Source organism: Dipodomys merriami, unplaced genomic scaffold (genome assembly GCF_024711535.1).
Source record: "Dipodomys merriami isolate MVZ:Mamm:240054 unplaced genomic scaffold, mDipMer1.0.p SCAF_314, whole genome shotgun sequence".
Classification (NCBI taxonomy): domain Eukaryota; kingdom Metazoa; phylum Chordata; class Mammalia; order Rodentia; family Heteromyidae; genus Dipodomys; species Dipodomys merriami.
Genome location: NW_027204649.1, coordinates 293,677 through 365,765, shown reverse-complemented (window position 1 = coordinate 365,765; position 72,089 = coordinate 293,677).

Genomic DNA, 72,089 nt, shown 5'->3' with positions numbered 1-72,089 from the left:
TCCCCAAGTCATTCCGGGGCCACCCTCGCAGGGCAGCTGAATCCGTCCTTCTCGAGTCATCCTGGCAGAATGGAGCTCCGTTTCCTTTGCCGCCATTGCTGTGGACTGGAAGCGAGGCGTGCCGCGTCGGGTAGTCCTGTGAGCGCCTTCACCCTGACCGAGGCTGGCAGTCATTTCTTTTCCTTTTTAATTTTTTTAAAGGAAGAATGGGGACTGGCAGAAAAACCAGAACTGAAATATCTACATCAAACAGCCACTAATTTGAGTAAAACCAACTGTATCATAGACACGTGACACGTAGGCAAGGGAATAAATTACCCGACATAATGAAGTCTAGCTCCATGGCCCTCTGCCCCTCTTTCCCTCTCCACTGGGCTGAGGAGGGTCCTGAGAAAGGGTGGACTGCCATGGGGGGCGTGATTCTAACCTCATCTCACACGTTGGGACCAGCGGTGTGATTGTGGTTTAAGTGGGCACGTTAGCTAACCGTTACTCACGGTGCACACTCGATTATCTCCATTTCCACAGTGCTCGTCCCGGGCAGACCTGCTGTGAGCGGCACTGGCTTTTCTCATTAGGTCTACTTCGGTTCAGCCCTCGCTGCCACTTAGCGGTTGACCTTGTGAAGTTGTGCACACAACAGTCTGAGTGTCACTGTGCCTAACTTCAGATTGGTGGCCACTTAGCACCAAAAAGAAATGCAAGCTTGCTTATAAAGGCCTGAGTTAAGCAGCTGATGCTCTTAGGCCTATCATTCATAGCTAATATCTACACACACACACACACACACACACACACACACACACACACACATATAGAAAAAAACACTTGAGCTGCCAATGCTACCAACAAGCTTTCTTCTGCCTGTTGAACATTTGTGTCATTTAGCCGACAATTTCTAAATTATGGGGCTTAGTTACTTAAATCATTGCAAAGGAAAGTATATGGCTAGGCAGGAATAGGTCACAGGGACACACACAAAGCCAGTAACCTACACTATCAACATCAATCACCACACACACACCCCTTTTTCCCTCCCCATGAAACGACGCACGTTTCTCTGCTGCTGCATTTGGACCAAGGCTGCTGGAAGTCTGTCTGCGATGCTTTGCCTGCCTGTGTCCAGGGTAGCGCACTGCCCGCTGTGGACACCTGGCCAGCGTCCGGCTCTGTGACTGCCCCACCCCAGATGCCCCGCGGTGGATTTTCTGTGGGAAGGAGCGGTCATCCCTGCACTGAGAATGCAGAATGCACGAAGCTCATTCTCTTTACGACACTTCCAAACAGGATGGGAAATCTCACTGCACACTCTCATGAAGGGCACGTGGCCTCCTCCTCCATTCGCGCTGATCATCCTCGGCTAGATTTCCATCGTAGTGAGATCTGTCCAGACTTTCACAATGAGTGTATCATAAAAACAAAAGTGAGTGAAAAGACTGCTCTTCAGTGCTGCCTCACGTTGACGTTAAAATTAAGCCAAGGAACTTTTTACTCTAGGGGTCAAGCAGAAGTCATCAGCAGGAAGCCAACCGCTGAACTAAAGAACACACAAAACGTTATCTGGTGCCGGGGGTGGAACCGGGGACGTGCTCGGGCCGGAGCCTGTCCGCCATGGCGCCGTCCCGCGCTGAGAAGCACCGAGTCAGGAAGAGCCTTCCAGCCCCAACTCCTTTGACCAGACCTCCGGTCACATGACTAAAGCCATCCTCAGTGCAGCGTTTCTCAGGCCCGCAGGGAGAGCTCGCTCCTTCCAGCTCAGCGCTTGCTCGGCCCGGTGCCCCGTGTGTCCAACGGCCAGGCTGCAGGGCCAGAGCTGCAGTAGAACTTACCATTGTGTGAAGCATTTATTCTTCTCTATCAAAATTAACGTTTTCATTATCGGAAAAAAAAACCTGTAACTTGTGTTATTTCCCCACTACTCCTCGTGCAGACGTCGGCCTTGTGTGATATTAATGTCTTTGCTTAAATTGTCTTGACAAGCATAGTCACTTCTCACGCAAGTAAAAGATCCAATAGAACGAAAGCATATAGTATTTTAGAATTTTAATCTGCTCCTCTCTGTGAAACTATCCACAGCTAAAATAAATAACTTCATTTGCATGTGTCATATCCAGTATACTCTTCTAACACAGTTATAATAACTGGGCCTGAAGTTTGAACATCTTATGATAACTGAGTGTGCTATTGATATAATTTCTAAATACACGTGTAATACAAGGACGGTTGAGAACACGGCTGAGTTGACTGGAGACAGCTCTTCGTGAATCTGCCTTCATATATTTTTAACCAGAGACTAATAACTCTCATAGAGTGACAGATTTGTCAGACACCCATGCAAGTATTTAACAGAAGGTGGCTACATTTTGCTGAGTGGAGTCAATAGACACTTCAGTCACTCTTCTAATGCATCTAAAAAAATCTTTGTCTTCCACGTGAAAGTGGATATAAGTCATATTTTGAAAATGTTGTTCTACCAGAAAAGCTTTTGCTTGTAAAACTGTGCCAAAATGCTAGCCAACTCATTGATGAAATAATGTAAGTGTATGGATTGCGTGAAAGACGTCATTCTACATAAAATTCACTCGTAGAGGCAGGCAAAGCGTCAGGATAAGTGCATTTCCTGTTATTTACAGACAGATTACAGGAATCACTACTTAAAATGATGAAGCTTATGGATGCATGGTTGGTAGATGCATTTATGCACATTTCTGATGATTGTGAATAATACAATGTTATTTCATTTGCCACTAATATGCCTGTGCTTCCTATTCAATGAACCATGCTCAGGTTTGAGCACCGTTGAGAAGATGTTAACAGTAGCCCCATGTTCAGAAGTTACCTCCTGGCATTTATTGAGACCCCACTGAAGTGAGAACTAATTTATGGTCCTGACATTTCCACTCCCCATTAAGTACCCTGTTACAAGTCACTTACGTGGTTCAAGCAGCACTTTTCTCCTGGTTTTTTGCAGCTTAGATGATTTTATAGTTCGACGCGTTTAAGTACATGGTAACATTACACCAGGAAGTTATAAATTACAGCGATCCATAAGCCTCATAAGGAAAGCATTTTCTACCATGCGAGCAAATCCATCTCACACAGGACGCCTTTCCCCTCTCCCCTCCTCCTCTCCCCTCCCTTCCCTTTCCTTCCCTTCTCTTTCCTCACACATTTCTGAGGTAAAGTATAAAATGCCACTACTTTCCTCATTAATGAAACTCAGTTGACATTATTTCAAGGTTAGTGAAAGGTACAAACTTGTAAGTCTAAAAAGCTCAACAAGTCACAACCAAAGAAATCTGAGGTTACACTGAGGTACCCCATAATTGAATTGCTCAAGACCAGTGATAAAGAAGAGATTATGAGCTACTAAGAGGAAAACACACCATCTTGCACAGACAGGGAAAGCAAGGCACAATAAAACAAGACTGGGCAGGTGACTTTTAGAACGGAAACAGGTCAGAAGACACCGAAACCGCACCTGAGGTGCTCCAAGAGGGAGACCAGCGGAATAAGACAGCTGTCAAGGAAAGCTTAGAAAATACGCCAATGGCGAATATCACTTCCACGGGGGGTGGAAAGCCGCAGCAGCCAGGCCCTTCTTCTTGAGACTCTGATGTGATGCTTAGCATTCAGTCTGAGCCATCAGACAGTCTAAGAAATGTGCTCAAAGTTCAAGTGAGAAAACAAAGTCTGATAATAATCTGAATAGGTGTGCCCCAAAATGATCATGAAGCTAGACTTCAGGAGAGCGCCAGGGTGGGTTTGTGAAAGGGCTTTAAAAATGCCAGTGGTGTGCCTCACGTCTCTACTCCCAGACCTTGGGAGGCTGAGGCAGGAGGACAGGGGCTGGAGGCCAGCTTGGGCTACAAAATGAGTCTCTGTCAATCTGTGTGTATCACACATATACACACAAACATATGTACATACATGTCATACATATAGGATGTATGGTAATTATATGACATCTATGTGTCCATACACACACACACACACACACACACACATATATATATATGACTTGAAAGTAAAGAAAGTCCATCTTACTGCTTTTTACAACCATGAAACATATAACCTAGAGAAATTTATTTAACCTTGCTGTTTCTTCGTTTCTTACCTGGAAAATAGATTGAAAGTGGAACCTATTTAACCCTGACGGGAGGCTTTGATGCATTACTCCGGGTAAAGTGCTCACAGGCCTGCTTGATGGGTAGATGCTAGTGGTGCGTGTGGACTTGGAGCGGATGCCCGGGCTGGAAGCGAGGCGGCTGGCGGTGAGTCATGACCCGTAGCAGCCATTTCCCAAGCGCCGTGTTGGGAGGATGTGGATTTGTCTTGGTCTGGGGAGGATTGATTACAAGGATGCATAGAATGTCCGGCTTGTGGGGAGGAGAGGATGTAAGGCCAGGCCAGGCCGACACATCAAACCCCACCAGTCTAGCTCAAGGCAATGCCGGCAATAGTCTAGAATAAGAACCAACAGCAGAGCGGGGGAAATGTACCGTGCATGACAGGAAGAGCTGGTCTGCGCAGGGCCACCGCAGGGGCGCGCTACGCGGCTGCTCATTTATCGCCTGCTGTAATAACGTATTGCTGAGATCTCACAGGTGAAGACACGCAGTGTTGTGTCGAGTCTATTTGTTCAAGAGATCTGCCCAGAACGACCCCCAAACCAACCATCCCATGAGAACGCGAGGAAAGCCTGAAGTTGTATACAACAGAAACTGTCAAGCACTATAAATCATGGCCCCCACTTTAGAAGGCTATTTGCTAGCATGCTGCAGCTTAGAGGGCTGCATCAACATCTGTAGCTTCATCCGGAGAAGGACCGAGGAACCAGTGCTTGCACTCCTTATATAACGCTGGACATTTATTTTAAAAACTTGCATTTCCACATGCCCTGCAATGATCTAAGAACCTTGCACACATTAGCTCACCACAGCCTATAAAAGAGGAGCTATAGATAGAAGTGCAAAGTACTAGCGATTGTGATTAAACAGTGTCCATTATGAAACTCAAAGTAATGTAGAGAAATGTTGTGAAAACACAGTGTAGTTCCTTTTCCTTCCTTCCACAAACCTGGAAAATCTCAGAATGAGTTGTCTGGGCTGAGGCTTGAATTCTCAGCCCGGAGAGAATCATGCTTGCTTTGCCATAACATTTCACCAATCATAGAAAATTGCTGCTGTTATTTATAATTTTCTATTCGTTCCCCCCCACACACGCCCGCAGGTAAGGTATTGATTTCGCTGACAGACTTTCCTTCCTTTCTCAATCAGAGGGGACAGGTGCCTCACGGGGACTGTACGGTTTGTAGGGAGAGACACACGGGCTGGGCAGCTGCCTTAGACCTAGAGCTAAGGCTGGGCACTGCAGATTGACCTGCCTACAGCTCAAAGCCCGCGTCTCCGCTGAGCCTCCCGGACTGCTGGCCTGCAGCGGTGCTCAGCGCTGGCTTTTGTGTTATAGCGGCCGCCATACTCTCACGGGGAGATCTCTCTCACAGGCTCACACTGCGTCTCCTCTCTGGCATTGATATGTATTTGCCCCTGTGTTTTGTCCTCACAATAATGTGCCAGGAAATTTTTGGAACATGAAAAGCTAAGTCTCCTGGCTTCACAGACAATTTTGAGGTTAGAAGAGAAACACTTCAGGCTTCAGTAAACAGCGAGGGATTGTTTAGAGAATAAGGGAACCCAATTAATACGGTTACGTACCCAGGAAAGATCCTGGGCGTTGAACTACAGGCTGTGAATCAGGACCCACGAGGACCGCCAGTGAAGGGTGCTCACACGCACACAGGAAGACGCGGTAAAGCAGGCCCTGGCGGTGTCGGCACACACACCAGCCCAGCCGCACTCGGAAGCTGAGCCTTCTAACACAACAAGGGTGCTGGACACTTCTTCTCCGTGGCCGTTTGTACATCGCCTGAGACCTTTCAACCCTCTGCCAGTGAACAAGTGAACTGTTTGGTCTCTGTCAGTGCTTAATCTTGAGTTCTTTATATACTCTGGGTGTGAATCCTTGCATGAGAAGCTTGCACGGGTTCTCTTCCATCAGCGCATGTCTCTTGATGGTAGATTTTCCTTTTCCTTTGATGTGCAGAAGCTTTCCAATTTGAGTCAATCCCATTTGTTGATTCTTGCACTTATGTTCTGAGCCGTAGGATTCTATTCGAAATTGCCTCTTTTAGAGTTATTGCCTGTGCTTATGTTGCAAAATATTTTCCTCTAGTTGTCCCAACTTTCCGGTCTTACCTGTGACTGTCTGACCCATTTCATATTAATATTTGTTCAGCCTGAGAATGGGGATCTGGCTGTAGGCCCCTCTCCCCAGCCCCCGGTGGTATCAGGGGACTTGGCACCTTGGCAGAAGAGGCTGCGTTCCCACCATCACCGAAAGTCAGATGGCAGAGGCTGGGTATGGCTCCGTCTGGAGCTTGGATTCTATGCCATTGGTATATGTCTGTTTGGTGCCAGTACCATGCTGTGGCTCTGTAGTATAATTCTGAGGTGAGGTATTGTGGTACGTCCAGCATTGCTCTAGTCTGTGCAGGATTGCTTTGGCCAGTTAGGCTTTATGCTTCCGTATGAATTTTTTTTAATTGTGAAAATGCCATACAGAGGAGTTACAATTACATGGGCAAGGTAACGAGTACATTTCTTATCAAGCATTGTAGCCTCCTCCTTTGTTTACCCTTCCATTCCATCCTCCCCCTGCCCCCCCAACCCTCCCCCCCCCCACCAAACCATATGAATTTTTGAGTGTTGTTGTTTTGGGTTTTTTTGGGAGAGTATCTGACAAACCCAAACTAGTCTCAAACTCATGATTCTCCACCTCTGCCTTCCGAGGGCTGAGATTATGGGCAGGAACACCAAGTCCTAACCTTAGTGGAAGACTCTTCAGATGAGATCTTCTATTAGCAGTATATTTCCTGTTTTGGCTCTTAGAGGCAAGAAAAAAACTCAGAGCTTCAATGAAGAGCTAAGACTAAATTTACTCCTCTAGGGCTCATCATACATAGGAAGTTCAAACCCCTTTTTCTTTGTCTACACTGAAGACTGCCCTGGGCAGTTAGTACAGGAGAGTTAATATTAAAAATGGTTTTCTCCTTTTGTATAAAATATGAAAGTAAGAAAACTTCTGTTGGGGTTTAACTGAGTAGATTTGAAAGTGGAGGAAGGGCATGGAAAGTTTGTCAAGTAAAAGTTAAATTGAATGATTTACATAGATGTTCTCTTTTTTCCATTAAAGTTAGCATTCTCACGCTATACTGTATGCTTCTTAAAGTCTGGGATCATATAAATAATTGTTTAAGTATTCTATCAATATTACCTAGAATCATAAAATGTACTACAGTGTAGTCAATAAATATTAAATGATTAACCTATGAGAATAAAAAGAAAGTTATTATTCAAATTATTCACTATGACTCAAATTGTTGATATTTTACAAAATCATCATTTTTTAATGTGTCCTCAGAAATCGATTTAAATACGCAGCGTTTAAGGGGGGGAACCCAACATAAACTCACACTTTCAAAATATAAATAAGGCATAAATCTGTAAATTTTTCAGATGTAAGTAAATATTTGTTGAATTACTTTGACATTTTAAGTCAACTTTACAATGCTATTTTAAATGGTACCTATTAATCTCCTAGAAGAAAAATATCATCTGCTCATGTCATCAAAACAACTATCTACCCAGAGGGTTGATTGCATTTTTCTGACTCTGATTTCCTTTGCAGCTGGCAGGGATGGCTTTTCCCGAGGGAAATTGACAACTGCAACTTCCTTTGATAGATGGTTGGCTGTGGGGGTGGGGGGGATTTAAGTTTTTACAGTCGTTTTCAGTGCTGATTTGGGATTTTTTTCTTGTAAAGACGGCATCAGGCTGTGATAAGAGCCGTGCATGTGTTGTTTTGGTGAATTCTTATGGAAAACCATGTACTGAAGGAGGCACAGTCATTATTTTCCTTACAAATGACCTATGGTTGAGGGAAAGTGTGACCAACACCTTTCAAACTTCACCGGAGCCCAGTGGTACACTCTGTAATCCCGCCGTGGGAGGAGGAGGAGGAGGCCCCAGGGCACAGATGCGATGTGACACAAAAGCACCGAGGTCTGAAGGCGTGGCTCAGGTGGCAGAGCTCCTGCGAGCAAGCAAGGGCCTAGTCCACACCCCAGGAGCGCCCAGAACTGCCGAGGCCAGCTTCAGCAAGGCCTTCCGTTCAGCCGATACCCGAGCCGGCCCTCACCACAGCCGTCGCTGAGTGCACACCACACCATCCTCAGCGTTTGCTGGCAATGAGGAAAACGGCCAAAATAACCAGGGAACCCTTGCCTCCCTGAGCCGCGCAGCCACATCCCGGGCTTGCTTGGTGAGAGGATGTCTGTGTGTGGTATGTGCACACACGCACGCACACGCACACACACGTGTCTGCAGGTTCTCCGTGGCAAAGCCAGCACGAAACTTTCTGATGCCAGTTGCTATGGAGACTGCCTTCTTTAAAAAGTGAATTTCAGATTAAATAGCGTCATAAAACATACATACGTGGCTAGCGCGTAAACCTCGGGTGCCGGCAGCTGCGGTAATTTAAACACTGCTTGCTGAAACTTTTTGAAAACTTCACTTTTGAAAGTCACCTCTGATAATAAGCCTGCAGCTGCTGCCGCCCGGTCTGTGGAGGGCACGGAATTCCCTCAGGGAGAACCCTCCCTGCCAGATTGCCAAGGAAATTAGCTCCAGGAAGCCGGAGCACGGGCCGGAAGAGCTGTCAGGGCGGCCAGCCCAGCCCCGCACCGCTCCCCGGGGGACGCGAGAGCTGTCCGTTGGAATTCTCAGGTGTCCTGCAAAAATAGAAGCCTTGTTCTGGTTCCCCGTATCCGAACACCTGGACAGGAGATGTGCAGAAACCAACACATTCCGTGCGTCCTGGAGTGTCCGGCTGCTCATGGGCAGCCACAGTCCAGGGCAGGAGACAATTGCCTCTCCGCCGTGTGGCTCTTCTGCATTCGAGCGCTGATCAAGCAAGTGAGGCACCTTCCTTTGGGGGCCCGTATTTCTGTGATAGTTAGAAATTATGCACATGAATATTCGCATAGTTGTGCGTCCGCACTCTCTTCGATGGATGCCCACTGTCATCTGCTGTCTGTCCATCTGTCTGTCTTTATGCACACAGAAATCTCTTGCACAGCTGATCGACTATCCTTTTTCCTAACTCAGCCCTGTTACATTAATTATAGATCCAACTCTTACATTTTTCATATGCAGACTTTCTTCTGCAGGATAATCAGTCTTTCTTTTAGTATGTTGTCCAATTTCTGCCAACGTTCATAATACTACTGTCCCTAAATGTTGCATGTGCCATTCTGTAACTCCCGTGTAATAATGAGTCAAAGGCACCTGGTTTTACAAATGCACTCAATAACAAATTACATTCAGGAAGCGCCGACTCTGCTGTGGCTGCTTTATGCCTGACTCCGAGGAGAGTGTGGTGAGGATTGGATGTGATCACCTGGGTGAGCAGTGATCTCTCTCTTGTTAATAATTTAGATTCGCCAGCCTCGTGCTGTTGAGAAGCACAGATGAAATCCGACAGTGCTGTGGGCGGTGGGGACGCCAGCGACTCTGCCTTTGAAGAAGGCCAGCTCCTCCCAGGCACGTAGAGTCCAGGAATGGCCAGGAGCGGGCCGTGCCTGCGGGGCAGCCGGGGCTGTGGGGGACGCTGCGGCCTGCTGAGGGGAGCCTGCACGGTCCTGCCCACTCCAGCCCCAGGCAGGAGGCTCGGTGACAGCGTGTGCCCGGATCCCGGGTCGGGTGGGCCAGGGGGTGCCACGGCTGTGTCGGGGCCGGGCGTCACCCAGCTAAGCATCCCTGGTGTGTGTGGCTTATTAATAAACATTGCGCACCCATCTCGTTCGTGACCGGTCTCTGGCCCCAGTGACCACACTCCAGCAGTAGCAGACCCAAGGTAGACACGGTCCCCATGCGGTGCCGGGACCCTGGCGGCATCCCTGGACCAACCACTTGGGTTGGCGTGTGAATCCTAACTTCTGATGTCAGCCACTGTTTGATTTTGAAAGATGACAATTACACGATGATCAAGGAAATCAACCCATTAGTTACAGGACTTTAATTTTAAGTTAGTTTGTTCTTTGCATTTTCTTATGAAGATTAGAATCTACTGGAGAATTATTATTTTTTAAAAAAACACTGAACACTGGATGAGATTTTTGTTCGGCATCTCTCTGAATCGGGGAAAACAACCTGACTCTTCTGACTTTCATGGTTTCTTACTGAAAAGGAGAAAGCATTGCTCTGCTCCTAGAGTCAGTGTCTGGACTCACAAAGAAACTACCAAGAGATAAACGCACAGGAAGAAGGAAGCAGACCCTGTTTGATTTTAAAAGCCTCACAGGACACAGGTGGAGAGAGCCTGGTAGAGAAAAGTAAACAAGCCCCCCGCCAAAAAGAAGAGGCCGGGGATGGAGACTTTGGGGTGGAGACTTCAGGCCTTTTGCAAAAGAAAGTCCAATGCGAAGAAAAGGGGTTTCTGTAATTTTTTTTTGTGCACTTTTTTTTTATTGTGAAAATACTGTATTGAGGGGTTACAATTACATGGGCAAGATAATGAGTACATTTCTTATCAAGCATTGTTGCCTCCTCCTTTGTTTCCCCTTCCCATCCCTTCCCATCCCCCTTCACCCCCCCTCCCTGATCCCCCAATGGTTTCTGGATTTTTAAACTTTTCACCATAGAAACAGTAAGGGTCGGTCCTGAGGTTGGTCTGTTGAGTCTGGTCCCATTACAGAAGATGGCAACTTCATAAAGAACACACCAATCTGCTTATAAACTCTAAAGATTGTTACTTTCTGGGCCTTTCCCCAAAGGCCATGTTTACTCATCTTTCCAAGTCTTCCAGGACGAAGGGAAGTCATCAAGGAGGTGGGGTGGGGTATTGTTTACTTGTCGAGGAGAAGCTGCTCTGTGTATTTCCACGCGCCGCTGTCCTTGGCCTTCACCAGGAGCAGACACTCGGCCGGCCGCGGGAAGGGTGTGCGGCTGTGAGGGATGGAACGGAACTGCTGCAGTGATTACTTCCGCATCACCACCCTGCCACCCGCTAATTAACACACCGATGGCGGCGTCCGATTTTTATAATGAATCTTTCCAGCACAATCACGTTTTTATGTGTATTCGAGTGGATAAAGTGCTCCTATGTTGTGAGGATTTTAAGATTGCTTGATAAAATTTGGAAACCCTGCATCTGGGCTTGTTTATTTGAATTGTATTAAAAAACAAAAAGCCAAGCCTTACGGAACTTCAGTGGTTTGCTATGGTCCGTGTCCCTGGGGACGGGCACCTGCTGCTCTTGGGGACGCGGGGGCCGGGCCTCCGTGTGGGTGGTGCCTGTCCTCTGCCCCGTCCACTCCGGGTTTTGACCTTGGCCTCCTGATACGACAAGGCAGCGTAGTTACAGTTTTCTTTCACAAATTCATCTCGGTTCCAAGGTGAGCCATGGAGGCGAAATGCTGGCAGTGCGGTGTTACTCTGTCTTCTATCTGCGTGTGCTCCTCTTAAAGCAAATGTCCTTAATTGACTTGTGATGGTAGCAACTTGGCCCTGGCATGCCAGGGGGTCTGGGAACAGATGGTGGTGTGGACACCGGTCTTCCCGGCCCCTCCGAGCTCCAGCGGCCGTCCAGACGCGGCCATCCAGACGCGTGCGTCCTGTTTGTTTGCAGTGTTCTTCTGTCAGCTGACGGTCTCAGTGATACATATGTGGGGAGAGCCCTCCCCCGAGAGCTCTGTCTCCACTCCGCTCTTCTACAGGACGCACTGGGCACGTGCACGGAATAACAATATGTTTTATTCAAAGGTGGCCACATGGAGAAGCCGTCTCTGGGGATGGGTGGCTGCTCTCTGCGTGTCTCTGGTGTGCACGTGAGGTGTGGATGTGGACAGATAAACAGGAGCCACTTCCTCTCGGATCTTCTGCTTCTGCTTTCCAGAACTTAATAGGAAACGAGTAGCCCCTGGTTGCAGAACAAGGACATCATTTTACGTAGACAGGAAAGTAACTTCCACTGTTTCCCGGACAACCCTATCCAGACGCTTGCCAAAATTCATATTAAAAAAAAACAACAAAACAACTTCTCAGTGGGACAGGCTGGCTGTCAGTGAGCCGTCCGCTGCAGATGGCACTTTGTCTTCCTTTGGGACAGTCTGTCTGTCTGTCTGACTATGCAATGTACCTCTCAGTCGAGTTCTTGGCTCCATGTCCTTGTGGGCGGGAGTCGCTCAGGAGCAAGTTCTCCCTCTGAAATAGTCTGAGCTGTGTGTGTCCTGAGTGTGCGTGTCCTGAGTCAACCCTGTCTCCTGCCCAGGAAGCCCCGTAGTGGGTGAGAAATGCTCATGCATCAAGTTCTGAATGGTCAGCGGCCCCCTCCACTCCCCTCGCCCCTGGTGTACCAGCACATGCTGGAACCAACAGAGACTCTGCGCATGCGTCCGTGGATCATGAATGGTGGAGTAGAACTGAGGTGGCTGGTGATATGGCCTGCTCTCTGTCTCTGTCTGTCTGTCTGTCTCTCTCTCTCTCTCTCTCTCTCTCTCTCTCTCTCACACACACACACACACACACACACACACACACACACACACGTTGCCCAGGATCACCTCCAGGCATGGCTGTCCGTCCTGGCAGATACCGCATCCAGCTAAGGATGCGTGCCTTTGCGGCACCATATTGCTCATTTTTACCCTGTGTCTAATCTGTTGATTACCAGCGAACTGAAGAGGTCCCTGAGATTAGCATCCCTTATTTTCAGCTCTCCAATTGGTCCATCAGAGACTTGTGTGACAGAAGCCACTTGGAAGGTCAGACGTGGTGACAGAGGTCACTTGGGGAGCAGTGGTGGTGGAGGGTGGACGTGGTGACAGAGGTCACTTGGTGATCAGCGGTGGTGGAGGGTGGCCGTGGCAGGACCAGCAGGAAGCTGGGTGTATGGGGATGGGCTCTGGGAGCCACCCTTGCTGTCGCTCCAGACCGTGGTGAGGTAGACCCCCTTTGCCCAGGCGGGGTGAAGAGGGGGCCTTATCTGTGGAGAAACTGAGACTCTGTGACGGGGAATTTGTGCATTACTCTGCATGTCCTGGGGGACAGAACCTGAGTGATGGTTTTCTGTCCCCTACAACTGACCAATCGCCTTCATTCCACCCCTCCTGCTTTCCTCAGACACCAATGCATCTCTGCCAAATGTCTAAGATATCCTTCCTCAACTAACAATTACTATTTCTCCCTCTGTCATAGTCTTAAATCCTCTCTTAAACGTCCTTCCTCTTCCTGGAGTCGGATATTCAAGTGTGAACATGTGGCCAAGCCCAAAGCTCACCGCAGACTCCCAAAGAAGCTCGGCCGCCTGCTGCGGGGTGTGGCCACACTTGCTGCTACTGACTGCTTGCCCAAAACCAATGCCAACATCCGGTGCCAGGACTTCCCCATAGCGGGAATTCCCAAGCATATTCTTTTCTTAAAAGTGAGTGGAGAAACGGACACCTGTGGCTCTCACCTGTAATCGTAGCTACTCAGAAAGCTGAGATCTGAGGATCGCAGTTTGAAGAAAGCCTGGACAGGAATCTCCATAAGATTCTTATCTCCAACAAACTACTCAGAAAATGCTGTAAGGGACGCTGTGGCTCAAGTTGGCAAAGCGTAAGCCTTGAGCAAAAGAGGCTCAAGGACACACCCAAGCCCTAATCTCAAGCCCCAGGACTACCCAGAAAAAAAGAAAAAAGTAGGTTGAGTTATGAGCATTCATCGAGTTAGTTGTTTTGCTACATCAAGCACTGGGTCTTCTCCACTAAAACAGTATCATGAGGAAAAAGCGTGATATGGAATTAACACACAGCCTGGCCGCCGTACTAGGAGATGAGCCCTTTCTTCTATATCATAGGAGTCTTCTCAGGGATAGCAACGCCATTCAGAAAAGTCAGTTACTGTGGATGAATGTTAATTACTCTGGCAATCTAATCCCACAATGTAAATAAGCCAAGGAAGGGGTGTCAAAAGAACTACTGATTCTTATCTGAACATGAATGTGTTACAGAAATTTTCTGGTGCTGCTAATTGCAGTTGCTGTTCACCGCCATTTGAATATCAATTAGTGTCTCTCCTTCAAGGTTGAATTCCACTCTGAAGCGTGAACAGGGTGTTGACACGTCCCTTGGGTTTCTACCTCCCTGGTTTGTGTCTCAGGCTAGTAGAAAACATGGAGATTCTACCATGGAAAGAAGGCCCTGTGGATGGCGTGATGGCGGAGTGACTGGCACTGCACAGCTTCACAGGCTCAGAAACCATTTTTGTTCCTTCTATCATTAAGGGAGATGGTCCTGAGGAAACGCAGCTGCGTGTCTTCTCCAGCAGCGGACCCAGGGGCCTGGCCGCCCCTGCGAGGGTGGAGGTGAACCTCCTCAGCAGACTGAGAAGTTGGCATTGGGAGAGGTTGTGTTCACCTTTCCTCGATTCCACCAACCCAACACGGCGGCTGCTCGGGTTCCTCTCAGCGCAGGCTGCTCGGCGCCTCTGGTTGAGCCATCCCATGTCACATCTTACGCGCATCTTTGCTGTGTAGCGTCTCCTCTGGGACCGCTTGCCTCTGAAGGAAAGACAGACGGCTAATGTTTCACCAGAGTGAATAAAACCGGCACGCTGGGTGGTCTGGCTGACGCGAGATCTGAGCCAGGCGAGTGTGAGCAGCGCACACCTCGAGCACTCGCTTGATGAAGAACTTGCTGCTGTTTGTCTTCAGAAATCACACACACACACACACACACACACACACACAAGTTCCCTGCCCTCCATACCGTTTCTCCTTGGTCATGAAGCCTGTGAGCCACTCAGGGAGCAGGGCTGGGGAGGAGGGAGCAGGGGAGGATGAAGGCCCAGGGAGGACGGAGCAGGGCTGGGGAGGAGGGAGCAGGGGAGGATGAAGGCCCGGGGAGGACGGAGCAGGGCTGGGGAGGAGGGAGCAGGGGAAGATGAAGGGCTGGGGAGGACGGAGCAGGGCTGGGGAGGAGGGAGCAGGGGAGGATGAATGCTGGGGGAGGAGGGAGCAGGGGAGGATGAAGCCTGGGAGCCGCTCAGGAGCAGGGCTGGGGAGGACGGCAGAGCCCAGCTCACCGAGTCACCCGTCTTGGTCATCTGGAGATAATGATGATGGTTGTTGGGGAACTTACTAGAAGCACCAGCAGCCAGATGGGGTTACACTTTTTTAAAATGATACCCTGATTAGCGTTCGGAAGGAATACATTTTTTTTTAAAGATAATGACTAGAAAATAAGCCTTTAAGTGACTGTTATTATATTTTTAAGGAATGATTCACAGTCAGGCGTTAGGATCACACCGCACTGTGCGTCACAGTCAGGCATTAGGATCAGACCCGCCGTGCGTCACAGTCAGGTGTTAGGATCAGACCACCCTGTGTGTCACAGTCAGGCGTTAGGATCACACCCGCCGTGCGTCACAGTCAGGTGTTAGGATCAGACCACCCTGTGTGTCACAGTCAGGTGTTAGGATCACACCACGCTGTGCATCACAGTCAGGCGTTAGGATCACACCGCGCCGTGCATCACAGTCAGGCGTTAGGATCAGACCCGCCGTGCGTCACAGTCAGGTGTTAGGATCAGACCACCCTGTGCGTCACAGTCAGGCGTTAGGATCACACTGCGCTGTGCATCACAGTCAGGCGTTAGGATCACACCCACCGTGCGTCACAGTCAGGTGTTAGGATCACACCATGCTGTGCATCACAGGCGTTAGGGTCACACCCGCCGTGTGTCACAGGCGTTAGGGTCACACCCGCCGTGTGTCACAGGCGTTAGGATCACACCACGCTGTGCGTCACAGTCAGGCGTTAGGATCACACCACCCTGTGTGTCACAGTCAGGCGTTAGGATCACACTGTGCTGTGCGTCACAGTCAGGCGTTAGGATCACACCTGCCTGAGTCACAGGTGTTAGAATCACACCTCACTGTGCGTCACTGTGCATCACAGGCGTTAGGGTCACACCCGCCGTGCGTCACAGTCAGGCGTTAGGATCACACCCGCCTGTGTCACAGGCGTTAGGGTCACACCCGCCATGCATCACAGGCGTTAGGATCACACCATGTTGTGCGTCACAGTCAGGCGTTAGGATCACACCGCGCTGTGCGTCACAGGCGTTAGGGTCACACCCGCCGTGCGTCACAGTCAGGCGTTAGGATCACACCGCGCTGTGCATCACAGTCAGGCGTTAGGATCACACCCGCCTGCGTCACAGTCAGGCGTTAGGGTCACACCCGCCTGCGTCACAGGCGTTAGGATCACACCCGCCTGCGTCACAGGCATTAGGGTCACACCCGCCTGCGTCACAGGCGTTAGGGTCACACCCGCCGTGCGTCACAGGCATTAGGATCACACCGCGCTGTGCGTCACAGGCATTAGGGTCACACCCGCCTGCGTCACAGGCGTTAGGATCACACCATGCTGTGCGTCACAGGCGTTAGGATCACACCATGCTGTGCGTCACAGGCGTTAGGGTCACACCCGCCGTGCGTCACAGGCGTTAGGGTCACACCCGCCGTGCGTCACAGGCGTTAGGATCACACCCGCCGTGCGTCACAGTCAGGCGTTAGGGTCACACCATGCTGTGCGTCACAGTCAGGCGTTAGGGTCACACCCGCCTGCGTCACAGGCGTTAGGGTCACACCCGCCTGCGTCACAGCGGACACGGGTTTCCAGAGGACACATTCGGCTCCCAGGAAGGAGGGCTTCACGGACCAGAGCCCAGCTCTTTCCGGCGGCAGCGGTCGGTAGGCCCGGCTTCTGCGTTCAGCTGGCGACAGACCGGATGGCTGAGCCCGGCAGCCCGCCTGCGGGAGTGCAGGGGACGGTCAGCGTTACCCAGACTCGGGCGCATTACAGAAGCGCGGGAGGGAGAAGGAGAGCACCCCGCTGGAGACCGAGACCCCATTTGATTTTGCTTTTCCGCGTAGAAAGCTGTGTTTGCCTTGAGGCGAGGGGATGGGGAGAGTCGGTGTGAGACGGCGGTGGCAGGAAACAACGGGAACTTCCCACAGAGCTGCGACGGCAACCACCGGGCTGCCTCCTTCCACGGCCGTGAATCAACGCCTGGAGGACTGCCAACGGGAGAGCGGGAAAGTGGGAGAAATCACAGCAGTATGTGGGAATTTTCTGGAGCCTGGCCCGAGAATTTAAACCAATTTAATTGGAAAGAATTAGGACTTTTCTTCTCACACAATATTATCATTTAGGGTGTTAAATAATTATAGGCCTGTCCTTACCAGAATAAGGTAAAGAGAGAGACGTCGGTTCTCCTCCAATTTGGGGTCTTCAAATCTCCTTGATAGCTCCACTGTTTATTGATTCTGGCCGAGTATGACAGACTGCCTTTTATCAGGATAATTTCATCTGCTTATTTATTCATAAGTTGTAAATTTCTGATCCCTGTCTTTATAAACAATTAATATTGGCTTGGGTGTGCTGAAAATATAGCTATTTGCAAATGCTTCCTGACTAATTTGGGGCTATTTGCAATTTAAACGTGTTTTCTGATCGCAAGTGAGTTTAACTCTTGTAAGGACTGAAGCAATCTTTGATGTTGCCCAAATACTTTTTATTTGTTTATCTGTTTCCATTTGTTATCGCTCTAGGTCGTGTTCTGTCTTTGGAAATTTCACCTTCTCATTTACAGACAGGATAAGAACAGATACTTCTAATGCTGTTTAAAGCTTTAAAATGTCTCAGAACTCTGGGGTATTCTATCTTCAGGTGAGGTCTCTTGCCTATAGGGTGTGTTTTTAACATATGGACCACATACAAGATAAAACACCCAACTCTTAACTACAGGCTCTGTCAGGAGGCATCATGGGACAAAGAAAGTAAGGCCCCTGGGTCTGTGAGCATGTAAGCCCAGCAAAGACACTTTATGCCTCTGTGCTCAGGTGGATACCAGGACAAATGGGAAACTACTTAGAATAAAACCCAGGCCTAGCACCAGTGGCTCATGCCTGTAATCCCAGCCGCACAGTAAATTGATATCTGAGGACTGTGGTTCAAAGCCAACCTAGACAGATTTCCAATCAATCAGGAAAAAGCTAGAATTAGAGCCATGGCTTACCTGGTGGAGGACTAGCTGAGTAAGAACACAAGACCCTGAGTTCAAGCCCAGTACCCACTATTAGGATAAATTAGGACTCCTGTATGTGTTCACCCTTAAGTTGAAGTTTACAAAATCTCTATACCTGTGTGTGTGTGTGTGTGTGTGTGTGTGTGTGTGTGTGTGTGCATGCGCGCACACATAACACAAGGCGGGGTAAGATGGGGGAAATGGGAGGGGAGGGGAGAGTGAACTAGAGATTCCTGTTTTAATTAGTATTGACAGCTTGTGCTTCCCTTTTTCTTCTTTTCCTCCCACACAGCTTATTGAGAACCTTGCACAGAAATTCCCAATGTGAAGGTAGCTCTTATGGCATACTACGAAAAGGCATAGCCCAGCAATTAGGATCGCTATACCTGGCCAAGACTGCTAACGTTTGTAGTTAAAGCCACGGCACTAGTTCCTAGTAGTACATATTGTATCACAGGATGGCTTACAAGAGCTTAAAGAGGAGAGGAACCACAAGGAAAAATGTTCTCCACTGAATGGGCAGAACGTCCGAGGCCTTTCTAGTTCTTATTTATAAAATAAATAAGTAAATAAAGTAATTCAGTTATTTCTTAAGAGATATGCTGACATGTAAGCCCTGCAGGGTTAAACGGAAGGGAAACTGAGTGACAGGAAGGTAATATAAAGCTAATTTTGTTTGCAGCGGTGAGCAGAGCCACCCGAAGTCTTGAATTTGCCCAGCTCAGACCGTTGTGGGAAGGCGTGAGCTGGAGGGCGTCTTCAGATAGTGAACGCGAGGCAGGAGCTCCAGAACCGTCCTGCTCCTCCCCAAGCTCAAGCCTGAATTCACTGGTGGCATTTCAGTGCTACTCAAAGTGTTGGCTGAAACTGTCTTGCAAGATCTTGTCTGTTTACGGCACCATTTCCTTCCACTTTATCAAATTAAGGCAATGACAATCATGAGAGCAGGGGAGCTTGGCATCTTTACACCTTTTTGTCCTCTACCAGAATCTATAATTAGCTGCGGAGAACAGTGGCTCGCTGGGAAATCGAGCATCGAGGCTTTGAATTAATATTTCCTTTCTTTCCAATAAGCAGCAAAACCTAAGTAGCTGCTGGTACTTGAAACTTATGGGCAATCAAGTTAGCAGGAAATATGTTTCAAAATTAAGGAAACAAATAAGAAAAGCATCCCAGAAGTGAAAATCCAGGTATTCTGTAATAAAATAAATGTATTTGATGATTGTCATTTTCAAACAGCCTGTGAGACACTGGTATGCATTCAGGACCTCTTCTGCATACTCATATTATGAAGGGGAAAAAAAGTCCTTGCTTCTTCCGGCCCCATGACTTGCTAGTGCGTTAGTAAACCATAATCATTCGGCAATGTGCTCAGGAGAGCTAAGGTCGGGAATCTTGGAACACACTTTTGTTTCTGGAAATGAATGCTTTGTTCCTCTTAAAGACCTTTGTTTCTCTTTTGAATGCCAGGAGATGCAAGGTATTGGATTTTACTTTTGTAAACTAGCACAAGGTTTCAGGAATCAAAGCTCATGTGGGGCTGTCTGCGGTTGTGGTCATCCTTGTGGGCAATGACCTGCCTTGTCTGTGCTGGACGCAGACGGTGGATCGCTCCTTCTGTCCCTCCTTGAGCAGCCACAGCAAGGAAAGGGAAGCGAATGCCCTTGGTTGCCATGGCTGCGATCAGGGGTCTCAGGTGAGGTTCCACAGCCGCCACGTCCTCCCAGGTCCTCTTCCTTCTTTGAAGAAAACTATTTATTAGTTTATATGACTTCTGTACAGTTTCACTGACTCCGGAGTAAAATTAATGACAAGTCAACACCAATGTTTTAATGATTTGAAAAAAACACCTTGGAAGCAACAGGAAATATCAAGGTTAATATTCACTTTTTTCTATTTGCAAGCATTATTTTAATCGTAGGAGTTTATGGGGTGCAGTGTGGTATTTCAATCCACCCACACAGTGTGAAATGGCCAAACCAGGGCCCCTTTGAGGTGAGTTTTCCCAGATTAAGAGTCAGTATGAGCAATTAGCATTTCTCACCGTGGTCTTCACACACAGCTGTACACGTTTACAATTCTTTTCCATTATCCACAAGTTCTCGCACCTTCGGCTGGCATTCCCTGGTGCTCACGGGCCTGCACCCGCTGGCGCCAACACCACCTTCCCTGGTATCAGATGAGACGTTCCTTCTGTAATGTGACCGGGGGTCTTCGGGACGTGAGGAATCACCTTCCAGGCAAAGGTCTACAGCACCCCAACCAAAAATGGACAGCCAGACGTGAACTTTCATAGTCGCGTGTAACTCCCAGGAGTTTAAAGAAAAACAGTGGTTAATGGAGGTGCCGGCTCGGGGCAGTAAAGGCTGCGCTAGAGAGAGAGAAAGGGCAGGAAAGAAGCAGGGTATGAGTGATTTTTAAAAAGCTGCATTCTTCAGGCTACTTGCAGGAATTAGGTGTGTGCATGTGTGTATGTGTGCATGTGTGTGTGTGCATGTGTGTACAGACCCATGGGAGAGACACTGTACTGTATCTGCTCACCGGTCATGTTGCCTCCCGCTGCCCTGCACCGTGCACACTCTCTGTGCGTTTATGGTGTGGCTGGGCGCTAGCTCGCAGGGGCACTGAGCACACTCTCCTGCCTGCCCGTCCCCCCACCCTCTGTCTCACTGCTGGGGGGGTGAGTTCCCAGGAGCCCGGCTTAGTCATGGATCCCCTGAGGTCTCTGCCGGCTCCAGCCTCAGATGCCCTGTCCCTTAGAGGTGGGGCCTTTGGGAGTTATTTAGCTTCGCATAGGGTCATTGGGGTTGTAAGAAGAGAGGCTGGAGAAGGAAGCCATTGCTGCTCACGTAGCACTGAATTAGTCAACAGCCTTGGTCTTGAACTTCCCAGAGCTCGGAGACAGACACACCTCCACCTCCCTCTGCGCCCCTCCCTCCCACCAGAAAGCTCTGATGACGCGGTCTTCTCCCTCTAGACTTTTACTCTTGAAAGCCTACCTGGCATATTGTTAAACTGGATTACTCAAGAATTGATTGACCTATTGGTAGCTATGTGATAAGAGCATCCAAAAATAGTGAAATTCCTGGTCTTTTAGGTTTGTTCTTCAAGAATGAATTCTCCCAGCTTTTGTTTGTGTAAGGAAGTTTTGATCTCCCCCTCATTTAGGAGAGATATTTTATCTGTGCAGACAACTGTGGTTGTTCCTGTGGCTACCATTTTTCTTGGCGCTTGAAAGATGTCACTCTGTTATCTTTAACTCGCATGGCCCCTAATGAGAAATCCTACCCACATTCCATGTTTGTGCTCAGTATACTAACGTAAATAGATTCTGTTGTGCATGTCCTCATTTATTTTCCTTCATTAAGCTAAGCATAGAACTTAATGACTGTACCACCGAATTTCAACTGAAATATATTCTAACTTGTATATTCTTACGCATTGTCTTTACACTCACATAAATTCTAATGTTCAAGAAGACAGAGGTACTTTGCATGTCTTCTTCTTGCCGTGAGTCAGGGTCGTGAGGACAGCTGAGTTCTTTTGGCCTTCATTAATGGGACCATGTGAGGGAGGCTCCAAAGAGCCCTGGACTCGACCCACACAGGGCCCTGTGTGGTCACGACGCATTTGCGTCACGCTAAGCTGAGAGTGAGGCAGACAAGAGACTCCAGAAGGTTCTGGTATGAGAGCATACATCATACCTGAAAAAGATATGTGAAAGCCATATTTGATAGAGCTCATTCTATTCCCCTGTGGAAAAACCCTATCTAACTCCTGCCTATACACCCAAAATTCTTTTCTTGAAACAACAGCTCATGTAATTATCTCAACAAAACTGAAGCACACTAAGAGTTTTGGAGTAGAAATGTTCTGCACAAATTTATTTCTTTGGTAATTTCCAAAGGAAAAATGTGTCTAGTTCACTCAACTGAGCATCATCCCCCTGTGAGGCTGCATATGTACCCATGCAAAATTCATTTCTGCCTTTCTGACACAAGCCAGCAAAGCAGCCTAATGGAGGGATGCAAGCAACAGCTTCCTGAAGCCAATGGTCTTAGCAGATTGGGCATTGAACACAAATAAGAAATAATTCCTTATACATACTCTAATGCATAATTTATGTTCCCCAAGTTTCTAATATGGTTAACTAATTTTCTTTAAATATGGTATAATTTTCTCCCTCAATAAAATCTGCAATGCAGCCAACTTTGAAGATGTACAGCTCAGCTGTCTTTTAATTACACCAAAGGGAAAGAAGTTTAAAGTGGTGTTTTTTTCCTTGTAAATAGAAAAAATGTTTCTTTCCATGCTTGTATTATTCAATATCACATGACTGAGTCTGCAGTTATATTTTTAAAGAAATAAAAGGCTTTGAGCCTGAGGCTTAGTTTTGCTTCAGGAAGAGTGGTAGAGATAAGAATTTTAAATGTGCAATGCAATCCTTAGTCTAACTACTATTCTGAAATGCTTCTCAAATTCAAGGATCTATTAGATTTAATATTTGCCAGCCATCTTGTATATTACAACTTAACAAGTCATCAAAATGTGCATTCTCTGAGCTTCTCTATGAGGCTTTTTACAAGAAGCAGTTGACGAGATTTGTATCATCTCTTGTGAATGTTCAACTATTCCATGAAAGCCACTTTACTGAGCTGCTCTGAAAACTAAGAATTCCTTCATCAAAGAATTCTAGCAAACAATGGTATTTCTCAGGGAACACTGCACATTACGATTGTGTGATGGAGAAGCCCACTTAACTTATTTAAAATTGATATCTTAAATGTTCACTTAGGTAAACATTTTAAATATCCTTGTTAAAAATATACTAACTCCTTTTGGTCTAACAACTATCACTGTCTTAGCATAATTCAGTGGTTATTAAAATAGATGAGTTCCCATTAAATGTCATGTTTACTAGTGTGGGCTAGCATATTATTAAAGGAATTCTGAGTCACACACACAGAGGAAGTTCAGACCTACTCAAGGTGTTTTTAACAGGCATGTACTTGCTATTTATAAGAAAGGTTGAAAATAGATTTTCAGAAATCGGAGGCTGCCTGACAGTGAAAAGGTAGAACAGATAAATAGTGTGATGGTGTTTGGAAGAGGCCTCCTTTCACAATGCTTGCCTGGCTGGTTATCAAAACCTTTGCCTGAAGGGCACAGACAAAGATCTTCACTTAAAGATCATTATTTCTGAAAGAAGGAGTAGAGGAGGAGTCCCATCTTGTGTTCGCGTTGGGTGTAGAGAACTGCCCTAAGATCAGAACCCTGTACTAGTAGAACCAGAGTCCTGTTACTCGAAGTTCAGATGACCCGCTCCCCCAATAACCTACAAGTCAAAAGCTCAATCTGGCTGCTTGGGATGAGCAGCAAACTCAGAAATCCAAATCCTGAAACCAGGCCGTCAGTCGAGTCACTAAAACTGTGGTCGAAGACAAAACACCTGGTGAGAAGAGGGAGCCCTAATGATGGACAGCAGAGACTGGACTCCTGGGAGAACTCGTGGGGCCCACAGTCGGCCGCAGTGAGCGGTAGCCTGACGCTTAGGGGACGAAGACCGCCTGGAAGCACGGTGCAGCTTCCAAGGCAGACAGCACCAGCCCAGCTCACACTCACCTAGAAGCACGGTGCAGCTTCCAAGGCGGACAGCACCGGCCCAGCTCACAGTCACCTAGAAGCACCGTGGAGGCTTCCAAGGCAGACAGCACCAGCCCAGCTCACACTCACCTAGAAGCACCGTGGAGGCTTCCAAGGAGGACAGCACCAGCCCAGCTCACACTCACCTAGAAGCACCATGGAGGCTTCCAAGGCGGACAGCACCGGCCCAGCTCACACTCACCTAGAAGCACCATGGAGGCTTCCAAGGAGGACAGCACCAGCCCAGCTCACACTCACCTAGAAGCACCATGGAGGCTTCCAAGGCAGACAGCACCGGCCCAGCTCACACTCACCTAGAAGCACCATGGAGGCTTCCAAGGCAGACAGCACCGGCCCAGCTCACACTCACCTAGAAGCACCATGGAGGCACCAGCCCAGCTCACACTCACCTAGAAGCACCATGGAGGCTTCCAAGGCAGACAGCACCGGCCCAGCTCACACTCACCTAGAAGCACCATGGAGGCTTCCAAGGAGGACAGCACCAGCCCAGCTCACACTCACCTAGAAGCACTGTGGAGGCTTCCAAGGAGGACAGCACCGCCCAGCTCACACTCACCTAGAAGCACCATGGAGGCTTCCAAGGCAGACAGCACCAGCCCAGCTCACACTCACTTCAGTCCCCACGCAACCAGCATTAGCTAATTTTGTTTCACATGAGCACTTTGGCATTTGGCTTGACTGTGGTTTTAGAATAGAAAATACATATAAAATTGATATTTACTAGAACAAGAAGATAGATGTGCAGGACTTCTTTTTCCTATTTTGAAAGAATAATTAATAGAGCAAACAATTGGTTTTATACATATGCTTCTCAAGAAAATCATATAACTGGAAATGGGCAGACAGTAGACCCATTAATCTAATAAGCACATGTGCTTAATTTTCTTTTTCCAGAACTTAGGTTAGACACCTTGTCTCGGGATTGGCACAGTCCCTTCCTTTGCTTGTCTTCTACCAGTTCACAAAGCTCCAGCCGCAGAGCGGTCCTGGGGTCCTACTGTTTCCCATGTCGTCTTCTTAAGAGTTCTGCTGAAGGGCAGCCTTCACATGCACCATGGCTGTTACCACATCTGTGACAAATCACAGGAGGAAATACCAGTAAAAGCAGGCCTCCCTACGAAGACAGAAGAACTAAGACAAAGCACGTTGCTTAACACATGGCTTTTAGTCACCGTGGAAATTCTTTAAAGTATTTTCATCATGCTATCCCATCTGACTTTTAAATCTGTCCACTTATAATTGCTGCATCTAACCTAGAAATAATTAAATCTTTATCTTCTTATCTTGTATCACCAAGTTACATTATTAGCTTGCGTATTCTTTTGGCCTACAGTACTTTGTTTCCGGTGAGTATTGTTTCTGTCCTGTTGCTTATACTCTATCTTCTGGGTGATCATCATGGCTCCACTTCTATTGATTCTGGCACAGAGAGTGACCAGCAGGGCCCTGAGTTGCTCTGGCCATCACTAATGGGACATTCAGTAACTCCTAACATGGCATGAAGGCTGAGTGCAAAGTATGGACCTTTACAGATGAGGTCCCTACCATCTGCCTTTGTATCATTCACCCCTTCCTAGGGCCTTTGGAAGTAATAGTGTATGTTGTATCAATACCATTCCATTGAGAGAATTTCCACTATGCTGATGAGAGCTAAGTGTGCTGGGCCTGGTTTTGGTATAATTATTCAAGTATTCTAGGTTGGTTGGTTGCTTGCTTATTCCTAAGGTATTCTGAAGGAAGAAAAGGGAAAAAAAAGACAAGATGGCCATAAAGGAAAAGTAGGGTAGAAAGAATAGAAGAAAGGCTTTAAAAAAAAAAGTAGCAAGAAAAGAAGAAATAAAAAGAAAGCAATCTCTTAGTTACAAATGCATTCGTGCTAAAAAAAAAATCATGACCCCTCAAACATTTGCCCTTACTCAATTAATTGTCTCCCTGAATGCAATTCCCCAAACACACAGTTTGCAATGATGGTTTAGAATTACTAACGTTTGGCGGGCTCAGCAAAAGCTTTAATTTATAGAAAGCCATGACAGAGCAAGGCTGAAGATGTATTTTAAGAGTGGCTTATTCCCATTTTCAGAAAAGGATGGGATATTTTCTTCTTATAGTATCAATAAGAACATGATTTTCTCTTGAAATTGTTAGGGAATAGGCCAAATGCATAGGAGATACAAATGAATATGAGTGCTTAATAATTTTACCTCTTCATAGAAAATATTCTGATCTTTTCCTCTGGCTGATAGACACAAATATAATCAACCTCAAAAAATAAAAATAAGATAAAATAACTGCAAGATAAAATAAACCACCTCATTCTTGTCAGTAGATCGACTTCAGTGGTTGGGCTTCTAGTTCTTAATGAAAAAAAAATGGCAGGTCAAAAATTGTCAGCAATGCTTCTGAGTTCCTCACTGAAGCCCGGGCCTACGGATGCTAACTACCTACAGTGCTGACCACAGGCAGGAGCCTGCCGGGGGAGACCGGTTTCACGGGGTCTGCAATGTGAGAGTCCTTGGTTCTGACACTGTGCAGCTACTTAGCATGAGCGAGCTGTTCACATAAGCAGGGTTCACGCGGATCCTCTGTGTGACGTGTTTTATGGCCAGTTCTTTAAAATGAGCGTCACAGCAGTCTGCTGCCCCGTTCCATGACAGAACGTGGAGTGGTTTACATCACAACACTGAGGTAAGGAAAGGATGTGCTCCACGTGAAAGTCTTAGAAATTTTGAGAAGGAATGACTCTCATTCATGGGAGGATCTTAAATTTGTGATTGTGTGTGTGTGTGTGTGTGTGTGTGTGTGTGTGTGTGTGTACATTTGTGCACTGTGCTCCTGTGCTGGAGACTGAACCGACCCTTCTATATGCTAAGTGCCTGCTTTCCGCTGAACTCCAGGCTCCATGCAGTTATGGGGAACAATCAGGTTGACTGAAATAGCCCTGGCCTTGAAGCGCAATTCTCTGCAACAAAGCTCGCAGCTTTCCTCTCCTGCTTTAATCTGACCATGAAGTTAATGTGAGCATTTACCTACTTTCTTTACATCTATCACAATGTCGTGCCAAGAATGGAGTTGGCTGGCACCAGTGGCTCATGCCTGTCATCCTAGCTACTCAAGAGGCTGAGATCTGAGGATCACAGTTCAAAGCTAGCCTGTTCAAGAAAGGCCCTGAGACTTTTATCTCCAAATAACCACCAGAAAAGTGGAAGTGACACTGTGGCTCAAAGTGGTAGAGTGCTAGCCTTGAGCAGAAAAACTCAGGGACAGCACTCAGGGCCTAAGTTCAAGCCCCATGACTGACAAGAAAAAGAAAAAAGAATAGAGTTGATCCTTAGCTGATTTTGGAATCAGTATCATATTATCACAAGTATTCCTCTCCTCTAAAATAAGCCTTATTTCAAATACTATTAGTTTTTATTACAAGAACCTCAAGGAAGTTTGAAATTGAAATTACATACTCATATGGAATTTGGAAATGTAATTAGGTCACTTTTTTTTTTTTCATTGGTCATGGGACTTGAACTCTGGGCCTGGGCACTGCACCTCAGCTCTTCAGCTCAAGGCGAGCACTCTACCAATTGAGCCACAGCGCCACTTCCTGTTTTCTAAGTGGCTTATTGGTGATAAGAGTCTCATGGACTTTTCCTGCCTGGGCTAGCTTTGAGACACGATCCTCGGCGCCTGGCCTAGGTCACTTATTTTTAAAAAGTACCAGCAGTCATCAACACAGGTTAACTAAAAATATTTAACTGAAAAAGACACTAAAATATTTTATTTAGATATTCTTTTCTCGGGTTATTTTGGAAATTATCTTTTTTCACTGACTAAGAAACAAATTGTTAAAGAGTAATGCACCAGTCTCTCTCCGAATTGCAATTCACAATCTGAACTGCGACATCTCTTGCCAGGGTCTGTAGCTGAGCCTCCTCCTCAGCTTCTAACAGGAGTCATTCCTACTCCTGTCAAGAGGAGGGCGCCTTCAGCAACGACCCTAAGAACGCTGACTCTTTGTGATCCTGCTTCGAGTCCCACGGTCTTTCTGTTCTTTCGTTCTCGACACTTGGAATTTTGGCTCCTTGTCTGCAAGGCTGGTACCAGACCTGCTAGTGTTTCAGGACTAGACAGGAGGAATGAGCTCCCAGGAATGGGGTGTCGGCGTGGCTTGGTGGCAAGGGGAGGGGCCGAGAAGTTAGTGGCAGAAGATGGGTACACTGCGTTGGTGCTTTTTAATCACCCTGTATCTTTTCAAGGTCATGGATCTTCCTTCTCAGTTGCCCAGAGAGAAATGACTCTGCAAGACATATTCTAGATGGATAAGCAAGCAGCCAAAGCACATGTTTATTTGAGGCCTTCATTGCTGAAAGCACATTGCTTTTTCTTTTTCTCTTCCTAATAAAGCAAGCATAGATCTTGGTCAAGCTGAATTATTGGTAAGCTGGAAAATTTTCAGGATTGAAAAATAACATTTTAAATCAACCTTGCTTCTGCTTGTTTTGCCTATTTGCCATCCCCCAAAAGAAAGTAGAAGTTCTTAAGGTTTGTAAAAACTAAGAACATGGGTATCAAACATTGTGTTCTATACAGTAATTTGCTTTTATGCTTCCTTAAGGTCTTTGGACATTGAATTAGAGGCTCACTTGGTCATAAGTACAAAGAGAGAAAATGAGAGAATACCTTAAAAAGTGCAGCAGTGCACACACGCACTCCCAAGTTAGCATGGGAGAAAGAAGCCAGGAAGAAAAATGAACAGGCAAAGGACAGGCAGAGAAGGAATTTGTTTGGTGAACATTTTCATTTTAATTTAAATAGGGCCAGCTATTTAAAGTAAGTGGTAGTATGGACACACTTTCAAAGAGAGTCCTTTGTTTTCACAAAAGAAAAGTGATTTTACCGAACTGTATAGGAAGAGGGGACACGTTAAATGAAAGGGATTTCTAAGAATAGAAGGCTATTGAACCTCAGATGAGAAGGAGAAATGCATTCTGACATATTGTACATCAGCCTTCAGTGTAATGGTATTTCAGGCACATATTTCCTTTTTGCTTGAAACAGATTAGAATATACTGATAGCTTCTATTAGTCTTCCATTTCCAACATTTCTTTGCAAAACACGTTTTATGGCCACATCAGGTTGTGTTCACAGGCAAGCATTTATAGCAAGCTGTGAGCATTATCCTCAATATATGTCCTCTGCAGGATGCCAAGTTATCAGGCTCTCTTCAAACTAGCCATGCTGGATTTATTGGAATAAAACAGAAAATAAAAGCTGGAAAGAGACTGTTTAGATGCACTGGTCAGAATGCCAGGGCTCCAGATATGTAGACACGTGTTATGTATGCATGTTGTGTATGTGTGTATATACATGCCTGTGTTCAGGTAGATCTATGAATGTGATACTCATCCATAGTAGATTTGTTTCTAGTCTAGAATATGTTTGAGTAAGGTTACAACAGTATTGATGGTCAATAATTGTAGTGTGCCAGCTCAGTTAGCTTTTGTGGTATTTGCATTATTTCCCTTGGTCTTCTCAAAAGCTGTGTAGGTGAAACACTGCCCACCACCGCTTTGTGTAATGTAGGTATGAACACCTCTGCAGGCCAGGCAGCAAGAAGAGGCAGGGGCCATGTTTGCTTTCAGAAGATCTGGGGCAAATGAGTACATGTAACTCCATGCTTCATGTAACTCCATGCTGTGTTTCATTTCAACAGCAAAGAATAACAAATGAAAAGTAGGCACCAGCACAGGGGAAAAACTAAAAGATGGAGCTACAAGGAAGTGCTAAGTTCAGGCATATTGTTCGCAATAAAATGTCATTCTTGGCAAAGCACTTGCCCAGGAAGTGCGATGTCCTGGGTTTGACCCCAGTACCAGACAAAAGACAAAAACAAAAGCAAAAGGAAGTCACTAATGAGACTAGTCAGACATTTCATTTGACTTCACTTTTTAAAGTCGCTATGTAAAATACTGTATGCTGCGCTCATTTTTTCGATAGAAAATAATGCATAATCCAGGAGCTGGTAGCTCGACCTGTCATCCTGGCTACTCAGACCTCTTGAAGATCAGCAATTCCAGGGAAGTGTGTGGAAGTCCAACTCCAATTTCCAAACTAAAAGCTGCAGGAAAGCCATGGCTCCATTGGTAGTGCACTGGCAGTGTGCAAGAAAGCCAGGGAGAGCCGCAGGCCCCGTGTCAAGCCCCAGTGCTTGTAAGGCCTGGGGAAAGAAGACCTCCACGTGGAGGTTCAGGCGGAAGAGAGTTTAGTAGCAGAGGGGAACCGGCAGGCCTGCAGGAGATGGAGTGATGGAGTCAGGCAGAGGGGTGAGGTGGTGGCCTCAGAGCCTGGGCCGCCACTGCCCAGCTGCAGTCGCCTGGGCTCCGATCCCGGGCAGGGACTGCGAGAGCGGGCTGTGTGCACTGAGAGAAAACGGAGGGAAAGCAGCATGTCCTCAGCAGTCCTCACAGTACTGCACAGGGTGTTCCGGACTGAAGGCCCTGGCTGCTTTATGGCTGTTTCACTCTGTAGTGTCCTGAGCTGCGTGCCCCACGCCAGTGACCACGATTGTGCCCCAGCTCACAGCTCACACATGGACCTGGGTAGTGTGTGTGCCAAGTAGAGACACCCAGGCCAAAACGCGAGTGGGAGACTGTGTGGGGGAAGATTCTTGCCTAGTCCACGGCTCGAGAGTAGAAGGAGCCTGGAAATTCTCTGTCCCCTGTCATAGACCTTTTATCCTGAAGCCACCAGAGGCTGGCTGACTCCATGCTTGGGAGCTCACATCAGAACTGCATGATTGGAAAGGGTGACCATACATGGTGTGTGTGTGTATGTGTGTGTGTGTGTGTGTGTGTGAAAGTCAAGCAGATTAAAGAAGACAAGGCAGAGACCTCAACAGATCAGATGGGACTGTCTTCACCCCTGAGGGGTGCCAAGTACCACAGGGCAGAGCAGAGTTGGAGAGAGGAGAGATGGGGGGGGGCAGGTATTCAGGGATTGAGTATATAGTCAAACAAGGAAGTCAAATTCGGCAGTTGAGGCACAAGGCCCGCCTTATGGATAGGTGAGGATCTTCAGGGAGTTGCTCCAAGGTGGGGAACGGCCCATGAAGGCAGCATTGGGTTACGAGAACTGTATAACATATATTATATGCAGTTCTCTCTATATTATCTATATAACAGCAATGTGTGTGTATAGATATATATATATGTTCAGACATTTAGTACTTGAAAAACAATTATCTTCTTTATTGTTTCTCCAGATAGCATGACTTGTTCTTGCTCCGTTTCATGAACACCACAGGCTTTAGGAGCACAGTCCTTACCACTTACTCCTATCTTATGGGGAAGAAAACTCTTTTCCCTTAACTTTTACTTTGTTTTGTTCTGTTGGTAAAATGCAAATCCTATTGCTCAGCTTGTGGTCTGCAGCCAGCAGTTAACACCACTTAGCAGCTGTTAACATGGTAATCGCTGGCTGCCATCTTCCAAGGGCTCAATTCAGATGCTAATTGCCCTCTTGCTCCCGTCTCAAACCTCCCCAATCCAGTCAAGTCTGCAGACTTTTTGAGGAACAATGAATAATACATAACAGAAACTGTTGTGCTGGTGATGGGAGAGTAGTTCTGAAGGGATTTTAAAATCTGGGCTTGGTCTGGACTTCAGGAGTGCGGCTCTGAAAGGACCTGGTGTGAACGAGTTCTGCGGTTGGGGGCAGCTCTTTGTACTTGGGTGTCCACTGCACACTGCACATGGGCCTAGCCAAAATTAGCTGCACATAAGATCGAAACACTCGTCAGCAAGGATGTAAAAGATCACTGATAATTCATATATTGATTGCATGTTAGGATAACTTTATATATATATACACATATATACTAGGCTCAATGAAATATATTTAAATTGACATCACTTGTTTCTTTTTAAGTGTTTAATGTTACTAGTAGAAAATTTGAAACTATGAAGAACTCGCCGGGCATAGCAATTTATGTTTTAATTCGAGGTACTCTGGAGACAGAGATAGGAGGATCCTGAGAGCAGAGGCCAGTACTGGCAAAAATCCTAATAAGAAACAAACTAAAAGCAAAAGGACTGAAAAAAAATGGCTGACGCATTAGAACACTTGCTCAGCTAGTGTGGGGCCCTGAGTTCAGTCTCCAGTACTACAATACCACACACACACACACACACACACACATTATACTTGTGTTACCTCACATGGAACTGCTGAACAAACAAATTCCTAAGGTACTAGGAAAAAGAAAGTACAAGCAACCACTTGCATTTCCAGCTTTATCAGTTAATGATTTATGCTTTGGGTAGAACAGTATAAAAAATGACAATAAGTCCAGATATCCTAATTAACAAATTTAGAAAACTGATGCATTGTCTTTTTTAAAGGAAATTACATTTCTTCAAATTTCATGAACCTAAACAAACTTCAAAGATTGCAAAGGAAAAATGGAACACAAATGTTACTGCAAGATGCTAAGCAGGCTATAATTAATCAATTATTGAGTAAACGGAGGAAGCAACATGCATTTTTAAAGTTAGTTTTAATAAAGCACATTTGATTCTGAGCACTCCGGAGCCCTTTGCCAGGCAGTGGGAAGCGACAGTCCCATCTGTGAGCAATTTCTCCCCACCCACTCGGCTCCATGGCTAATGAGAAAATGGAATGTGTTTTGGTCTGAATGGCCTTGTTTGAATGTAAAAGTATTGATTTCCCCAGGAGGCACTCCTCATTTTACTGTCTTGAGAGACAGGAGCCCTGACTGCATGAGACACGGAGTGGAGGCCCTGGCCATTTGTGCTCATTAAGCGTCTCAGCACACGTTTTGCGGGAGAGGATGATGGCTAGTTAGCTTCGACGCTGGCCTGGCTCCAGTCTCCGTGAGGATAATCCGCACACCCCAATTCTCCACATGCCTTCAACAAGAAGCAGTTCCGTCTCAAATTTCATGCCCCACACTGCCCCCGAATAAGGCAAAAGAAAAACTGACTTGGGCACAAAGACTTAGGGTGTGCCGGCGGCAACACTGTGCAACTATGGGGCACTTCGTGTATGCCGCCGTGAGGCTGGGGCTGGAGGATGCCTGAGTCTCCTGTGCAGACTGGAGCATGAGATGCCCACGCCAGTAGTCTATTCTGTCTGTATGTGCAACGCAGGGAAGAAGCACTAAGGTTTTAGTGCCCCAGACACCATCCAGACAAATCAAAGTAATGTTCTGAAAGGGTGCAGGGAGTACACGGGGAGAAAACTGAAAGAAGAGAAATGAAAAGCATAAAACGTAGAAAACCAAAAGTAACTAACGGATCCAGCTACACTAGAACAGTAGACGAGCAGGCCAGGGTAATCCAGATTTGTTATGATCCACCACTCATTACTTACAGTGTGTTCTTCCAGGATGTATTGTTACCACGTTTTCAGGAGCTTTTCGCAGCAGGACATGGCTTCCTGGCACCGGTGGTTATGAGGAGGGGCTGATGTGATTACAGAGGTGGCGCGGGGCGGGACTGGGGGAGGACATCAGAACAGGCAGCCGGCATTATCATGCTCAGGCAGAATCATTCGCTTCAGGGAAACCTCAATTTTCCTTGTAAAGCTTTTTAACTAATTGAATAAGGCCCATTCTGATGATCTAAATAAACGTCCTTACTTAACGTAAACTGACCGTGGACTTCAGTCCCGGCTACCAGATGCCATTAGAGCAACATCTAGGTCCAGGCTCGATAAAATGACTGGGCACTGGGGTTTGCTGACAGATAGCCGGGCCACGCCGCAGGCTGCTTTTTGCTTTGCACATCGGGATTTGGGAGCCTGGCTGGTACCGCCAGAGTCAAGGCCAACCCTCTCTCTGCCCCTGTTTCCCTTAACCTGCACCTTCCTGGAAAACTCACACCTGGGTGTCGACAAGCACTGATCTCCTCTGTGTTGCCCGAGGGTGTGATTCTAAAATGGTGCCACCAGTGGAACCATAAATATTTAGACTGACATTTTCTCTCACCGTGGTGCTCTTGCACTTGGTTAGGTCACATTGTAAAGTCTATTTTGCCCATCTCCTCGATGGAGGAGATTGTAAAGTCTATTTTGCCCATCTCCTCAATGGAGGAGATTGTAAAGTCTATTTTGCCCATCTCCTCGTTGGAGGAGATTGTTGCTCTACTAGAGTTGGATATTTCATTTACTTTGTTTTTTCTATTTTTTTATGCTTCCCATTTCTCTTACGTCTTTTAGCTGTATTCCAATGAACTACTCAAATAGTTTTAGAGCATTATTTTGATTTGTCTGTATAGGATTTTGGTACTAAAATTTCAGTGCCTTTTCTATATGTTGCATATCCATATATAACTTAATAGTCTACTTGTGTTGACATTTTACACTCGAGTTTTAGCATAGAAAAATTAGCTGACCTTCAGTTTCTTGATTCCCTGTAGTGTGGATTGCCTCAAATATTCCCTCTTTATATAGTGTCAGAAAATGTGGAACTTGTTCAAATGTTGAACACAATTTAGAAACCCAAACAAGGAAAGAAAATCAACCATTCTTCTTCCACCATCTGCTGATGCTCTGGGACACATATTATAAAATGGCGTACAACTGTGCACACACAGTGTGCTGACTATAAAACGGCACAGACCATACAACACATGCTATGCTGATGACAAAAATGGCGTAGGACAGAACACTCACACCACACTGATGCTCCAGTGTTCATACTGTTACAGCTGCTGGAGACATACTGGCTGGAGCACATGAGATTTCTCATTCAAGTTAAAAGGCTTTGAGGCTAAAAGTAACACTTTTTAATAAAACCAAAAGCATAAAGATGAAGATAACATTATCCAGTCTCGTGTGTCATTCAGGGCATAATTCTGTCCTGGAGTGAGGCATCTTTGAACCCTGACTGGAACACACCGGCTCCAATGTATTTATCAGCCATACCATCATGTTTAGAAATTGCTTTGATGGAATATAGAACTTAAATTCTCTTTACCTTCATGAACATAAACTCCCAAATCAATTCTACCAGATCAGCATCTGTGCTTTTCAAAAAGAAATACAGCTCTATACCCTTCTATGATTTCCCAGTATTTAAGCTCTTTAAATCTCATAAAATTTGTCTACAGATTTGTTTCTATGTGTGTTAAGAATATAAAAATGGAACTATAATGTGGTGTTTCTACTGAAGAGCCAATGAGATAGATAGATAGATAGATAGATAGATAGATAGATAGATAGATAGATACATACATACATACATACATACATACATACATACATATATAGATGCATACATACATTGAAACATAGATACATACATTGGTGGCTGGATGATTAGTGTGAGACAGAGCTTCTACACATGCATGTTTTTCAAAATGGAATTTTTTTTTTTTTTGGTGAGAATACCGTACAGAAGAGTTACAATTACATGGGCAAGATAATGAGTACATTTCTTATCCAGCATTGTAGCCTCCTCTTTGTTTCCCCTTCCCATCTCTTCCCATACTCCCCTGGTCCCCCCCTCACCCCCTACCAAAGTTATTCAGTTCGTTTTTCGACATAACAACTTGTACATCTCATTGTTGCAATGGGTCCACCTGTATCCCTAGTTAAACGATTTGTTTTTTTCCCTTCCCCTCCACAAATTTATACCAACATCAAATACAGTGAAAGTATGGGTTATACTGTGGGGGAGGGACATACAAAGCAACATAGAAATCATCTTATAAATATGATAGAAACAATTCATGAAAGAAAAAAAACAATTGAATACTCAAAATGGAATTTTTAAAACTTGAATTATGACTCTTGCTTTTAGTCTACACCTGAAAGGGAAATAAAGAGAGGTATAAGGGTCTTTCTTTGGAGCCAGCTGAGGATGTGGGTCCGTGGCTCTTCCAGGCTGGTGAGATGGGAAGCTATCTCTGTAAGGGAAACACTGCGATTCTGCAGGATCTGTGAGGGAGTGTGAGGTCCAGATGCCAGGCTTACTCCCCACTGCACAACTAGAGAAAGGCACAGGGCTGTGTTTGTACTGGCCAAGACAGAGGAGAACTTTGGTTTTGATTCCATTGACGATGTTTTCTTTCCTGCTAAGTCAAGACACGTGATGGCATTCTGTGAACACACAGAGAAAGCCAGAGTCAGTTGGTTTTGCTCTGTACAGTAGAATGGGAGGGAGGAGTAGAAGACCAGGTGTCAGGAAGGTGTTAGTGAAGAGTGAGTTGTCAGGAGTTAAGAGAATATCGACATTGCCTACTAGAAGAGGCAGAAAGATAGCTGTGAAAATATCTAAGGAGCCCCTGAACAGTGCCAGGAGAGAAAATAATGTTTTCAGGACCTTCTCTGGCCCTAAGGAATGAAGCCAACATGCACAGAAAGGTGAACATATCACAAAATTATATGAGATAAAATGAAAATGATGTGCTCTTCTTGCTACATCACAAATATCAGTTATTCAGCATACCAAAGATAAGACAATTTTCAAGTATATATAATTTTATTAAATAAATCTTTCAAAATTATCTATTAAGGACTGAACTCTTTATTCCAACTTATCTGAATATTTCTATATTGGCATTAATAACTGTGCGGTGGCTGCAAAGAGGATAATTTTAAAGTAAATTCATTCTATCATTATCTTTAAGTGTTTGAGTTTGCAGGGAGTTCAGCTTGAGCTGGGCACCAGTGGCTCATGCCTGTAATCCTAACTTTTCAGGAGGCTGAGACCTGGAGAATCATGATTTGAAGCCAGTCAGGGCAGTAAAGTCCAAGGGATTTCACCTCCAATTAGCTAGCAGAATGTCAGACTTGAAGCATGGCTCAAGTGGTAAAACAAAAGTGGTCAAGCTCAAGTGGTAAGAGCAAAATAGCGGAGGGAGAAAGAGATGCCCTGCATTCCAGCCCTAGTAGCAGAATCCAGAAGAAACTGGGCGACTTTTACATTTAAATAATAGAATATAGTCAATTGACAATTTCAGAACCACATCTGTTATCAACGTAATGGAACCCAATGTTGATGATTCCAGTCTTCTTGGAGTCCCTGGAGTCCTCAGGACCAGCCCAGCCCCGCACCTGGACCTTCCCACATACATACTGGTCCTGCAGCTTCTGGTCAGCTGAGAGTTACACAGATGCTCCTCATCCAGAAATAAGGAGACGGGGTCTAACTGGTGCCATCCTGGCCATGTGGCAGATGATAGGGAATTGGGTCTGGTGAGGAAGGTGAAGTCCCACCTGCCAGGTGACAGGTGTGCTGAATTCCTAGAGGCAGGGGTGGGTACTTGGACCTGTCTTGGTAGTGAACTCTCAAGCTTTTTGTGACCCTGCCCCCCTGACCAGGACCCTGTGTAGGCCAGGACCGGCTCAGGCCCCACTGAGACTCGCTTCAAGTCTCCTGGCTCTCCCCTGGCCACCATGACATCCCATTTCAGCTTTCCATCGGAGTGGATCTGGTTTGTTGGTATTGTTTTTCTCGCCTACTCTCATGCTCAGGTTTCTGACACTGATCAGTGTATTCGAGGGGCTGCAGGTCTTTGAGGCAGGAGTCCACCAGCCAGCTCTGCTCTCCTGTAAAGACTCTGATTTGGCATCTCCACGTGTGGCTTCTCTGTTCCTGCGGATGGAGCTCTGGTGCTCCATCTGTGCTGTGGGATGGAGAGTGACCAGTGTCCAGGACTGGCCTGCAGGATGCTCAGATCTTCACAGAAGACCAGAAGGAGCTGTCTCAGCTGCTACTGAACGACTGAGAAGAAGAATGCTTGGACCATCGGCTGCTCCATGGCTCTGCCATCGTCTACCTGAGGCTGGACTCTCCCAGCAAGCAGACAAAGGCAGGAACAGCACTCAACTACAGAAAAGCTGGCTGCACAGAGCTTCTGGATGAAATGTTAATGTCTCAGCATGGGGGGGCGTTGAGAAGATTCTAGAGAAAATGTTCATTTCTTAGCAAGTTGGGGGAAGGAAGTGAGAAAATTTGATGTCATCTTGAAGGTTTCATTCACAACTGACATTGGAAACAGTCTGTGACGCTCAGCTGGCATATTATCATATGATTTTTGTTTTTTTGGCATGGCTGTGCTTGCTTTCTTGACATGAAATGCTTTGGTTCAGAATGTATTCGTTTATACCTTTTAATCTCCTAGTTGAACCCTTGAATTTTGTCATGGCTTTCTAGTTGCATAGTCATAGGTATTACAATAAAAAATCATACAAGCTTTTTAAAATAAAACCTCAATATAATTCTTCAAATACTGTATTAAACTGAAATATACCCGCTTCAGGTAAAATCCCAACTTATAAAAATACTAGTCAGTTAACATTACTTTGGCTTACATTCAGCTCAAAAATCAACTTTTTTTTTTGACATACAGTGGCTTTAGTAAACATAATTTTGCGATTGATTTCCTCCAAAATGTGGATAATCACCTTCAAAATGCTAAATCAACGCATTGATTTGTCTATCCCCCAAATCCTGGCTGCTAAAAGTCTAATAATATTTAATTCAAGGCATGCATTTTCTTTCCTTTCTCCCAATGTCAGACACATGATTGGAACATTTAGTAAATATACAGTGAGCAAATTAATACCAGACATTATATCAGTGTATATAAAAGGAAAATTAGCCTTTGAGACTTTTGGAGTATGGCTATCAACCTAATGCAAAAGAATTCTCAACCTGGAATAAGCCAAGGATAACTTAAATTAGTAGACCTGTGTCCTCTTTGTATAATAAAAATCTAAAATGAGCAACCCCATTAATATGAGCTTGCCTGAGTTAGTTATCAGAAAAATCAAAGAATTTCTTGTTATTGCGCTTCTAACCTGTTCCTTTCTGTAGAAAAGACCTTTCAACGCAGTGACACTTCGGTGTGGGATTTAATCATCAACATTATAATTAAAAAATGCTAAGCTGTGCTGGGGAGTTGTGAAGTAAAAGGTATAATCATGGAGGCGGGAAGCCATCCTGGTGGCGAAGTGCCATCTGCAGACGCACCTCTGTCTCGCGGCCCACCGCCAGCCACCCCTGGACAGCGCCAGGACAGCCTCCAGCACCTTCACGGGCTTTAACGCTGGAGTGCTGTGTGTACTTGGTCCGTGAACCCTGGACTGCCACCAAAATGAGACGGGAAATTGCATAACTTTTAAACAGATAACGAAAGAGCCAGCTGAAACCAGGAGGGAAAGCAGGTGTTACAGCCTCTCAGCTTGTTAAGACACAAAAGAGGCTTCGAAAGCGGCCTCGCCCTGAGATGGTAGAATCTGGGAACGCTTCCTGGATGGGCAGAGGCCTGAAGAAGGAAGCTGGCCCACGCCTGCCTCTGGGGCAGCCCTCACCGGACGCCCGGAGAGGACTTGGGCATCGTGTGGCCGTCCAGCTCCGAGCTCCGAGCTGCCATTCTAAGCCTTTAACGCTTATTTCCTGCAGGGGGAGCCAGAGATGTTTCTCTCTCATCCTTTTCTTCCTCCCTCAACCTTTTTACACCCGTCAGTCCTTGCTAACTTCCACTTGAGATTCTCCTTGCTTGCAAGCGTGGATCTCAAGGCCTGGTGGTTTTGCGTGGAACCCTGGAGGCTGAGCAGGCAGAGGCCCAGTCCATGTGGTTGGGCTGTCAGGCTGCGGCCAGCCCACCCCTCGCACGGAGCCTGCACCAGTGTGACCTCTGCTCTGCCATCTTCCGCCTCTCCCAGCCAAGAGTTTTCTAGACTGTTGCATGGGATAGAATAGATAAATGTTAACCACAAAAGCTGAGAAGTCGTTTGCTAATTGACATTTTTGGATGCCACATGGTGGCAGAAGGGGTCCGGAGCCGGGGTCCGGCTGTTTCAGTTGACTTAAGTGCTGGCAGGAGGAAGCAACTAGGACTTCCGTGTGTAGATTTTTCTCTTGGTCTGAATCATCCTGACAGCTGGCCTCCAAGCCTCAGCCACGGCAAGGGCAGCGTGGACCCGCATCGTTCCACGAAACGGCCGCCCAGCTCCTCCCATTCTCCTTGTCAGGAGGTTCCAGGCGGGCTGGTCTCTAGCACAGATCTTGCTTCTTGAGCCAGAATTGAGATGAGTAATTGCATATACTTTTTTTGGGGGGGAGTCATGGGGCCTGGGCGCTGTCCCTCAGTTCTTCAGCTCAAGGCTAGTGCTCTACCACTTGAGCCACAGTGCCACTTCTGGCTTTTCTCTGCTAATGTGGTGCTGAGGAATCGAACCCAGGGCCTCATGCATGGAAGGCAAGCGCTCTACCACTGAGCCACCTTCCCAGCCCCTGCATATACTTTTTGATGATAGAGTGAGGGAAGGAAATACCATAACAAGAATAGAACTAACTCAATCAAGTCTAGATATTAGATCATTAGTTTCTTAGCAGGCAGCTTTCTACCATGATGGACCATGCAGCTAGCTTTCCAATAAAGGCAGGAATTTCCTGCCTAGAAAAGTGTACATATCACAGTGCACCCACAGGCAGTTTAAATTACAAACGCAACATGAAAAGGCATAACCAGGAACATAAAACCAAACCTTCCTATGAAATTTACTCCAGGCAGAGATCAAGAGCGTGGTGGAAATGAGACAAAGAAGGCTTTTGAGGTAGGGAAATAATGTCACTGTTGAGCTCAGAGGCAGACCATACATCCTGTCTGGTCAGTCAGCTAGAACACCACATAGCCCGCTCAGACTGTAGCGTGACAACTTAAACACAACCAACTGTAAATGTGAACCTTGAAGACCTTTTTTTGGGGGGTGGGGTAGGTGCTGTTACTAGGACTTGAACTCAGGGCCTGGGCATTTTCCCTTAGCTTTTTTTGCTCAATATTCTACCACTGGGCCGCGCCTCTCCTTCCAGCTTTTTGATGGCTAACTGGCCTCACTGACTTCAGTCCAGGCTGACCTCTAACCAGGATCTTCAGATCTCAGCCTCCTGAGTAGCTGGATGACAAGTGTGAGTCAAGCAAGATACACGCTTTTTCAAAGGGAAGCAGAGGTTTCCGCTGTGTCCTTTCAGGTTCTTTCAGGTGGGTGGATCATGTTAAGGTGGTGGTAAGGAGGTGACTTGCGAGTGCAGACAGAAACAAAGGAGAGAGCAGTGTCTCAACATGAGTCTTCCTGGAAAGCCAGTAATCAGGATGGCTCTGAACCTGGGCTGCCCTCCTGATCGCTTCCTGTGGAAGGACACAGGCTGTAGGTGGCCCTGGCCCTCTGAAATAAGGATACTGAGTCTACCTGGTGCTATCTTGGCTATGTGGTAGATGATAGGGAATTGGGTTTAACGGATGCCATCTTATCTTTATGGTAGAAGCAGGGAAGTCCCACCCCAGGTAATGGGTGTTCCTGAATTCCTAGATGCAGGGCTGGGTACTTGGACAATAGGTTACAGCCCTGCCAATCCTGTGCCATGAACTCAGGAGACTCTCCAAGCTCCCGTGACCCCGCCTCCGGACCAGGGCCCTGTTGGGGCCCAGATCTGCTGGGGCCCCATTGTGCCATGCCTCATGTCTCCCATCTCCTCTGGTCACCACGCGCCCCACTTTGGCTCTCCAGGGAGTTGATCTGGGTTTCCACCCCTTCTTTGCTTTACTACTGTCATGGCTCAGTTTTCTCCCAGTGTTGAGTGTGTTCAAGGCGGCAGGTTTTCTGGGGACACCTGTCAGCCTGCAGGCAATGACTCTAATAGACTCCAGATCCCACCTCTCCAAATGTGGCTTTTCTGGTTCTCACCACTGAATTCCCATGCAGCTGTTGAGAGTTTGGTCACCAGTGTGGAAATATGTCTGTTATTTTTACCATTTTCCTTTTGTCTGGTTGCTCCAGTGAATCTTATTTGCGAACCAGTCTTGGTATTTCTTATGTATTTCTCCTCAGATTGGCCTCGTTCAAATCCTGATCCTCAGATCTCAGCCTCCAGAGTAACTTGGATTAAGGAGCCCCACTAGCACATTTTGACACAATGCAGTTTCTATATAATGCTGCTTCTGTGAAACCTCATTTTTTTTATCTGAAACCACATCAGAAAAGTATGTTACTTTTACTCTTATTCACAAAGTTGAGTGAACATTGAGCTGAGACTACTCATAGTCTTTAAATGGCTACCTGAAAATCAAATTCCTAGAGCTTCAGATTTACCTTTTCTCTTTCCGCCTCATAATTTTTTCATCCCTTTGGGAATGGGTATCTGGGTTCACAAGCATGCTCTTCTATGAATTATTTGTAAACTAATTAAAATAGATATTTCTGATAGGTGCAGGTAGGGCTGGGTACTTACAGTCCACTAGGGAAAGGGCAGCTTGGGTCTGACCTTAAAATGTTCAGCAATTGCTATTTAATAGAGCAGCCAAAAACTGTAATATTGCCTATTTTGTCACCGAAATTGAACCAGCACAGTGTCGATGAGCGAATGAAACAGCCACTCCTGTTTTATTCTTGCTCTTGCTATGCTGAGTGATCTGATTATTTTCCCCACTGGAATTTTTGGAAAGTAGAGAATCAAAATAAAGTCAAAGCTGGCATACGGTGAAAACTGCTTACCGGATATAGAAGCTATGGGTGCATACACATGTCTGTGGGTGCCCTGCACTTCTATACTGCTCTGTTTTTATTGGTTAATAACATACCCGCGTGCGCACACATGCACACACACACACACACACACACACATACACACACAAAACACACATACACATTTAACAGACCACTCTGCCGACCAATAGCTGTCTGCAGATTTGTTTTCAGGGTGGGGCAGAGACATAAACTACTCCATGTTTCCTGTGGTACTGTCAGCTTCACAGCCCAGATTCATGTCCTACACCCACAGTCAGATCACTTCCGCCTACGAGGAAACAGCAGAATTTGGGAGTTTATACTTAGGGACTCTCCCTGAGAAGTGTCCCCCCCCCCCCAGTTATCTCTCCCTCTCCCTCTCCCTCTCCCTCTCCCTCTCCCTCTCCCTCTCCCTTTCCCTCTCTCCCTCTCCCTCTCTCTCTGTCTCTCTCTCTTTCTCTCACTGTAGAGATAAGGCCTTTGGATTCACTGGCTGGCCACAAGTGGGGAAAAGTTATTCTTATCCTCAGTATATCAAACAAACATCAAACTAACAGCCAACCTTTCAAATATTGCTCATTGCTAAACAGCAGGAACTGTGAATTACAACTCACAGAATAAACAGAATCTTAATTACCCCTTTTCATCTCGCCTGCCAAGTTTTTTCTCCTGTAGAAAATGTAAAAGGAGATCTTGAGTTGAAAATAAGATGACGACTGTTTGGCTCAGAGTCTGGAGAGGAGAAGAGAAACCACCGTCTCTTCCAGGGCCATTCTGAACTCAATGTGGCTTCTCGCCTGCTGTGTTCCTGTTTGTGGGTCTAAGGTGGTGGAGAAACACTGCCTTTATTAGGACTCATGCTATCCTTATGACATTTCGTCATTCTCTCAAAAAAATTGGATCAAAATATTGGATCTAGATGGTTTCCTTTTGAGAGGATGCCAAGTTAGGGATTCTTTCTAGAAGGGACTTGTTATTGAAGGTCTGTGAAGAGACGACATCGCTAACTTGTTCACAGGGAATGGAAAGGGAACTAACAAGGCTGAAAATTGCTTTTCTCCAAGAGCAACTTCTCAGGTCTGATAAGTTATGCAAACTCTGCAGGCTCTGAACACAGCACTCACTTATAGAGTCTTGCAAGGGTGGCTAAATTAACAACACTTAGAGATCAGCAATGGGACTCAGAGGATTTGAGTGCAACCTTGATTCTTGTTTCATGGCTAGCCAACTTCTGGAGAATGTAAGGTTTTAAAATGTCACATTAAAGAAAAACTGATGTCAGGCAAGTGATTCCTCAAGTTAACACCAGGTGCTACACACTGAATTCTCAATATCTGCCTGGTCCTGGATTTAAAAAGCCATCTTCAAAGTTATAAGGCATAATTTATCTTCTTGATACAAATTAAGGCTTCAAAGTTCTCTCTCTCTCTCTCTCTCTCTCTCTCTCTCTCTCTCTCTCTCTCTCTCTCTCTCCTCTCCTCTCTCTCCCTCTCTCCCTCTCTCTCTTGCTTTCTCTCTCGCTCTCCCTTTGAAAGGATACTATAATGTTTGCAGCACCCCGAAATTTCAAGGATTTAAGAACACAACGATTTGGATTTCATCTGAGAAAGCCTGTGTTATTCCAAAGCTACCCGTTAGCCCAGGGGACAATGGAAATTACACTTGATTACATTTTTTTTTTATTGTTAAGGTGATGTACGGAGGGGTTACAGTTACATAAGTAAGGTAATGAGTACATTTCTTGTGGAACTTTTTACTCTTTCCCTCAGCTCTCTCCAATTTTCCCCCCCAACCTACACCCAAGTTGTTAAGATCCTTTCCAACATATTGTCTTGTAAATGGCACTTTTCCTTGGTTCCCCTTGTCCTTGGTCTCACCCTTCTGCTGTTCCCTTTTCCTTCCCTAATTCAGATAAACATATATTCAATACCAGGTACCAAAATCACATAGGGTGAGAACAGGGAATATACCCTAGGGGGAAGAACACACAAAGAAACAAGGAATCACCTAGTACATTAAAAACAACAACAAAGAAAAACCACTTGTGTGGTTTCTTGGGGTTCATTTTGCTTAACATCATCTTATCTGACCTTTTCTGCTTGTCTCAGACATGTACTAGTTATTGCAAATAAGGGAAACCATGGGACCTATGTTTCTTTGGGCCTGGCTTACTTGACTTGATATAATTTTTTCCAAGTCTTTCCATTTCCTAACAAATGGTGTGTCATTCTTTCTGATGGAGCCATAGAATTCATATATATATATATATATGAATATTATACATATATTACATTTTCTTGATCCATTTGTCCACTGGGGGTGTCTGGGTGGCCCCATCATCTGGGGGTGGCCCCATCATCTGGGGGTGGCTCCATTGTCTGGGGGTGGCTCCGTCATCCGTGCGGCTCCATCCTCTGGGCGGCAGGCTAACCCAACTCAGCCAATCTTAATTGTTAAGTTCTTGAAATCTAGAGTTAATTTTGGGTCTTGAATGACACAGCAGTTTTCTAGTATGGTACTCAGGAAAGGAACATATATATATTATATGTCAGCATATTATATAGATTACATACTATATATTATATAGTATGTATATATACATATGTTATGTTATATATATATGTATATATAAATACTATATGTTATATATGCCAGCATATTATATGGATTACATAAATATATAATATATATGCCAGCATATTATATGGATTACATACATATATATGTTATATGCCAGCATATTATATGGATTACACACATACATATTATATATGCAAGCATATAGATTACATACATATATGTTATATATCCCAGCATATTATATGGATTACATACATACATATTATATATGCAAGCATATTATATCGATTACATACATATATATTGAAATAGGAAAAGAGCAACTTGCATGGCTTAAATCATAGTTTAATTGAAGTTCATAATATGAAATCTCAAGAGAATTAAGTGGTTTGCTTGACAGATGTTAAAATAAGACAAAAAACCCCCGTGTTTTTGGCAAATCAAAGGTGAAGCAAAAAATGCTCAGTCATTCACCTGGCCTTCATGTGCCCCTGGTGTCGGGAGCGGGCGGGCTGGGCGGGGCGGGCCTGGGTCTGGCCTGAGATCCCACAGGCCCGGGCGCTGGCTGCCCGCTCTTGTCCAGACCCCAGTACCCTGGGGACAGGACGTCTGCACATGCGTGTGTGCACCTCTGCTTTTCAGGCTTGCTCACAACTTTAGAGTTGCGTTATTAAACATGGGTCATTTAATTAAGTTGAATTAATGCATTTAATTAAGTGCCCTTATTCTACACTTGCACCCTGCGGTGCAAATATTTGCTTTTATTAAACTTTAAAATACAAAACCCAGGAATATGTAAGTAGTGTGAACAAGCCACAGGCCTCCACCCCTTGGGTTTCACATCTTCACCTTTATGATCCCCAAATGAAGCCAAAAAGTCTTGCACCTTAATTTGCCCTAGTCATGAAAGTCTGAACAGGACCGAATTTAAATGCAGGATCCTTCCGGAAAAGCCTCAAAACCTTGAGTCCCCTAATGCCTGGTCTCCTTCTTAGGTGACCATGAAATTTGAACTTGTGTTTCTTCTGGACCATCCTTTCTGAACATTGTAACTGCTCGGGTTGTTTTTGTTTTTGTTTTTGTTTTCATATCTACATCTGTGCACTCATATCCCTGTTCTCACAGAAGAACCAAGGATAGTTTGCAAGCAGATCTAATGATTGCTGGCTTCCTTCTCAGAATGCAGCCGTTCTGTGGAGGAGATTTTGGACAGCATTCCCTTCCACCTGCCCCCACTGTGGGGATATTTTCTTTAAAAGCAAAAGATAAAGTGATTAAATAAAACCACAAAAATACTCCCACAGCATGGCTTGCTTTGGTTATAACATAGTTCTGAGGGGCAAATGCTGCTGTTTGGAAGGTCAGTGGCTGCTGGACCTGTCAGATTTATCTTTTCAATAGAACACTGTAGACATTCCCTTGTAGGTATAAAAACATAAGTAGCTGCCCTGTCATTATGGCAGTGTCTGCTGTAGAAATTCTCTGCCCCTCATAAAAGAATTTGTCTATGTGGGGTCAAAATCAAGAGGCCTTCAGTCATGGACAGCTGTATTGTAGATGGCAATCTCACTGCCGAAATCCAGAAAAGGGTGGTGTGAAGCCCCGCAGCACCGGCGGCCGCACGGCCCCAGACAGCACAGCGTGTGTGTTCTCTCGCACATAGCACATCCCACAATACAAGTTCCAAGGAAAGGGGGAAAAGCAAAAGTATTTTGCATAGCAAAGTTTATTAATATCAAAACCAGGCTGTCTGGACTTCAAATGTAATCACAGAGGCCGTAATAGAACGTCCTATGTATCTTCTTGATATTTTAATGTTGTAATTTGAATATGGAATGAGAGGGAATGTGAGTTTCACAGGAAGATGCAGCTTTCTAATTACTGTGGGAGTTTTAAATGAATTATCAGCTCTCTGAGCTCTTGGCAATCCCGTGAATTTAGGCTAGATTTAAGGTACTTCAGATCATTTATTTGAACAGTTGTGAAAATTTGGCTAGTTCACTCAATGAAATGAGATAAAAAAAAGACTAAAATGTTCAATTGATTGATCCTGGTCTACATGTAGATTCTTCATAAAATATGTCTTTTAATTTAAAAAATCCATTCTTTGGGCTAATGTTTCTTATACAGTAAAATTTTATTGTAAATCCTGGCAGGCACCGCTGCTTCCTGCCTCTGACCTTACTCCGAGAGTCCTCTCCAGGGGCGCTGGATGCAGAAGGCCAGCTGGAGCCTGTCTGCCTGGACACTGTTAGGAAAACAGAGGGGAAAGAAGCTGCCACGGCTCTCCAGCCCCACAGGCGAGACAGCCACAAGGGGTAACCAACCTTCCCCGGGATCAGAGGTCCTGCAAGGAGCTGGGCGGGGGTTGGGCTTGGATGGGGTCCGAGCAAGGAGACAAAGGTTACTCAAAAGGCCTGTAGGGCTGGAGAGATGGGGGCTTTTGGTTAGGCCCACACAGAATGTCTGCGGCCAGGCGTAGGTAGATTGCCTAGCCTGCAGGTCAAGAGTGTCCCCGCACACCTGGGGTTTTGCCCAACATCTGTATGCACCTGGGGTAACAGCGTGGGGTCAGCCCTGAGACACACACCTCAGTGGGTTCAGACACACTTCCGCTGTCTGAAGAACACATCCCCTGTGAACTAAGAAAGTGCAGTGACCCTGCAGTTGTTACCCCAGGTTCCCGAAGAGGTACCTCAGCCTTTCCCCCAGGGTAGCTGTCCATGGTGGTTCCTGTCTTGGTAGCACCCCCTTTGATGGCTGGCTTTTTTTTTCTTGTCTTATACTTCTCTCAGTTTCTCGTTAGATGTGACTTGTATTATTTTCTCAACCAAGTGCATTAAAAAAATGTGTGGATTGGTGTTTCCCTGTAACTCCTGTACAAAGTACAAGAGTATGTTCTAGCTTCTCCTTCTTGAAAAAACTGCTACACTTTTCTGTTGAATGAACATAACCTGCCATCCCCAACTGTGCGCCCCTGGGGCATTGATTATTGTGATCTGAGAGGCAATTGAGAAACCAAGCCACAGACTCTGGTGCAATCAAGATCCTTTGTGTACGCAAGGGACATCTATCCATGCATTCCTCAGGTTCTGCACACTCCAGGAGGTAAATATTCTCATTCCAAAGTGTTGGGAGTGACTCTGAACAGAGCATCAGGAACTAACCTCTGAGGTATCTGCTTTCCTCTGGAACCTCCCATTTCCTGTCCCTGTCTCACAGTGCACTGCACATGCACAAGCCCGTTTGTCTGCCCCAGACATTCAGCTTGCCATTCTTCATGTGAAAAGCTACTAAGTTTATAGTCTAGCAGTTTCTTCAGGTCTTCTTTTCTATTTCTGAAGACTTTTGGTCACATGTAAGAAATATTAAATGAATTTTCATATTTTCTCCTGTTACCATTTTGTAAATTTAACTCTTAGGCCAGACACAGAGGTCAGAGGTCAACAGGACAATTGCTTCCTCTAGTCCACAGTCTACGCAACAGGACGCGACCTAGAAACTTTAGTCAATACCACCGTATACCCTTAGGGGACCCTGTCCATGCAGAATAAATATTATTATGTGTGTAGATACATTATCAATATCTATGATATGTAATATTCCGTATTACATATATTATAATTACATATAAGTATTTTTTAATCTAAACCTTTACCCACCCTTGGCTATTTCTATGAATGATGGCTTGGAACATATTGCTTTGTGTGTTCACACACATTTTACACACACACACACACACACACAAAATAAGTTGGATTTCCAAATTTAGCTAGCAATTCATACATATATGCATACTCATTTTTGCAGAAATCCATGTAGAACCTGTGGCATTTTTATGTCTCTAGGCTATGAGTGTTCCTTGTTCTATCTAAAATTTTGGCTCTGTTTTCAGCTGCGCAAACATCCTACAGGGTGCGACTGAGGGAACTGGCTGCCCTCCACCATCTGGTGTCACAATGGAGTTAGAGAAGTCCAGGTCAAGTCTAAGAAAAACCAGTCCCGTCCAGGTCAAGTCTAAGAAAAACCAGTCCCGTCCAGTTCAAGTCTAAGAAAAACCAGTCCCGTCCAGGTCAAGTCTAAGAAAAACCAGTCCTGCTCTTTACTCTGCTTCATGTTCTCTATATATCCAAGGCAAGCTACTTACCACGTCTCTTAGGTTTGTTAGGGAAAGTAGAGCATTAACTTTGGTAGGATCAGAATTAAACACTGCTGTAAGAGGATTAGCATTAACCAATGAACACGAGGCATAATAACAGTAACACATAATGATAACACAATGGCGATAAGTCCCATGACCTAGGTAACAGTTACAGCACATGTGCCGGCCAAGAACCTTTGGCTTTAGAACCCAAGAGGACAAGCTCAGGCTTTTGAAAATATTCAGAACGTAAAGATACACAATCAACTGTATGGGGAAAAATTCTAATGTTTGAGCAATTTAATTTCCTGGGCCTCATCTATATGAAAATGTTGTATGGTAATTAATCCAGCCAAGCTTTCAATGAGCTTTTATGGAAATTCCAAATAAAGCACTTTTCTTGGAGTTCGAATTGCCTTGCATATGTCTGCTAATTTAAGAATGGGTGGCAAGCACTCACAACACGGTCTTTCTGCCATTATTTTGGGAGCAGATACAATGAACACTCCCACAAAAGCTCCTTTTCTCTGTGCTCATAGCACACATCAACTCTGGAAGATTTTTTTAAAACTATTAATTTGATGCCTTTTAGATGTAGTAAACACAGAGAAATAAAGATCCTTTTTAATTATTTCTGCCCTCAATGCCCGAACAATAAAAAGGTAGTACAAAAGGGGAATCAAGCACCAGAAAAATGATTACGTGAGGACAACATTGATTTTTATTTCCTTATTCCCAGATCATCCGTATTGAACAAAAAACTCGATAGCTAAGCTTCCAGGGGAAACTCATAAAAGACTCACGGGTCCCAGGGGCTGGTGGCCTTGCTAATAAGTAACAACAGGCCCACATTAAGGTTGTACCTGCCTCTCTAACCCCATCCTCTGGTCTGTGCCTTGAGCCATTTATGCAAAGGATCATTGTCTCACACTTCAAGGACTGACGTCTTCCTCCAGATTTACAAGAAGATGGTGGCAATGCTGCTGATTCCTTCCTGCTGCCTGGCCTCTCAGCCGGCCTCCCAGACCCACTGCTGTGACACCTGCCGTGGACACCTGCCGTGGACACCTGCCGTGGGAGGAGCAGTGCACGTGACCTGCAGGCGTACCCCGTGGTCTGTGGAGCACAGTGTGGCGCTGTGAGTACAAATCCATAGCTTGTTTAAACCATGGTTGGGTGCCACACTGACAAGAATAATGTGCATTTTTCAGCTTATTTCTTCTGAAATAGTAAGGTGGAACCCCTTTCTCTGATCTGAAAACCCATTTCCATCCATAGCAAATTTTCTGAGAAAACATTTGTTTCTTAACCTTCCTACCACCTGTCTGCTTCTCACCAGGTTTGTTTCCCACAGTAATTAGATGGCCAGCAATTCCCTGATTATAATTCCAGGAGCACAATTCCCTTTCTTTCCTTTGACCATTATCTGGAATTAAGCCAATTAGCCATTTCCTTCCAGTGATTTGCCCCTAGGCAAGTGGTTAGTGATGGTGGTGGTGGTGATGGTGGTGGAATGAGTGTGTGCACACGTGTGTGTATGTGTGTGTGTGTGTGTGGTATGTGTGTTTGAGCCAAAGTCCACCAAGTATACAGAATATCCATCAAGTATAATCACACTTACACCCACACTGACCTGAGCGTTCAGGTTTTCCTCAGTTTCCTTTGAGTCCTTTATTATAGTGAAAGAGGACCTGATTCCTCCTCTTCTGCTCCCCTCCCAGCTACCCTCCCCTCCCCTCACCCCTTCCTTCTCCCTCCCTCTGTCCTGCTCTCCCCACTCCTCTCTTATCTTCCTTCCCCTTTAGCATATAAAAGAGACCTTAAAGGATGGAGTGAAATAATAGTAACCACAGCCATGTGTTTTATGGTTATAAAGTACTTCCACATGTAAAGTCTAATTTGAGTAGAGAGATTTACCACCACGTGGTACTCTAGAAGCAGAGGAATCAACTTAAAGCCAAGATAGCTGATGCTACAAGGCGCGTTTCAGCTAAGTGAATTTTCTGATTTGATAAAAGTATGGGGCTAAGCATTTAGGCTGGGGGGAAAAAGATTAGAGTCAGACCTAGGAAATGTACTGAATTCATCTGCTGGATTTCAGGCTACGAAGAGTCATTAAACACAGTGTGAGCAGCCTGCTGATGAGTAAGAGCGGTGCCTGGGAAGAGACTCCCACAGCAGCTCCATTCAGCGAGACTGCGGTGGGGTGGAGAGTCAGCATAGACTTTGAGAGCATTGATGGCAGAGGTGGGTGTCCTGAGCTGGGGGAGCCGCAGAGAAAAGAGAGCAGCAGGGCTCTGTGGTCCTCTGTGGGCATGGAATCAACGCGCCCACACGATTTCTGGTTTGCCCCTTTTCAGGGATGAGTGGGCCTGTCCTGTCATGTGTGCTTCATCTCATCCCCTAAATCAGTTTTCTAGAATCCCGGTCTCTCTCAGTGGCGTTCAGTCTCTTCCGGAGGCAGGACAGGACGGGGGAGGGGGGGGTGGCTTCCTCCTATTTGTGAACAGTGAAGTAGATCATAGTGAAGAATACAGATAATACTTGCAGCTGAACACTTACCACAGTGAGACTTCCGTTTAATGACTTGCAAACATGAACTGTGTGGGCCTCGCCTGCAGACAGCCGGGAAGCAGAGAACCTGTGCACAGCGTTAGGAATGGCACCTTGTTCCACACTCTTCCTTCTGGTTCTGTGGCTTTCTCCAAACACAAGCCTGGGAGCCTCATTGTTCTCCTTGACTAATCTGAGGGCAGTTTTTGTTTTGTTTGTTTTGTTTTGTTTTTTAAACAACAGCAACAAAGAATTACTAACAAGGACATTCCTTGACAAGCCATATGTAAGAGCAAGAAGAAAAATAACAGGAACAAGTCTTTGGTTTGGACTCATAGGAACTGTGAAGGAAAGACAAATATTGGCGCTCTGCTGAGGGGTGGCCCTGTGGGGTGTGAGGGTGGATGGATGATAGCTTCCCATGTGAAGGGAAGTAGAGGGAAGGGAGAGAAGGCAGAGCAGGCCCTGGGCCAGGGCTGGCCAGCACCTCCCACCCGGCCCAGTCTGCTACAGCTCAACTCTGAACTTGCAGCTCTCCACTGGGATCACAGAACGCATGCTGGAGCAGAAGAGATGTGTGACATGCACATCTCAGGATGAGAGTAGACAAGCCTCTGACTGGGACACCAGAGCACTGACAAACCCCAGAGCACATCTGCCGGAGAAGGAAGGAAAGGAAGACCAGGGCGTCCAGAAACACACGGGTCCTCACATCCTTCCTTACCCAGGTTACCTGTTAGATCCTCACTGAATAAACATGGGGCACTGAGGGACAGCGAGAGCCAAGGGGTGTGGGGGTCACCATGCTCTTTTGTGATCTTCCTCCACTTCTACAGATGGGCCCTGGCCCGCGGCCCTTGGTGGCTTTGTTTAACCTTGGCAGGAGGGAGGCTGAGGCAGGGTATGTCCCCTGCCTGCCAGGTCTGAGCCTTTGCACACCTGATCCGCCCAGCTCCTAACATGCCTCCGGCCCCTTGAGCTGTGAGTTGCGCTCACATGGTTTTTCCAGTGGAAGGTGAGATGTTTGACCCTGGAGAACTCAGAGTCCAGAGGTTTGGTTCCTGCAGGCTGAAGCTAGGAATGGGGAAACAATGGGTCTGAATGCAAAATAGCTTTGAATGTGGCCAGTCTCACAAGGGCTGCATAGAAGGAGGAATGCACGCTGGAGAGGAGGCTTCCTGTCTCCATGTCTGGCCGTCATTGCTGTCCTAGGACAGGGGTGAACACCCTGACCCATCCTTACTACAAAGCAGCACCTTGGTAGGAACATTTGGAAAGAACTCAAAAGAAATGGGTGGAATATATTTTTTTAATTTTCATCTATCTACAACTTTCATTCCAAATCATTATGGCATATAAATGCAGACAATAAAATTGCAGGACCTCTGTCTTTAGAGGTCTAAAGATTCATTGAAAAAAAGCACAATAGATCATTAGGGGAGTAATGTACAGATATTTAAAACTAGAGATAGGTTTTCAAAGATTCTCTATAAAAGGCAAGCTATTTTCCAATTAGCTTCTCTTTCTTTCTGAAACGATTACTGTAGATTTGGAATTTAGGGGATGTGTCAATTCAGCCACATACAAGTGCTTTCACAGCGGGAAGTGCTTTCTGAGGCCTGGACAGCCATCGGCCCCCACGCAGATCCGCCTGCGAAAGGACAGGAGTGAGCCTACTTAAGGAAGATTAAATCTCGTGGTTATTACTGGCAAACATAGAGAAGGTCTTACGGGTTCAGTTATGAGACACTAAAATTGAAAGTGAAGGGAGTCTAATTTTGGTACAAGTGGATGTTATAAGAATAAATATATATTTTTTACCTGACCTGTTCCAACCTCCTGACAGATAATTTCTGAAGCAAATCCAAACCTGTCAAGAAGCAGTATTTATCTACATTTCTGTCAGCTTTGGCAAGAATAGGCTGTCTAAACATTGAGGCACAGAATCCGTGCACGTAAATTTCTCTTACCCACAAACACTTAATGAAGGAATAGAGAGTGAGATGTTGTTAATTCACCGTGCACTTAACACACCTTTGTGAACATCTTCAAAGCATCCTAAGAAGCTATCAAGTTAAGGTGAAGAGGCTGGAGGTGATCCAGGAAGCCTAAGCCCCTAAATTCTACCCCTCAGGACTGCCAAAGGAGGAGGAGGAGATGAAGGGGGGAAGGAAGAGCAGGAGGAGGAGAAAGAGGGGGAAGAAGAGAAGGGGAGGAGAAAGAGAAAGAGGAAGAGGAAGGGGGGTGGGAGGAGAAAGGGGGAGGAACAGTTGCCCCAGATTCAGTGATTTGCAGAAGCCACATGATAATCAGCTGTGACTGAATGCAGACAGGCCCTCTCCACCCTCCCATTCCTTCCCCTCCTCCTGCCCTCCTTTTCTCCGGCCCCTCCCCTCCCCAATCCCTCCCTCCCCCCATACACACCACCTTCTCATTTTCAAAGCAAAGCGCACACCGAATCCCGTGGATTCTCCCAGCGGAGTCATTACTGAGTGGTTATTTATGTGACCACATTAAACAGGAAGGAAGAGCTTCGATCCTCCATGGCGGAGGGGATGTGGTGGGTTGGGCGGGAAGCAGCTCCTTGCTGATGCGCTTGGCTGCCTGACGGGGAGAAGGCTTCATGAATTCTGTTTTCCACCTAAACAGACAGAGCAGTGAGTCACACTTAGATCTTACCCAGCCAACCACCAGTGTGCTCTCCTTCTCCCAGACACTTAAATTCTCTTTTCAGAAGATTTTGTTTGAAAACAACCTTCAGTTGTGATGGGAAGAAAATGAATTTTTATACTGAAGTTGCAGCATGGTGAAGGATTGAATTAGGGAAAAAAGCTGCATGAAGCATTTCACATGCATACAAAAATAGATACCCTTTTAAATTAAAGAAACACATTTTGTCCTTGAATATTCTGGAGGCCTTCAAGTGGAACAAGGGTTTACAAGAAAACCAATTTTTGCCTTCCCAAAATAGATCTATGGCGCAGGCTCAAGTTATCATTTTACAAGAGTCCAATTTTAACATCTACAGAGTTTAAAGAATGGAAGTCCCAAAGCCATGAATACATTGCATTCTGCCCTAGATGTTTAGATACAGATTAGCCTGAAAGGAGGCCTGAGAATTTCATATATAAAACCTGATTATAAGGTGTTTAATCCAGTAGTGAAATCTTCTTTTGTTCAATAGATATTGTGCTGTTTTTTTAGCCCACAAAATATATCTAATAATCTGAGCTACTGTAGAGAATTTTACAAGTTAATGCTCATGCAATTGAGTGCTGTTTGAATTTATTTTAAGGAATATTGGTGTGTTTCAAAAACATCATTCTAGTTCATGAATAATTTATTTCTTTGTATTTTTACATAATATTCACCATTTTTGGAGAAAGTGGAGCACAGTACTTTTGGCTAAGCAGAGATTAGATCAATAATTCATGAACATCTGCACCGTGATAGCTATTCTATTTACATGTCCTAAAAAGCACCAAGTTAAGCCATAATGAGAAATTATGCTGATTACACCACATTGGAAGACTTGTCAAGCTAACGCCTACCTTTACTTAAGATTTACTCTTTTGTTTTAAGTGCCCATCCTGGAGTTTGAACTCAGGGTCTGAGCATTGTCTCTGAGCTTTTTCTTTTGGTCAAGGCTAGCACTGTACCTCTTGAGCCAACGTTCCATTTCTGGCCTTTTTGGTAGTTAATTAGAAATGAGCCTCAAGGACTTTCCTGCCCAGATTGGCCTTGAACTGCCATCCTCAGATTTCAGCCTCCTGAATAGCTAGGATTACAGCATGAGTTACGGATGCCCAGCAAAAATGAATAAATAAAAATCCTTTACCATTTATTATCTTATGTAAACAATCTCTCACCCTTTGTCTATTCAAGAGTAAATACACCTCGCATCTTTACTATAAACGTCAGTCATTGCCACTGTTCTTTTTTTTTTTTAATTTTATTTTATTTTATTTGAGAACATACTGTACAGAGGGGTTACAATTACATGGGCAGGATAATGCATACATTTCTTACCAAGCATTGCAGCCTCCTCCTTTGTTTGTATAGAATAGACAGTCAATAATAAATAATCTAAAGATACTGACTATATATGTAATAGATGTGTATATGAGGTGACATTGAAATCAAAGAACGTTAGTCTAAAATGTTTAAACACATAAGATGTTTATTTTAACTTTTGAGATTATATTGTTTCCTTTAGTACATTTTTACTATAGGAAAAAACCGCCTTTACAGTGTGTGTGGATTTCAATTTTCATGTTATCATGCCCCTTTATTCTAAAGATTATTATTAGTTGAATGATTTCTTCTTCAGAAGCTACTTTTTCATCTTTACTTGGGCATGTAGTTAAAAAGTAATCACTATATATATTTAAGGTGGATGGTGTGATGGGTTGGTGTGTGAATTCCTGGTGAAGCAATCACATGGGAAAACAGCTAGTAAATCCCCCGCCTCACCCCCTTAGCTGTGTGTGGGATGGAAACACTGGAGGCTGACTCAGCAAGTGTGGGAGGAAAGGGGACGGAGGCCATGCTGCTCAGACAGTGAGCACCACCTGCTTCAGGACTTCTCAGACGGTGATTTGGGGCTCTACCTTTAGTCTCCCAGGTAAGAGCAATCCAATCATCACCTCACATGAAATAAGAGTTGCACCTTCATTGTGTCCCATCTACAATCAACAAAGTGTATTTCTTGGGTTTGTGGGCTTGGTGCACATACTGGAATTTTTGCGGGGATTAAGAGTCAAATAACAGGTGCTCGTTTGACTTCACTTTTGCTGGGAAATGAAGAGGCAGCTTCGCCTCCATCATAACTTCTGGCAAAGAAATTTGTTTTCCAGGTCTCTCACTTAACGTGTCTTATTTAAAAGTAGGAGACTTGCCTTTGCAAATAGTATTTAATTTAGTTTTGTCTTGGGAATTGAAATGCTATTGTTTAATAATATAGCTCAAATCAGACTCCCCCAAGCCTTTCTGCTCCTCTATTTGAGTTGTTAATAAAAGAGAGGGGAAAACCCCTACATTTCAGTCACCCTTCCCTGCTCCCTGCTCTAGACAATGATAGGGCTGGATTCACAGCTAGAATTCGACAGCAGAGCGACACCTGCGACTTCTTCCCTTTGTTTAGAAATAAATAAAAAAAGAAACCTGACATTTTCTTGCACAGCACTGCTCAGATTTCCAACTGATGTTGTGGTTTATTTGGCCCATCGTAGTCATGAATTCCCGAGCAAAACACATTCTGCGTTTAACATCCGGACTCGACAGCTGTCTGCGGGGGTGACATTACAGTGCTGGCGCTCCTCATATCTGTAGCATGATCGGGGACACTGCCTCCCGCATCCCTGGCTCTGCCAGTCCCCTGTGCTGGTCTCTTCAGAGCTGGGATTGATGAGGAGACTGGAGTCCTTTCTTACTTAAGAAAGAAAAAAGATCCATTTGTGCTTGGTCATTTGTGGTTAAAACTCACATGGGTTTATTTCTGGGAGAGTTTAGATTGGGCATAAATTAATCGATGTGATTCTCTGGTAAATTCTAGTTTTCTCAGTAGCCTAGTCCCACGTTAGAACAGGAAGCCGTATTGATCTTTCCCTCAGCCTGTTTCCGCAGCCCACTTCGGCCAGTGTCATATGAAGAAAAGCAACAGCTATGCCAGGGCAGGGCTGGGTGCGCATGTTTACCCTAGGAAGTACAATGACCACAGAAACTTCCAGCACACGGCAGGTGCTTAAAGATTCCCGGGAACAAGGAGCTCACCACAGCTTGTGCGGTGTGTTTGACACCACGGGCTCTCAGCACACACCCTGCAGATGGCAGTTGGGGAAGAAGTCACAGAAGTGTTGCCTGGTGTGTGCTGTGTAGTTCTGTTCTCAAAAGCTCTGACATCTGCCAGGAAGAAAATAAGCAAACCCCTAACTGCAAGAAAACCACAGCATTTTATTTCATTTTTTAAAACTAGATCAAGAGCAATTCAAGGTAGCTATGCATGCTAAATTTTCATGCATCGTTCTCACTTCTAAAATGTGTCATATCATTTCAATTTCTTCTTTAATCTGAAAATGTCCAGAATACGGTGTCATTGTCATAGTCTCAAAATAATAAGCCAGAGCTCATTTTTTCTCTTAATGTAACAATGTGAGGCCTATTTAAAATCTCACCACCTACAAAATTTCATTACCAACACTCACAAATAAGGCCATTCATCATTTTATCTCAGTGTAATCCTTTATCAATTCGAATGACAATTTTACAACTAGAGTCAACTTAAATTTTGTTTCCTCTGTGAAAATTATGAATGCACAAGGAAGCTGGAAACATTGAGCTCGGCTGAAAGTTGTACCTTTCTGGACCTCAGTCCCCTGATTTCAAAGGAGGTCAGTGTGTAGAAATGCTCTCCGAGATGCTGAGTGCAAACCACCTGTGAACATCAAATTAAGAAGGCTAGGGCTAGAAGAAGGTGTCTGGAGAAGCTGGGGACAGGCAGTATTTTCCAGCCACTGCCTAAAAGCCAAAAGATAAAACCAAAGCAACCAAGGAACCAACCACACAGCAACAACAACAACACAGCAAAGAAGACAAAAAAAAGTAGCCACACATAAGGCTTTGGGAATGTTCAAATATTCTACTCTGGCACAATAGAGTAAGCATCCCCACAGTTCATTCTTGTGGTTTTTTTTTTTGGGGGGGAAGCTGTGCACAGATTTTAAGTGGAAATGGTTTTTATGTGGCACATGGCAGAAATAACTTTCATAAAACTTTTCTAAAGGAAGAGTGTTCTTTACACTTTTCTGTCATAATGCACGTCCCTGGAAGGCTGGCTGGACCTTCCGTCAATGTTGTTGCTGTTCTCCTGCTCTTCTCCACTTCCAGAAGCATCACCAGAGATGGTGGCTTTACCCTTGCTCCTCACTGCCTTTCTTCTTTGGAGGCCCATGTTGCATGTTTCAACGTCTTTTGGAGGCAAGCAGGGGACGAGAGCCGCTCCCTAGAGAACACGGGGCATTCAGACCGGTGCCTGGGGGTGCCTTCCATCCGAGTCCACAGGCCCCGCCTGAAGCACAGGCAAGCAAGGAACATGCGCACAGAGAACAAAAGGAGGATGGGGGCTTGCTTTGCAGTGGGTCGAGGGGCTGGCCTTTGGGGGACTTCTGTGGCTTTTCTACCTCACCGCACGGACCGCGCCTGGCCAGGCAGAGGCAGGCAGAGAAGCCTGACACAGGTCAGCAGTCAAACATCCAAACGAAGAGTCAGACACCTCGTTACCTCACTGTGTCCGCTGTGGGGTGGGCTGCGCGCCGCACTGGGGGTCCAGGTGCTCTCGTTGCGCTCTCACTGCTCTTTCAGAACGTCCTCTTCCTGATGAACCATTCTCTGAGGTGAACCAGCATCTTGACACTAGATGCGGTGTGTGACCGGAAGTCTGTTTCAACCTCAAGTTAGACGCCCATGTGCGTGGCAGTTACCTAGAGCCAGGCAGGGAGCGGGACAGGGTCTTGTTGGTGACTGACATGTGGCTACAATCAAAGACAGGGAGGAAAGAGTTAAGAGTCCCAGTGCAGGGGGAGTCTCAGAAAGCCCCCCTCCCGCCGCAGTGAGAGCCTGTGAACCCTACACTGCTTTCCCTATGAGCAGCGGCGCAGTCTGGCCTTTCTGTCCGTGGTCACTGCATCTATCAACTGCGCAGTTTGCACATAGGAAATGCTGTGTGCAATTATGTTTGTAGCCAACATCTCAGACTGTTCTCATCGTTATTCTTTAAACGTTAGGCGATCACAATATTTACATTGTATTCTGTACTATCGGCAGTCTAGGTAGGTTTTAAACTACACAGAGAACATGAGTAAGTGGTAGGAGATCTTACTGTAAGTAGAATGGTGTGTTAAAGGATTTGTGATGTGGGTGTTTGAAGTGCTGGCCTTCAACATCTTGTGCTTTTCTGAGAGGCGATCGCTTCTGCAGTGTAAATAGATAGCTATAAAATGCGCTGAAACGTATGTTCCAAAGTTTCCCATAAATGATATCATTCATGATTTTTCTCATTAAAAAAATAAGCAATAACTCATGATCTGCCATGCATTTGACTTCAAATGCTATATGGAGGGACTGAACTGTGGCTAGATTCCACGTCCACTGGGTGGACTGAATCCCAGGTCTGGACACTGCCTTCACCTTGATTGACAAGGGCGCAGGAGAGTTCCTTAAATTACTAAAGGTAAGCCTGCTTGTGTTTCGTTAAAAAAGATAAAATACCCAGCCATGGTACAAGGACACTGCAATGACCACATTGACTTGGAAATGTTCTCCAAAGCACGTGTTTCTGTACAAATGACCTAGTTAAAATGTAAGTACGGTCATAAACCACATTTAACATTATCATTTCAATTTGACCTTTCAAATTATCTACTCCAAAAATGAATGAATTCAGAAATTATGAAAAATATGAATGTGAATAAAGAATTTAAGTTTCATATAGCTAAACTCTTACCTGTTTGGCCACAGCTAATGTGATATGATGATTATGTAATGCCTTCAATATTTACACTATTGCCAGGAGATAGTTTACTGTGAGCATGTAATTAAAATGATCATCACATAACAACCAGAGTTGCCAGATTTTCACTTCCACCTGCCACAGTCATCTGTTAATTACATCTTACCTGTTTTTTAAAATCAACTACACTAAGATCACTCCCCTTGATGATCCACAGCCACAATACACAGTGTACATCGTAAACCAGAGGTACTGGGGCAAAATGCAATGATAGAAGGCGAAAGGCAAGCGTGTCCATCTGGGAGGGAGGGAGGACGCTGGAGGGCCAGGCAAAGCAGACTGCACACGCATGGTTCAAATCCACTATACAAACATTGAGATTCCTCCCACTGTTAACACCAGAGTCCAGATTAACTTCTGGAGACACATTTCTCCATCTTCTTTCTCACAAAACTTGAGCTTCAAAGGGACTATTACTCAGGAAAAAATACTAATTCATGAGTAATTAATACAATTAATTTCTTCATTGTCCTCTTTTCCTTGGCAACTTGACCAATTCCATCTGCTCTCTTCTACCTTGTGCTGGGAGCATTGTATTCCCTCCTACATTCTTTCCACCACTCTGTGTGTGTGTGTGTGTGTGTGTGTGTGTGTGTGTGTGTGTGTGTGTGTGTGTGTGTATGTGCACGCGTGTGCATGTGTACATGCACAGGCATGTGTCTATCTCCTCGAATCCTCCTTTCCCTTCAGTGCTCACTCACCTTTGCTTTCTCTAAAGTATCTAATGGGAAAGAAGAGAACAGAAGTGAATAGTCTATTTACATCATCTCAGTTCTCTAAACCTATTACTTGTGTTTGCTTTTATTATAACTAAATGACTCTGGTTAAAGTGACCAATGACTTCACTGCATCTGAAGTCTGTCCAAATTCTTTCATGCTACATTGTACAAAGTGACATTTTAAAAAGCGATTATATAACAGCATCACAAACTTAAATAAAATTATGGAGATGCCCCCAGATTAGCTATAAATTTTACCCAATATTAGCCTCGTGGGGAAATATTAAAACTCAAAATGAATCCAAATACATTAAAGCCCTAAGTAATGTTATACAACTTGTATTAAGTTGCAACTTCTTGCCGTTCGTTCTCAGGGTTGGGGAATCAGTGTCTGGTAGGAATCAGTGTGCTGTGGGCATTGAATGTGTGCTTGGGTGATTGAACACACTTTACTTTCTCAAGATCCACAATATTGCGTGAAACCCACAGTAGGCTGCCACCCCACACCTACACTTCACAAAATGATAAAGCCCCAGTCCCCAAATTCTGGTCACCGGAAGTCATTGTGGAGTGTTGTCTAAAAGGAGACCAGATACCGAGTGATTGGTGGGACAGGGCAGTTGGGAGGAGAACTCACGCTTGTTCAGTCTGATGCGTTAGCCCATGCGGGTTGTTCAGTAGTCACAGCCGTGAACTTAGATGAAGCTGGGAGGGATGCTCCAGAGAGGTAAATGTTGCCACAGCTTCTCAATTAGAGACAGAAAACATACAAAAGCATTAGTTCGTCTTGTCTCCAAGAGTGGCTGCCACTGAAATGAGTTTTTTGTCTTCATGTCTATTATAATGGTGATCAGCCCTTCCCCAGATCTTGTTCAGACGTTCCTTCTTATCTGTTCTGTATGTCATTGTTTCATATCTTTATTGTCTGTTAGCTCTATGGGCTTGGAGCTCTGGTGGTATTTTGAGGATGGATTCTCTCTGGTGTCATGCAGCTTCTTCTTTTTCTTTTTTTGGACAAATTTTGTGTAACAGCAGATGCTTTTGGAATTTTATTGTTGTTTTGGAGTTTAGGTCGGTGAAGCCGGCTCTGTGTAAGTCCTGCCTGCCCCAGAGTCTTGCTGTGATTTCAGGAAAAATGCAAACTACATTGGCTTTTTCCAGTGAATTAAGGAGGCTGGGTCTGACCAGCGCCACCTTGGCAACATGGTGGATGATGAGGAATTGGGTTTAACGGGTGCCATTTTGGCGTCTTGGTAAATGAAGGTGAAGTCCCACTCCAAGGCATTGGATGTGCCTGAATTCCTAGGGTCAGGGCCGGGACTTGGACAACAGGTTACTGGACCTGCCAGTCCTGTGGCTGGACTCTCAAGACGCTCCAAGCTCCGTGTGACCCTTCCCCTGACAGGACTCCACTTAGGCTCCGACCAGCTCAGATGCCATTGGCCGTGGCCCCTGGCTCCTAGTTCAGCTCAGATCACCATGGGTTCCCTCTTCGGCTCTCCATTGTCATTGATCTGGGTTGTTGGTATCATTTTTCTGCTCTCTCTCTGCTTTACTACTCTTGTGGCTCATTTTTCTAACAGTATTAAGTGTATTCAAGGCTGCAAGTTTTCTGGGAAACATTTCTGCCTCTAATCACCAGTTTTCTAATAAAGACTCCCGATTCAACCTCTCCAAATGTGGCTTCTCTATATCCCGTAATTGAATTCCATATAACACCAGAGCTGTGCCTCTCCATTCATTTCAGACCGACTGAACTTTCCCAGGACCCTGGATGCATTGCATTGGATTGGGTTTTTAATTTTTTAGGTGGGGAGTAAAATTTGTAACTGTCATCCTTTCATAAGGGCAGTAGGATACAAGTTTATTTTCTTCTTTCTTTTAAACAAGGGCTCTAGCATGCTGGCCACAGCTTAACCACCTTCTTTACGGTGAATTAACTTTCCCTCTATAGCCTATTTATTGATCTATTTACTTGGGACTTTTGTATCCCTTCCACACTTTATCTTCTTCTGAACCAAACGTTTTCCTTTTCAAACTCAAGAATTTATTTTAATCTCTAGATTTATTTATTTTGTTGGTCACTGGACCTGAACTCAGGGCCTGGGTGCTGTTCTTGAGTTTTGTGTTCAAAGATAGTGCTCTACCACTTTTCTGATGGTTATTTGGAGATGAGAGTCTCATGGACTTTTCTGCCCAGGCTGGTTTGAACTGCAGTCCTCAGGTCTCAGGCTCCTGAGTAGCTAGGATTATAGGCAGGAGCTATCAGTATCCAGCTAATCTCTAGATTTTTTTTTTACCTGATGATTTTCCAGAATGAGAACTAGGCAATAAATTCCTTATGTCCTCAGACTTTAAAGTAAATTCAAGATCTTTGCCACTTTGCATTGGATATTCCCAACTGGATTATAGTTTCCTTTAAATGAACACCCAATTCATATCTGTTTTTGTGTGGGTTCTTTTTAGTATATTCTGTAACTTTTGAGCTATGTTCTCTCAAGGAACATATCTCTCCATTGGCATGACTATGCCAATCTTCACACTTTTGCAGACCATTTTAGAAGTAGTTTGTATTAGTCCTCCTGCTTTTTTGTATACCAAACCATTCAATGTCACTGTCATGGCAGAAGAGCTATTTCTATCTTTCAAGGTGGCTCCCTAATTGCTGGTTGAATGATGTTTTTCCATTGCTTTAAAAGATCATATCTCAAAAGTTTTCAGAACATTGACTTCCTCTTCCCATCTTCTTTCTATGATGTTTGTCTTCTCTGTCAGATTCCTGCGAATCCTCTCCTGATCTAATCATTAATGTCTCTTCCTTTTCTAGGGCCTAATCTTAAGAATAATTACATCCCAGACATCTCTCTATACATTTTTATCTATTTTATCTGGCTCTTAAAATTTCAATTCACCTTCACATAGATTTATTCTGTCCTACAAGATCACCACCTTGTCCCTGGGGAAATCTCTTTCTTTATCCAGTGTAACTACAGTGTCATCTTTCATTTTGTTTTCATTTGCCAGTGATTTCCATCCGATAGTAAGACTAAAGCAGGGTCTGAAACCACTCCAGTTCTTTTTTTCCCACCTAAAAAAAAAAAAAACAAGAAAAACCTTATTTCCCAGGGCTTCAGTAATCTGGTTATAAATATTTTACTTCTTTCTTTGTTTGATCCTTTGGTCCTAATGATTATCGACTCACTTTAGGGTTGTTTTTACTCTGTGCTTATTTGATGGTGCATTATTTTTTATAGTAAAGGTGCGAACTTTTTCATTAAAATAACAGTATCTACAATTCATTTGTCAGTGGACAATCATTTTGATCTTTGAAATATTTGACAGTGTTTCAATGTCATGTGTCAATAAGTTGTATTTCGAGACCTTGTTTCTATCCTAACCCAAGGAATTTACAGACATACACTGGCTACATGGTAAATGGTGTATTTTAAATCATGGATATGATCAACTGGTCAGGATTGCCCCCCGGATAACCTGGCAGTCGGTGTGGTGTGGAGTGGTGGTGTGGAGTGGGTGAAGCCATCTGCCGTGGAGTCTGCAGGAGACCCCGAGATGGCTGTGTGACTCACCAGGTAGCAAGGCTTAAGGTGTAAACCAACAAACAAGAGCGCCCTGGAGCTGGGCGGGCGGCTGGCTCTCCGGCATCCTGGTGACAGTGCTCTGGGGTGCGGAGGGACAGGCGCTCAGCCTCTACTCTCTGCAGCCTCACGTGTTGTGTTGATGTTGCCTGCACTCTTCATACTGACAGAGAGTAAGCCTGACACTGCGGCAGGCAGCCTGTTGTGCTTTGGAAGGTGGATTGTCAATTTGAAGATGGGCTCACTGCTGCAGGTTAGCAGAGGGGGCTCTGCAATTCCGAAGAGCACCTGAGGCCCAGGCCCACGCTGCACGCGTGGCTGAAAGCCACTGGCTGCCTCATACCTGGTGCTTGGCTTTAACAACTTAAAAGCAAGCACTTACCAGCGCTGCACCCCATCGAGAAGACAGATGCCTTTAAAAATTCAAAAGCTCCTTGTCTGGTTTATAGGACTGCCTTAAAAAAATGTCACTTAAGTCTTCTTTGGGTACAAAGAGCACCGGACTGTGGTAGTCCTGTTTGTATTTCCGGGTCTGAGCGGCTCTGCGCTGCAGTGCTCGTGGCTCGCTCACTGGCAGCAGCCTAGGGCTAGGTGGCTCACACTGCCTTTCTGCCCACTCTTACATGATTCACATCCTAAACATTTCTTCAAGCTCCGAGTTGATGCAGCAAGGTTGTACACTTGAAACACCCTAGTAATGTATGCAAATCTCTCTCCTCCCAGGACAGAACCAGTGGATGGTGCTGTAGGAGACAGGGGCAGATTTAAATATACCAGCAAGGCTGCTAATAAGGTAGATGGAAAAGATAACTTGGGTCTACAAATGAGAGGGCATACTAACTTTTGCTTCTAAATTAGATGAAATACCAATTTCATAATGTAGTTATGATACAGCAATCTGCAATCACGGACTTTCTTTATGAGCAACTATCTCTGAAAAAGGGACCACATATGGAAACAAAATCTCTTGAGGTTGCTGTGGGTAAGAAAGGGATTGAGTCTAATGTGCTTGGCTCTTCTGAACTCACCAATCAAATAAACCATGGCGGCAGAATCTCATCCCCATGGAAACAGCACAGTAGAAAATAACTGCTCCTTCTAAATAATGCCTCTGCCTTCCCTCCATTACCAGTCTATAACCCACACAAGCAACAGAAACACTTGCTTCTCATCCTTTTTTTCATGAACCTTTCCAGTGCCTTCCATACATTAACCACTGGGTTAAGAAAAAGAAGGAGAAAAGAAATGAGCTAAGAAACTGAACACCAGTATTGCTGATATGTTTTTTAGAGAAATAATAGGAAAATAAAATTTATACTGTTGAGGAAGAAGTGGACAGTACAATTATGGAGTTAATCTTTCAACCCAGGAAAAGCAATCAATGTAAGATATATAATTTCAAATATAAAAGAATACACAGTCCTTTATAGCTTCTCATTAGAAGTTAATGTATTTTTCTTCATCAACTATTTTCATTTTAAAATTTGAAATGTGCTGTCTTGCAAAAATACTAAGAAGGGAAATTAGGGAGTATAGAATGATGCATTATTATGTTGTAGTGTAAGAGAACAGAATGTAGTGCCAAGGCTTTTCATTTTTAGAGGAAACTAGACACTTTACCCAGCCTAAAACTAGAATAATATTTGAGTCAGTAAGTGTAGAAATACAAAGAGGTTTAGGTGAGAAAAGAAAGCCAGCATTTCCTCCAGCAGAAATGGGAGAGGAAGGAAGAGAATCTTCTTCTGACTCTTCAGAGTCGCCCCTGCCAGTTCTCTGGGTAATTCTGGCATAACTTGTGTTGTCCATCCCCGGCCCTCAGGGAGCCTTAGCAAGATCACCCGCCCGGGTCAGCAGTACCACACACTGTGCCCCTGGGGGAGCATCAGGGAAGAGTTCTAAAGCTATCACAAGTATGTTGACCACCATTTTTTTGAAGACCACCATTGGAGTTCCTCCTCTTGGACATTTGAAAGTTGGCAGAGCAGATGTGAGTCAATTCTACTAGACACAATTTTTTTAATGAACTGATAATATAAAAGGAAAATCATTGCCAATCATGTGAAATGGCAAGTGTGCATATATAAAGTTATCCAACTGGGAGAAATTACATATGAATTTGTTTACTTGACTTAAGAGAAAAAAATCATTAGAGAATCTTCTGCAATTAAAGGAGAATGGCAATGAGAAGTTTAATGTAGCAAAAGTCACGTTGAGATTAAGATTCCTGATAAAAGTTGTGGAGACATTCATAACTAGAGCTTTTATTATAAATGAAGAAGCTAGGTACATAGGTTTTTAAATGTCTTTCTGAAATCTGTGATGTTAGCTAGTAAGAGGAGAAAGCAGACAGTCTCCTTTTAACCCACGCTCTTCATTTCTTACCACAATATCAGATTAGGGTTTTAATAAGGGTATCATGTGAATAAGAGGCCCAACTTACTGTCTCTCTTTATTCCCATAGTAACATGACAGTAGACAAAAAGCTATTATTGATCCAGAGTCATTGCTTGGACAGCCTCCATTACCCAAAGTAACGATTGAAGCGTGTACGTTCTCAAAGGGGAGGAATGATATGAAGAAGACACCAGAGGGAGGGGGGAATGGTCTGAAGAAGACATTGGAGGGACAGGAAGAAGCTCATTTTAGGAACATGGAGGGAAGCGGGTCGGTCTGTGTGTCCTCAGTGTACTGAGCTAATTCCTTCCGGACTGCTGGGCAGGAGAATTTTGCCATCAACAAGGGGATTCCTGTAGCAGGTCCACTTTCCTCAGTCCCCTGGCAGACACAAATGATGACACGCCATTCCCATCAAAACACAAGCCACATCAGTGAACAGCCCCTTGTTGGCATCAGGCTGCACCTGAGATTCCAGGTCTGAAAGAAGACACGGGAATCCCCACACATCTGGCCGGCTGGTGGTGTGGGAGTGCAGAGGTTTCATTAGCTTTGGGATAGAAACGTGGTGCTGGAATGTAGACAGGCACCTCCACTAGGTGAACAGTGTTGGTCGCAGTTCCTAGGTTACTTTCAAGGACTTGAGCTTGCTTGTTAAGCCACCCGCTCATTAAGGAACCTGCCACATATCCACACATGCACACACTTGAACACAGAGATGTTAACAAACTCTCACACATGCTAGCAGGAGCTCAGGCGCCCAGATAATATACGATAAAGTAACAACCATTTCAGAGTTCTGCTAATTGAAAGAGATATTTACATATTTATGGGGAAAGTTAAACATGCCCAAATACCCTGTCGTATATGATATTCAATTTTCTTGCAACCTTGATTTCCCAGAAGTCAGCAATTTGGCTTTTGAAGGGTAATTCAGTAAGGGAAGATAGTTGAGTTTAAAAGTACTGGGCTTAGAGTCAAAATTCCCAGGTCGAAGCACAATGTTTTTCAATTTCTCACTGTGTGACCTCGAGCAGATTATTCATTTTCAGGCATATTATGCACATTTTCATAGACTCTTAAAAACTCTCAAGCATATCATTTCAAAACTAAAGGAGTCTATAAGGGGAAATTATGAGTGGAAAAATAGGAAATTAACATAGATCCAGGTATTCAAAGTGGTCTGTTGGGTTGACTTGAAGTAGACATTGGCCTGCTTCCAAAACACTTAGGTTCATGCCAGCCTTGCCCGTCTCCTTCTTGTGTCTTGGTGCTTTGTATATGCAAACTGGAGTTCCGCTGTTAGATGTACAATATATATTCTTAATTTAATTTCTCTACCTCCTTCATGATGATTGAGCAAAACCATGTGTGTAAACCGGATTATAAAGCAACAGGCAAACTGGATCAATCTTAAGAGATGTCTAATTCTCATGTGGATGATCACCTAATTACAATCCACAGAAAACTGTATCCATCTTGGCTTTGCATATGTGAGTGATACTTTATAGAATGTTATTAAACAGCCAAAATTTTAGTGTCTTTAAGACAGAGAAGAGAATGAAACAACTTTTTCTTCCATGATTCTTATCTACACCAAGCCATTTGTTGAGATGGAATCTCACAAATTTTTCTTTTTTCTTTCCAAGGCAGGCCTCAAACTACAAGTTCTTACTCAGCCTGAGAGTAGCTAGATTACAAACTCGAGTCATTGTACTCAAATGGTAAACTCTAGAGTTTCTAGATTATAAACTCGAGTCATTGTTCTCAGATGGTAAGCTCTAGAGTTTCTAGATTATAAACGCGATTCATTGTTCTCAGATGGTAAGCTCTAGAGTTTCTAGATTACAAACTCGAGTCATTGTACTCAGATGGTAAGCTCTAGAGTTTCTAGATTACAAACTCGGTTCATTGTTCTCAGATGGTAAGCTCTAGAGTTTCTAGATTATAAACTTGATTCACTGTGCTTAGACAGTAAGCTCTAGAGTTTCTTGGACTCTTGCTGTCCTTCATTAAGTGCTAAAGCATAAATCAAAATCTGTTCTCCACATGCAGTGGTAAAAATGGGCATTTTCAGCCACAGGTCTGCTCCGGTATTTTTTCATCATCTAATGCTATCCTTTGTTGATTTAGCTTTTGCTCCTTAGCAAAATTATTCTTGGTAGATACTCTTTCTTGCTTGGATCTTAATTTTGTCAAATGATTATTTCCAAATAAGTAGTTCCTAGTCAGCTGGAGATGTCAAGTTTGTGTGGCTAAAGAGGAAATACAATAACTCTTAAGAGTTCTATAATTTCCCAGAAATGCTGTGGCAAAAAAAAAATCACAGTCTTTTCTCTTTTCAGGAGTCAGAAAGCAGTATGTGGCCTATCTGAATTATGTCAGTCACGATGCATTCAAATTGCTATTTTACTTAGCTTTCATGAAAACCAACAAAGGAAACAAGATTATTTTAATCGTTCTAGAACTGACAGAAAACAAACAAAGTGGAAGATTTAGTCAAAGCTGTTCATGGAATATGACGACAGAAATTTCCCATGGACAGGCTGTGAGCTCGCGACCTGTCCCCCCCGCCCCCCGTGGGCACGCACACGTTCTCAGGAAGCCCGGCAGCGGCCTGCAGTGCAGTGCCACACACAGTGGACTCCTCCTGATGGGTGGCTCTGGTCGCATCAGCACAGGCCTCGCTTAGCAATGCATAATTATTGTTATTGTAAAGGTGACGAACAGGGGGTCAGGTAACGAGCACGTTTCTTTTTTGATAAGGTCCCCCCAGCCCCCCCCCCACTCTCAAGTTGTGTAGTTCATTTTCCACATAGTGTCTAGTGAGCACCACTGTGGCCCTCCATGTCTGTGCCCTGCCCCTCACCCTCCTAAAGACAGAGGAACAAACAAGTAAGACAAAAGGAAAAAAAATCAGCAAGGAAGAAACAACCTCTTGTTTCCATTTCTTGGATTTCTTTCTGATAACCATTATTTTTGCATTCCTCCGCTAAGAGTGTCCTCCTTTGGTCTCATTGTGTGTGGATGCCTAGAGTCCTGCATAATTTATCATGTCCTCATGTATTTTAGGTCTATCTTCTGCCTCTGAGAGAAAACCCGCACCATCTGTGTCTCTGAGCTTGGCTTAAACATGTGTACTTTTTTTTTTTTTTTTTTTTTTTTTTTTGGTCCGGTCGTGGGGCCTGAACTCTGGGCCTGGGCGCTGTCCTTCAGCTCTTCAGCTCAAGGCTAGCACTCTACCACTTGAGCCACAGCGCCACTTCCAGCTTTTTTCTTTTTGCTTATGTGGGGCTGAGGAATCGAACCCAGGGCCTCGAGCATGCAAGGCAAGCGCTCTACCACTGAGCCACCTTCCCAGCCCCAAACATGTGTACTTTTAAAGAATAGGAAAAGTTTCAAAAGTTAATTGATTTTCTGCACAGGCAGAGAATTACTTCTTAGAAAAAGTATAATGCTGAAACTTTCATTTACTTCTACATAAAAGTGATAAGTTCGGTGGGTGGGTAGGAAACTAAAATATATATGACTAAGAAAGTATTGCTTCAATTATTATGTGAGGATTCACCATAGGGGGGAATAGATACCCTGGATGGCGATGCACCTGTCTCTGTCATACTTCTCCCCCAATAACAAAGAGGAAGCCTGTTGGCCCTGGTATCTTCCTTTTGTGAAGTTAGAGTTAGAGATAAATACTAGAAGCTCACAATGAACCCAACCATTTTTGTCTCAGATCCATAGTAAAGCTTTAGACTTGCTTATTCGACAGATTGTAGTCATACGTTCATTTGTTCTGGCATTTACACTGGCCAGAGAGGTCGACTCTCCCCTCCCCCACTCTGTTGTAGCAAGAGACGTTGTAATAATTACCAAATAGAGTCATTCTTAAAATGTGAATGTTTAAAAAAGTAGATAATAATTTTTATCAGCACTTTATCTTTTCTTAATGCTCAGTAAGGAAAAAACCCTTTTGTTTAATTTAGAAGATTCTGAATGTCTTTATGAAGTCATGTGTCCAATGAGGATTTTATTTTATGACATTTATTGATCTCAAAAGAAGTCATATCCTCAGCACTTTTTACAAACTATGTTTATGTGGTGAAAGGATTTAAATAAGATGAAAGTATAATGGTAGTCTCGGTGTCCTGTGGGTGTTGAGTAAAGATATTTAAAGGGGTGATTGGCAGCAAATTCAATTCAATCCAATCAACTTTTATTGAGAGTCCAAATAGTCAAGGATATGAAAACGATCAAAGAGATTGCCTCCCTTCGATGGAAATGTAACTTCCTTTTTTAGAGGTAGACATTTTAATAACTATAGAAAGGCTATTTTTGCTGAACCAAAGTATATTAGTCAAGATTCATTATTTCCTACATCATATGTGACACTCTGGATAAATATAAAATCATGCTCTTGTTACAAAAGCTCTAAGTGACATTTTAAATATAAAGTACAAAAATAGTATGCCTTCCAAAACACAAAACAGCACAATAACACACTTCCTTCAGATCAGGAAATTTGCAATTGAGTGAAGAACAAGACAGGAAAGTGTGCGTGTATGTATGTGTATGTGTGCACATGTGTGTGTGCATGGGTGTTTGTGTCTGTGTGGGGTAGACACTGCTGGGACAGTGGCAGTCTGTGCCATCCATTATCAATAGGACAAAGTGTGAATGAAAGGCAGAGCTGGTGAGGAGCACCAAGAGTTACAAATGGTGCTTGAATGTGATATTCAAGTTAAGAAATGACACATTGGGCTGGGAAGGTGGTTCAGTGGTAGAGCGCTTGCTTTGCATGCCTGAGGCCCTGGGTTCAATTCCTCAGCACCACATAAGCAAAAAGAAAAAAGCCAGAAGTGGCGCTGTGGCTCAAGTGGTAGAGCTGAAGAGCTGATGGACAGTGCCCAGGCTCAGAGTTCAGGCCCCACGACCAGACCCCCCCCCCCAAAAAAAAGAAATGACACATTTGGGGATACAAGGAAGGACTGCAAAGGAACATGGACTCCTAAGTACTGGTTTATGTTTTCATTTGCCTAAATGGCAAGAAGCCTTAGCTCACTGTGTGCATACTTCATAAAGGCCTCTCTTCAGGCTGTCCCCAGAGGCCAGGGGCTAAGTGGACAGGAAAGCATTATGCAGGTGACAACAGTTTAACTG